The sequence below is a fragment of the Sceloporus occidentalis genome, unplaced genomic scaffold, assembly GCF_023333645.1.
Source record: "Sceloporus occidentalis isolate IW3139 unplaced genomic scaffold, rSceOcc1.0.p SCAF_204, whole genome shotgun sequence".
NCBI lineage: Eukaryota > Metazoa > Chordata > Lepidosauria > Squamata > Phrynosomatidae > Sceloporus > Sceloporus occidentalis.
The window spans coordinates 666,717-725,196 of record NW_028317184.1 but is presented as its reverse complement, the minus strand read 5'-3'; the positions used below and the strand labels follow the sequence as shown (position 1 = coordinate 725,196).

At 39.3% G+C, this 58,480-nt stretch overlaps 2 protein-coding genes and 2 pseudogenes across 2 annotated transcripts; all 4 read right to left on the bottom strand.

Moving 5' to 3' along the window:
- Positions 1-15,235: 15,235 nt before the first annotated feature.
- LOC149277991 (olfactory receptor 5V1-like) lies at positions 15,236-16,018 on the bottom strand. The gene has a single exon (XM_089502483.1). The coding sequence runs from the start codon at positions 16,016-16,018 to the stop codon at positions 15,236-15,238; it is 783 nt and encodes a 260-aa protein (XP_089358609.1).
- Positions 16,019-28,558: 12,540 nt separating this feature from the next.
- Positions 28,559-29,266, bottom strand: LOC149277990 (zinc transporter ZIP1 pseudogene; annotated as a pseudogene).
- Positions 29,267-33,897: 4,631 nt separating this feature from the next.
- LOC149277988 (ribosome assembly protein METTL17, mitochondrial-like) lies at positions 33,898-54,262 on the bottom strand. The gene is made up of 14 exons (XM_089502482.1): positions 54,227-54,262; positions 48,591-48,744; positions 48,086-48,232; positions 46,029-46,116; positions 45,087-45,168; positions 43,185-43,258; positions 42,330-42,424; positions 41,474-41,544; positions 39,831-39,938; positions 39,118-39,186; positions 36,225-36,275; positions 35,790-35,882; positions 35,470-35,657; positions 33,898-34,000 (listed from the first exon to the last, which is right to left on the bottom strand). The coding sequence occupies exons 1-14, from the start codon at positions 54,260-54,262 to the stop codon at positions 33,898-33,900; spliced, it is 1,359 nt and encodes a 452-aa protein (XP_089358608.1).
- LOC149277989 (Nuclear RNase P) lies at positions 53,507-53,911 on the bottom strand (annotated as a pseudogene).
- Positions 54,263-58,480: the final 4,218 nt, after the last annotated feature.

The window sequence follows — 58,480 nt, the reverse complement described above, 5'->3', positions numbered from 1 at the left end:
GAGAAAGGACCATAAAACTCAAAGGTAGACATAGTTGGGAAATGTTTTGAACAACTACAGTCAGTACAAAACTATTCACAATATATATACTTTATATGCAATATGTTCAATTAAATGTTCCTATGATATAAAAAACCTTTTGAACTAAAAAGGTGTGTTTTGCCTATTTATTGTTCAGCTGTTGAGAGGATAGGTCTTTTGTTAATGTTTATATTATTGTCAGAATTAATCTGTGCAAATGCTATAATGTATATTTGTAGAATTAGATTGTTTTTTTTTCAATTGTATTATTACTTTATTCATTTCCCATTAGAGAAACAATTTGACAATTTCTTCTCATTGTTATTTGCACGTCTAACAAATTGTCTCTCCCTCAAGTCATCTACAAATCGTTCTCAGCTTTTGCTACACTCACATAATGCAATTATTGTAATTCCACAGATTGGACTCTAGAGATGAGGGGATTTAAATTTCTGTGTGACCCTATAGGCGTATTGCTAGAATAGTGACAATTTATCTGTACCGCTCACAGATGTGAGCAAGCAATTCTCTAGAAGTCGGTTCTCTACCAAAATAAGGTAGTGTACAGCCACCAGCATTAATTACCAAAAAGGTTGCTAAAAATGTGTTAAAATATATTTTTATTGATCGTCACATTGCAGCAAAGTAACAGCAAGCAACACATTATCTAGAAATCAATCATTGATCTATAATAAATAGACTATATGGTTTGAATCATCTAACCAATGAATAGGGGTACTCTCTAGTATGTTTTAAGTACATTTTGTGTTTTTATCCTAATAACATAATGGGTGGTGCTTTTATTTCCCCATGATAAGCATTCCCAACTGGACTGGGAATTATATTTCTAATGCAGCATTTAGTTGCAAAATGTTAAATTCACTAAAGAAAGTGGAACAGAATGTAGGAGGTTATAAAAATGAATAAAGGGATTTGTATAGTATCATCAAACATTAACGTAACTTTTTTAATGTCTTTCATACAGCAACTTTGCATTGGGATATGCTTGCATGACGGACAATCTAATACACGACTCTCTCCAGAGATGGGCCCCATTGAAAAAAACGGCTTGCTTGTTAATGACACTGAAGTCACCACCTTCATTCTTCTTGGCTTCCCGGCCCCTACCAAACTTCAGTTATTTTACATTTCATTTTTTTTGATAATCTACATCCTCACTGTTGTAACTAATCTTCTCATAATCATTATGATCCAGCTTCACACAGACTTACACAGTCTGTATTTCTTTCTCAGTAATTTTGCTGTGCTGGACACCTGGTGTTCAATTTCTGTTATCCCCAAAACACTGAGCTACCTAATCACACAAAACAAGGAAATCTCCCATGCAGTGTGCCTTGCACAACTCAGCTTTGTACATTCTATTGTCCCTACTGAATTCTTTTTACTCACTGCTATGGCTTACAACAGATACCTTGTTATCTGTCACGCTCTACAATATCCAACACTGATAAATGATGAGATCTGCCTTTACTTAGCAGATGTTTCCAGGATGAGTGGTTTCTTCACATGTTGGATAGTGACTATTCCAACTGCCTTGTTGAATTATTATGGACATAATCTCATAAATCTTTTTTTCTGTAATTATATCACACTTGTAAGATTGTCCTGTTTCAACGCAACTGCAAGTGAAACTGTATTTTTGTCCCTTGCTTTGGTAGTTATGCTTAGCTCTCCAATTTCGACTACATTCTCTTATTCCAATATAATTAAGACAATTCTTGGAATTCCATCTAATCCTGGGTGCCAAAAAGCTTTCTCCACATGTGCTGCCTATTCAACTATAGTGCTAATATTCTATGGAACTGTCATCGTTATGTATGTCCGACCAAGGGCCTCTTATTTCTCAGACAAAGCTAAAATAATACCTCTGTTTCATTCTATAATAACGCCACTTTTAAATCCCCTAATATGCAGCCTAAGAAACAGGGATTTTAAAGGGGCTCTGAAAAAGGTTCATGGGAAGATACACAAATTTTTTTCACTTTAAAGAATATTTTGTATGAAATGCATTTGCACCATATCAATGGACAATGACATGATACATAATGGCATGAATCAGAAAAAGTAACACAACAGTGCACAATCGATTTGTATGCCAGCTCTGCCATGTCTTTTTAATTAATTGCCATACCATTCATAATATACCTGGGAACTGTCAAGTCTGACCTTGAGTATCTAGATAAGGCACTGCTTCCCAAAGTCTCAAGCAGCGAGGACACTCCCCACCCATTGAATTAAAGACAATACGTTTTATACCACAGACACACTAAAATTGTGTAATATTAAAGTTTAAAGCATACAGTCACTATGGGTTAACCTGTCAATGGGTTAACCTGTCAATGGGTATGGGTAGCAAAGTCTGTGGCTCAAATTTTTTTAAAAATGATCTCTAGGCAGATGGACACAATATCGAATTCCCCCAGGAGGGGCGTAACTAGAAGCCTCAGGGCCCCGGTGCGAGAATCTGTTAAGGGCCCCCCACCCCCCCAAAAAAAACATGATTTGTACACAACTATTTTTTTTCAACAAATTACATATTGAATCATATCTGTCAACCCACTCTGGCAGTAAAACAGCATATCATGGGACAGAGTGGCATATAGGGAGTATAAGGCATTTCTGGAGGCAGAGTGGCATATAGAGGGCTAAAAGGCATTTCTAGAGCCATAGTGGCATATACGGGGGTTAAAAGGCATTTCTGGAGGTAGAGTGGCATAAAGGGGGTTAAAAGGAATATCATGGGGCACTCTGCCTCCAGAAAAGCCTTATGCCCCCCATATAGCACCCCCCCACACTTTACCACTGCTTCTGACTCCCTGGTATCTGGTGGTTGCAGCGGGTGGAGGCTGGCGTTCATGAAATTAACGGGGCCGACGTGCACGCAACGTGCCGCCCAATGGCTGTGCCTCAGCTCTTCGTCCCACCCCTTTTAAGACGTGGGACGAAGTGCTGAGGCACGGCTATTGGGAGGCGCGGTGCGTGCACGCCGGCCCCTTTAATTTCTTTAGGCGCCAGAGGAGCCTAATATATATATATATATATATATATATACAGTGTATATATTTTATTTTATTATTATTATTAATTTTTTTAATACACTGAATACAAAATGTAATCTGTGGTTAAGTTAAAAAATAAAGCATCATCACCCTTCTTTTTTTGTAATAGTTTATGCCCCTTCTCTCTAAGAATTATTGTCGAAAGGAAACTCCTTTCTCTCACCTGCCATTACATACTTTCTGTATGTTCTGATGAAGAGGGCCATTGGGAGCAATACAGGCGATGCTTTCTGGATAGGTGCCCATGATACATTTGAGGTGAGTAGACCATAGGTTCCTCTGCACGCAGTTTTAAATGTTATTGGCTACCATCAATTTTATGGTCGTCCAAAGACAGAATCTATTAAACAACCCCCAATACAGTTGTAACGTTCTCCACATTTATTCCCCCCTCTCCCTGCTCTATACATAAAGCTATAAATTTCAAAATTGTGTGCAAACTCCATTTATATAAATTAATCTTTTTCATTCTATGTTTTCTTTCTTGTAAAACAAATTCACATTACCAATAATAAACTTTTAGGAGGGGATCTACATTTGGAGTGATGGCTCTCCCATGTCTTTCCAGAGGTTTGGAGACAACCACCCATACCATAGATATGTTGTCTCTTGGCTCTCGAGGGAGTATAACTTTGCATTTGGTAATGTTTTTACTGGACAAGTGCCAGATTAGTTGCACTTAATATTGAAAGGATAGCCTGACAAATGAAAAAAAATTAACGTGAGTCAGACCAGGGTAGTTAGCTATGTTAATTAATTAATTGGGTTTAAAATTGTTTCCTGTAAACTGTATCAACAAAAAATAATATTTTAATAAGTTAACGAGGAACAACAACAATGTATTATTATATAATAGATATATCAATATTTCACAAAAAAGGAAAACAAGAGAAAAAATGGGATCCCACCAAAATATACAAAAGGTATAAAAATGATGTCATAGTGTTCATGTGTATATCTGTTGGTAATAACATCTTATACTCTAGAAATATTTTTTGTAGAAGAAATACAAATTTATCAATCCGTGTAGTGTTATCTGTGTAGTTTTTAAATAATTGATTTGACTCATATTCACCATTAATGATGATTGATAAATTAACTCTAGTCCCTTGATGGCTAAAAAAAATCATTAATTGAAATAATTCAGGGAATCAAGGATAATGAATTCAATCAATTGTAATTTATTGATAATTCTACAAAAATGAGTTACTAATACCAAGCAAGAAAATTCCCCATGTCAGACAACATCCTCTTTGCTAGTACAAAAATTATAGTAAACCTCAAAATATTCGAAAATAGTTATTTTCAAGTTATCTGGATAGCAAAGTACATTTACCTTTCACTATAGAACCTCATAGAAAATTACATAAGGTTACTCATAAGCATTTTTATATACCTGAGCTTTTGAGATTTCAGAAACAGAGGTAAAGCTTTATTGACACAGAGGCACAAATGGAAGGGGGAAGAACAGTGGGTCCACAAGCCTTCTGCTTACTGAACACATCCTTAAATGGATAGAGAAACACCCATTTGCTACCCAAGGTTATATCAGGGCCATTTCAAGGCTCTGGTGGGCCCTGGGCAAAAAATATAATAGTGGATCCCTCTCCCACCAATATCAAACTGTGTCAGACCAGCCCTTTGTGAACAATTTCGGAATAGCACAGTTGTAGCAGTCCCCTGATGACTGGCACCAAGGATGGACCACCACATAACCAACCCCACCCCCCCTACGTACACCACTGCTCCCGATGCACTTCTGCAAAAGGGCACGGCTTCCAGGAGGAACAGAGGGGAGACTATCCTATGGCTCTGCCCTTTTGCAGAAGTGCAATGATAGGCCATAATAATGCAGGGAGATTTGTAGAGAAAGAGAGGTGCAAAAATGTTTCTCTTTCTCCACAAATGTATCCCAAAAGAACATTTTAAATTGCCGCCCCTGTTAAAGTGTTGCCTGGGTCCCATTGACCCACCGAGACCCATGTAGGGGTTGGTTCTGATGGGCTCCCTGTTGCTGGTGGGCACTGAGCATGTGCCCCTCTAGGTTCTACCAGGGCCCTCTTTGGCCTATACTATGCAAGCTTTCTCCAGGCTTTTGGGCATAGGGAAATACCTCTTCCCTTCAGTTTTCTTGACTCTGTGGCTTTGGTAAATTTATATTTGTTACCTTCTGCTAGGTAAACCAGCATTTCAAACTGTATATCAAAAGTTTCTTCATCACTGAACTAGGTCAGTGTAATGACACACTCCACTCTCTGTGTGCTCCACCCCAGGGACCCCTATACTTGGTCTGGGTAGCAATTCTGCACAAAACTCTGAGACCTCTAAGGGAGTTACAATGACACTATATGTTTGTATATAACAAACGAACACACCATAAAGAGAGAGGTGGGTACACACCTTCACATTATGTACATACTGTATCAATCTTAGTATTCCGAGTTATCTTTGATTGTTTGTAAAGCAATGTTCTCAAGGGATAAAAATGATTATGTTCTTGGGAAGCACTAGGTATTCCCATTTGTAGGCATTGTTTTTAACAGTTTCTTGGTATAATTGGAGACCATAATTGGTCTCGGTGCTTTAAAAATTTGGAGACACCACATATCTGTGTACAGGGAACAAATCCCAGATGTAATTTATGTTGTTTTAATCCCAGCTGGTTTTAACTACGAACATCAACAAATTAAGACTGTATTCAATGAACTCAGCATGTGTTTACCCTAGAGGGTAAATGTCACAACACGTCTGACTTTTATTCATCAAGGGGGAAAAAAACAGACAGGGTAGTAAACTATAGTTTAAGTACTATCTTAAAAGAATAGTTTTGTGCACCTATTTTTTTAATGTAATAGCTTAATAAAGTCCTCATTCTCATGAAGAGAACATAAATATCACAAAATAAAAAACTCAATGTCAGCAAACAAATTACTTTACTGTAACAATTAGACACTAATTATATATAGAGTGACAACTACTGTCCCAGAGGGCAGGCCCATCCTACTAGCCAAGAATTTAGCCATCCAAAACATATTTGTACAGAATGTATAAGATTTGTGTTAAAAATACTTTTTTACACTTTGTCTGCTGTTTGTGGACCTGAATTATTGTTTTTCCTGTGTCCCTTTTCTTCAAATCAGAGCAGTGCATTGGGGAATTGAGTCCCTTAGCAGCTGCATATCACACCATATTTATATCTTTACTACAGGTATGTTCTAAATATTTTAAAATTTGCAATTCATTTTGGAAAATACTTGCCACAATGTTTAACAAAAAGGGTATGTATTATGACAGGGTGAAGGATGGCGTTTATGTAAGTAGGATATTGGAAAGAGCAATTTTTCCTTATGACCAATGGGTTAACTGCTGACCCAATTAACACAGGTGCCCCAGGTTTAAATCAGGGCTAAATGCAGGGTGGAGGGCATAGTATCTCTCTCACTGACCAAAGCCCCTTATCTATGTGAAACTTGTAAGGAACAGGGAGTGTATCTGGGTTCCACTACATTATAAGGTGGGCTGGTAAGAGAGACAATTTGTGATGTTTTTGTTTGGTACTGGGAATCAGCATAGTTGGCCAGACCTTGGTTAGTCAGGTAAAGGCTGCTGTTTAGTAAGCCTCCTAAATAGAAATAGGTTTTTGTCTATTTGATTTTGTGTCAAAGGTGGCACTTTCAAGCTGCTTGGGGGCAAAGGTGGCACTGTGGGACATGTTTCTTAATGAAGTTGGGGGCACCGGCCCCTGTGGTTTCTAGTTAAGCCTCTGCCTATGGTTGGAAGTCTGGGGCAGATTGCCTTATTGGCTCCCTGGTGAGTAGCTGCTGGCTGGTCTATTTACAAAGGAGACCTCCATTCTTAACATTTGTGGAGGTGGTGCTGGGGCCAGGAAGTACTGAAGATGCTTTCTAAGCGTTCGCTTCTTAAGCTCAGTCGGAGTCATTGAAATGTCTCAAAATCGAGGCACTCAGTAACACACAAAAAACAGGGGCCCGTGTCTCCTGAGATGCATTCTGCCTCTCACAGTGGTTCTGTCTAGGTACTGCAGCCAACCATGCAGGTCAATGGAACCCTAAAATTAGCACTGTATCTTCCGAAAAATCTTTCAAAATGTAAAGGTGTTAAAATACCAGCATTTGAAATACCTTGTGGTGTCTAATTTTCAAGAATATATTGTTTGATGGGGGTAAATTAAATTTGCCAGCTTCAAAGATGTCCCAAATAGGACATGGGCGCACAATGGCCATATTTGAAAACAAAAATGGTTTTGAAATAGCAAAACACTACTTGTACTGTATTACTTACAAAAAAATCCATAAAGACATAGTTCTTTCTAAATTCAGGACAAATATTAGAATCATTTTAGCAGGTTTTTGTTTTTCATTAGCTTCTATAGATAACTAAAATATTTTTCAAATAAAAGACAGGAAAAGTGTTTGTTTTCTCAATTTTTCACCATATTTTATTATTTTTTATAATAATTTAGATGATATGATCAAAATAATAGTATCTAAAGAAAGCCCCTTTGTCCTGGAAAAAAACAATATAAAATTTATGCAGGTCAGCTAAATGAGAAAATTACAGCTAAACACAAACACAGAAATGTTAAAATAATTAGTATGCTACAAACTGTGCCATGTAACATTGGAACGTAGTAACTAATTTTGCAGTGAACATTTTAGAAAATGCTCCAGCAGCAAAGACAAATTACATCTTTCAGGGCCGGCCCAAGGCATAATGGGGCGAAGTTTAAAGTGTCGCCCCCCCCCAATTATCTACCCTTCCTACCCCCCCTTTGTACTTACCTTTCAGCAGTCCTGCGGCGAGTCTCCCTGCTCGGTCTTGGTGCTGGCTTGTAATGATGAGCGCCGGAAATGACATCTTCTTCCAGCGCTCAGCATTACAAGCTGGCAATTGCCCCACTCTGCTCAATGGTAGGGCCGGCCCTGACATCTTTATAGAACTGCCTGACACTCCTGTTTGAGTACAGCCACTTTGCTTAAGCCTGCTGATTAATACCTGCCTACATTTTTTGTTTCTATGTGTCTTATAGTATTTATAACAGAATTGTTTTACATGCCTCCTAAGAATACATTTTTTTTTCCAAACAGCATTCCTTACTAATATTACTTGTCTTAACCATTGACCATTTAACCATTGAGAGTGTGAGTTTTTACTCTCTTATATCTATGACATTGTGTATTGCACATTTACTTGTTTGCCCACCACTTAAATTGTAATACCAATACTGTTTTCATTATTGACCCAGGAAGCCATACATCCATCCCTTACAATTTTAAATTCTTGTATTGCCCAATGCACAAAAGCACCACACATTCATATGGCATTACAATACATTTTTACTGCAATCTTTTTCATGAATACCATTTTAACTTCCCTATTTCTTAAACTGTAAATAAACGGATTTAGCATTGGTATAATAAGTGAATAAAATACAGATGCTGATATATCATGATCATGGTAGCTAGAGTTGGGTCTCATATACATGAAGAGAACACTACCATAGAATAATGAGACAGATACAAGGTGAGAGGAACAAGTTGAGAATGTTCTGCATCTTCCTCCTGAAGAATACATTTTCAAAATGGTGTTTAGGATGCAGATGTAAGATAAAACAATGACCAAAAGGCAAACAAAGGTAAGGAACCCTGTGATTGTGTATAGGAGGATTTCATTAGTAAGTGTTTCCTTACAGGAAAGTTTCAACAGTGGCTGGATATCACAGAAAAAATGATAAATGTCCGTTTGACACATAGGAGAGCTAAATGTGGCAGCAGTGTGAATTATTGAGTGAAGGAATCCAGTAATATATGAAATTGCCACAAGACGTATACAGTGGTACTTTGACATAATGAGTGAATAATGCAGTGGCTGGCAGATGGCCAAGTATCTATCATATGCCATGAATGCAAATTCAACACATTCTGAACTCCCAAACGCCACCGCAAAGTACATCTGTAAAGCACATCCAATTGCTGAGATGCGTGGAATCTCTTTAAAGAAGTTGGTCAACATCACAGGACTGATAGTTGTTGCAAAGCAGGCATCAATCAGTGATAAATTAAAGAGGAAGAAGTACATGGCAGTGTGAAGTTGTGGAGATGTCTGTATAATTATTGTCATGCCAATGTTCCCAAGAATAGTTATAAAGTATACTATTAAAAACAAGAAGAAGAGGGGCATCTTAAAGTCATCACATTTTGCGAATCCTAGAAGAACAAATTCAGAAGCTATTGTCCAGTTGGCAGCACCCATTTCTGTATTTAAAAAGCAATAAATTACACAATGGATTAAGTAATCAAAATGTGAATGCTAGTGGATTACCTAGGATTTGAAAGAAAATATGTAGGATTAAAAGGAGATACACAGTTTACAGGACCTAAAGAAAAGTGTTTTAGCCTTAATAGCTTGCACAAGAATTTAATCAGAAAATCTTGGTATTAGTTTAGAGCAAACTTTTTCACTTTTATTCACTCTGTTTATAAAGAAATATTGTAGTGGCACTGCGCATTTGTCTTTAAATTATAATTTTATAAAAGTAAAATAGGGGAAAACATCTGAGATTATGAAAACCAGTACAGTAAGGACATGTTATATTCTGGGCTTCTTACGGTACAGTATATTCAATGGGTATGAAAAAATTAGAATTCATAGACGAAGACAAACCAATACATTAGATAAAGAGGACCCTGTTTGAAATCTTATAGAGAATAAGGACCCATTCACAGTAGCCATTAAGTCACCCTTTTACAGAACACTGCAATGCAAGACAATGTTAACCTGAAAACATTGTATTCACATTTTGACAAAGATGTGTTTGGAGGTGTTTTTGGAGGTTATAAGAAGCACTCTTCACTAATGTCATGATTTTAAATGTCATTGTTTTTAACTTTTATGTAAATTGTGCAAATGCTTCAAATCCAGCATTCCAACAATTTATTGTTCAATACTGTGTTCTGATTTTCACATGATAAATTATTTACAAAAAGTATCTGGTTTCTCAAAGGATCATGATTTGCTAAATTAGGATGTTACATTTTAATTTTAAAAAAATAGACTTCTGTTAGAATGGCAGAATTATTATTTAAATTATAGTTGTTTTTATTTTTATCAAAATATACATGTTTTTTATTTACACCTAGAATTCAATAGAAACCAGGATTAAGACATATTCATTACCAGCTTTTTTTCCTGGAGGAAAGTTCTCTGTCAGTAGTTAAAATGTTTCCAACAGTTATGTCTATGGTACTTCTAAGTAAACAAATTACATACTTACTTTGGACAGCGTTGCATTTAGTCCTTTAGTTCTCAATTGTAAATGCATTGTCATTGCTCAGATAAATTCATGGATGCATTTTATAATATTTTAAATGCCCCATATGATTTAACCTTTAGAGAAAAACTCTGTGAGTATTTGTTTTACTTTATGTCCTTTATCACTTTGGGAATTTGTGCGTAATGCTGGAAAATAGCAAAGATGTTCTAATAATTACTTTTGAATTCAATGTTATGTATTAAAGAGTTGTAAAATAATGCAATCGAAAATGATCTTCTATTTAGCACTTACGAGAGCAGCTTTGTACCAGTTGCACTAAGATTAAAAACAAAAGATACATTTTAATTAATTTAATTCTGATAATCCATAATTCTCTTAGACTAAAATAAACATATTTTAAAGGAGACCACAGGAAATGTAATTAATAAGAAAACTGAAAAACTATTAAAAACCAAAGAGATGCCATTGTACACCACGCTGGAATATGATGGTGCTACATAAATTATTATTATTTATATTTTTTTATTGCACCATCAGATTCTGCAGCAACAAGTGGTAGACGGGACATAACAATTAGTATGTAACATACATGAGTTTACAATTAAGAGGGAGTTAGGGTATATTATACAAGATATAAAAGTGCGGTTGTTAGGGATGGACCGGCCACACTAGGGTGAGTATTGCAGGAAAAGGACTAGGAAAGGTGAGCTAAAGGAATTTGGGAGGAAGAGTGTTAAAGTGTAAGTTTATAAGCATCCTTAAAAAAAAGTGGGTTTTAAGGGATTAATAATAAAAAGTGTCCCAAATGGGGTTGTCCCATTTTGGCACCAAAATTATTTTGTTCCTTTTTCTTTCCATATTGTTTCATGATGCTTTGGGTGAATAATTGGTGGCTTACAGTACACTATATCACAAAAACCTTAAAGTCAAAATAGTAAGTAAAATATTGCCCTATATCTCTTACTAATGGTATAAATAAATACTGTCATAGAAAACCCTGCCTCCATAGCCCCTCCTTCTAACTATACTACCTTAAATAAAAATGTCTCTCTTTAACTACTTCAGATATTGGAATGTATGCAGGCATGTTATAAGCTTATAAATGGTGAAGTGATAGATTGGAGACTGGTAGTTTTCAATATTGAGCCATTCACTTCCCCTTTTTTTGTTTTACTATAAACTAGACTTGTGCAAATAAGCCAAAAATTATTTGGACACATTTTTCAGTTTTGTTTCATTGTTGGCCCATTCATTTTCAAGAAATGAATTATGTCCCCTGCCCATTTGGTTCAGACAAGAATCGGGGGGGGGGGCATTTTTATGCTTTAAATGATTCCCTACCTTCTCTCCCAACCACTTCTGCATTTTCTTGTTCTCAGGGCAGGCCCGACAATGGAGCCGAGTGGGGCAACTGCTCCAGGCGGCACTTTTGAAGGGGCCGCCCCAAGCGCTTTTTTTTTTTTTGTAAGTGGAAGAGAGAGAGAGGGACGCCGAGTGGTTTTCACTTACCAAGTTGTCAGCAGGACTGCTGAAAGGTAAGTACAAGGGAGGGGGGGGTAGGGTAGATAATACGGAGGGAGGGAGAGGAAGGGTAGATAATGGGGAGGCGGCAGGGTAGATAATGGAGGGGGCGGCATTTTAAACTTTGCCCCAGGTGGCATTTTGTCTTGGGCCAGCCCTGCTTGTTCTTCATCTTCTATCTTCTCTCTTTCATTGTCTCTTTTCTATCTTCATCGACATCTCTGCGAAATTAACCTGGAGCAAACTTGAAGGACATTTACCTTATGCCAAAATGGTGGTGCTTTTGGTGACATCCTCAGACATAACCTGGCACGAACTTCCGCAAAAATCGCTGCACTTTCAGTGACGCTTGGAGGATCAAGCGAAAGGAGTCCACCAAAAGTGCTGCCATTTTGGTGGAAATTCATGCAAAGTTTATGTCCAGCGGAGGTTCTGAGGAAGATAGAAGATGAAGAACAAGAAGATCTGGAAGTCGAAGTGTTCAGCAAAGAACGTAGGGAAAAATTTTAAAGAGTGTGAGAATTTTTTTTAGCTTTTTATGTAGTTTTCATCTGCTTTGTGGGGTCTGGCCTTGTTTTTGTGGCTTAGTATGAATTCGCTGAATTTGCCAAAATTTGGAAAATTGCAGTTTGTATGAATCTAAATACACAAGTCTACTATAAACTGTAAAGGGTGGTGTCAGTCCCAATGCATCTATTTTGAATATGTGCAATAGAACAAGATGCACAGCGTCATTATGAAGGACACATCTTGCTTCTAGACATAATGCATTTCACAGTAAACTACACAGAAGACTTCTGATGTTGTAGCTGTGGAGAGATGTAGGCCTGTGTGTTTGCCACAAAATTTTAGTATAAAGCCCAGCTTGATGATTCTACCTAAGCTTAGTTCTTAGTCTTCTTGGCACTTTATCCTGGCATTGTTTATTTGGTTTTGACCTGCCTTTTCACCTGACTGCCCTGCCCAGTACCTTCTGAGAACAAGTTTTTTGACTACAACACTTTTAGATTTCTGCCTGTGAAACTGGTATGAGACAACATGGACTTTTTGTGCCTTTTGTCCTTTCTTCGTTCCTACTACATTTTTCTAATTTCTCATGTATTACTAATACCAGATTAAAAATACGTCTTGAAAATGATTGTGTTGCTTACTTTAACAGTTCTACATTTTTAAATAGTGATGTTTTAGACAGCTGCATATTGTTGGAAAGAGAATCAACTCTGCTTGCTTCCGGACACTAGGGGGCAATGTATCTTGTTGTTATTGTTCCTTATGCTCTCTGGTGGTCTATGATCCGTTTCCTTTTATACTACTTCCTTCTTGTCTAAGTTACTAGAAAGTTCTCATCCTGGCTTAAGATGTCTGCTGTGTTATTGTTTGAAAAGACAAAATAAAGTAAACCTGTTGCACTGAAGAAACATTTGGTGTTAGCAGATTAATTATCTCAACACATATGAGCTATGTGTACTTGTTCTAGCTCTGTTATCCGAGCCTAGTCTAGTAGACAAACACCCGAACTCCTTGTTATACTTCCTGTGGTAAACAATGCAATGGCTCAGTCGCTCTAATGAAAGTTGAGGGAGGCCCCTGAACATCCCAGACTTCAGCGGGAACTCCCACTGATGTCGGCGGGACCTCCCACTGACGTCAGTGGGAACTCCCACCGACGACACAGGACCGCCCCCAGACATCAGTGGGCAGTCCTGGCCGCGTCCTGCAAGGGAAGGCTCCGGATAGCCGGAGCCCAGAAGTTCCCAGGTATGATTGTATTATATGCTCATGGAGAAAAATATTTTTATTTCATGGGAAGTAAGTGAACCCTTTGGAATTACCTGGTTTTCTGCGTTAATTATACATAAAATGTGATTTGATCTGCAACTAAGTCACATATATAGACAAACACAAATTGCTAATAATACCCAAACAATGAGAATCTTTCATGTCACATCCATTAAGGATTTACAGTGATGGTGCATAAAATAAGTGAACCCTTGCATTTAATAGCTGGTCAAACCTCCTTTGGCAGCAATAACGACAAACAAGCACGTCTGGTAGCTGAAGATCAGACCTGCCTAATGTTCAGGAGGAATTGTAGACCTATTTTTCTTACAGAACTACTTAAGCTCAGACATATTCCAAGGATGTCTGGTGTGAACGGTTCTCTTGAGGTCATTCCACAACATCTCTATTGGGTTAATGTCTGGGCTCTGACTAGGCCACTACAAAAGACATATTGTGTTAAACCATTCTGTAGTAGATTTATTTTGATGTTTTGTTCTACTGCATCCCCCAACTTCTACCGAGCTTCAGCTGATGGACAGCCACCCTGACAGTATCCTATATTTTACCTTGATAAACTTGTTTGAGTCTTTTTCATGTCAAAGTAGCTCTAAAACACAACTCCAATCCTAGCTCCAATTAGCTTTTGTTGAAGTTGACATACTTTTTCCAACCCCTATCGTGAATATTTGAATGATGTATTCAATATGGACAAAAACAATACAATAATATGTGTGTTATTAGCTAAAGCAGATTGTGTTTGTTCATTATTGTAACTTAGATGAAGATCATATTTAAGATGAAATTATACATAAATGCTGGTAATTCCAAAGGGTTTACTTACTTTTTCTTTCCACTTTATATCATAGGAACATAGAATTTGACAACAGATAAGAACCATTTGGGCCATCTAGTCTACCTCTTTTTTCCTACTGTAAAGACTCAAACTGTAAGTCTTTGTCTTATCTTACTGTAGATTCTTGGTAGCCATATGCCTATCCCATGCATGTTTAACTTACTTTACTGTATGAGCCACTACCAACTCCCCTGCGAGACTGTTTCACTTATCTACCAACCTCTCAGTAAAGTAAATTTTTCTTCCATTACTTAACTAAGCCTCTTTTTTGGATTATATTATATATAATATATTAATATTATTAATATATTATTAATATTATTCTTACATTCCCTGTCTTAAAAAAATATCTCCCTTCTGTACTTATATATGTATGTATTTAAATGTTTCTGTCAGATAACAGCTCTATTTTAGCTCCTCCTAGCTATAAATATTGAGATTCCTTAGTCTTTCCAGATAATCCTGCGAAGCATTCGCCATTTTAATAATCCTCCTCTGGAATTATGATATCTCTAATTACATGGGGCCCTTGATCATGCTATAAATGGGACCCATGTAATTATTTTTAATTTTACTATTTCAATTTTATTACTATTACTAATTCTAAAGATTCTTATGATTAGCAAACTACAATCTCCCAGGCCAAATGAATACAAAGACAATGTAAAAAAATAATAATTTATTTCAGAAATAAACTTTATTGAATGTTTTCTTTAAGGCATTTTTAACCTCCTTATTCCTTAATGTGTAAATGATAGGATTTAAGGCAGGGATCACTACTGCATATAGGAGTGATACTAGTTGGTCTTGTTCGAGTGAATAATTTGAAGTTGGCCTCATGTACATGAAACTGATACTTCCGAAGAATATGAGGACCACAACAAGATGAGAAGCACATGTTGAAAATGCCCTACTTCTGCCTACTTTAGTATGAATTTTAAGGATAGCAGAGATAATTTTGATGTATGAGATCAAAGTTAAGACAAAAGAGCTGAGCCCTAGAAATCCGCCAGCTGTGAGGATAAGTACTTTGTTCAGAAAAGTATCAGAACATGCAAGCTTCAGCATAGGTGGGATGTCACAAAAGAAATGAGAGATCATACGAGAGTTACAGTAGGGCAACCGAGCAGTGAAGACAGTGTGTATAATTGAAGTGACAAACCCAATTAACCAAAGGCCTGATGCCATTTGGAGGCATGTTCTTTTGTTCATGATTGTAGTATAGTGCATAGGGTTGCATATGGCAACATATCGATCAAAGCCCATGATAGAAAGGAGCAAGCACTCTGTGCTACAGCAAGAAACGTAGAAATATAGTTGAGCCATGCATCCTTTATATGAGATTTCACTGCTCCCATCCACTAAGGGTAGAAGCATCTTAGGCACAGTCACTGATGAGTAGCAGATGTCCAGGAATGAGAGATTTCCAAGGAAGAAGTACATAGGCGTATGGAGCTTACGTTCCATCCATATTGTGGTAGTAATAGTGAGGTTTCCACAGATTGACATAAGATATAATAATAAGAATATGATAAACAAGAAGTGCTGTATTCCGTGGTTACTTGACAATCCAGCCAGAGTGAAATCTTCCTCCAAAGTCCAGTTTATCCAGTTCATTTTATCAGTACATGACACCTGTTTAGTGAAATGTATGTCACCGTTACTAGTTACAACCTCTTTTCTGCTTTCAGTTAAATAGACAGTTTAATGTCCCTGCCCCCCCCAACTATAGAATAGTACAGAATGCACCTGAGATGCAGCTATGCCGCTGCAGTTGTCCTCCTCTTCTATGGTCCTTCACATTCCACACATGCACACAGGAGTATTAAGGGACCCTCACACTTTCCAATCCAGCAATGGAGCTAACTGAGGGGGAGTATATCACGTGCACATTTACAATATAAACAATATCTACACCATATTTCTGATCCATTTCATTTTATTTTAATGGACAAAATTTGCGTTTCTTTCAAAAACAAGGATATTTCTAAGTGACCCCAAACTTTTGAACATGTGTGTGTGTGTGTATATATATATATATATATATATATATATATATATATAGCAGCATTCATGGTTTTTACTGTGATCAGCGACCTTTTATAGTGTGACTAAACCTTGAAGATCTGTCTAACATATTGCTGACAAGCACAAGATCAAGTACTGCCCTACACACACTACATAACAGCACTTTACATGTACTGGTTAGCAATATGTGAAAAAGATATCTGTACTCGTAAACATTGTAGATGTGGTCACCCATCATCCCACCAGTGTTAGTATGTGAATGAAGAAAGCTCCTATTCTAAGACTAGACTGCTTAAATCCAGCCCTTTCGGGGCATGATACAGACTTTATTTTCTGGATAACAGATCGTACCTCGATAAGTGATTAACTATAAATAAAATAAATCGTAACACTTCAGGATTACAAGTTTTAAAGAACATCCCAGCTGTAAGAAGTGATCATATTTAGCTGCAGAGAATAGGCAAAGGTGCTGTTATCAAATGGATTTATAGATATTATTAATACATTATGCAAAGGACAATAGCTATAAGAGAGACAAGCACACTATCTATAACATACCTGTTACAGAGAAATAGATAACTGCTGTTTTAATACAGTCCATTTGTGTAGATGTGAAGGGAGATTTTCAGTACAAACAAAAGCACCTTCTGAGTCACACAGACACGCTGCCTCTTAAAAACTGTTGCTGCTCCTTTTAATATATTCCATCTCCCCATAGTTTTATTATTTTATTTTAGGGCTAAAGGGACAGGTGACTGAGTAAACTTTAGGGACATACTGAAAGATTGTGGATGTAATTGAGACTCTTTTATTGACATATTGAATTGCAAGTTTCCTTTAACATCCATTAACAATCTATATTGCTAGTAAAGTGCAATTTTTAGTTGAAGTTATTACCATTAGAGAGGTGAAACGATTACATTATAGTTCGGGTACCCTAATAGTGTGTGTGTGATCAGACACTAACTAATCAGAACTAATTTGTTCCCAGTTTAATTTAATTCAATAAAGTCTACCCCATTTCTTAAAATGAACCCCTGTAATTTTAAGATATGACATCCTATCATCTCCAGCCATAAACTCCCTTCCGTCTTCAACTGTGCCCTGTGGAATGCCCACTCTGTATGCAACAAACTCACTAGTATACATGACCTAGTTCTCTGCCATGCTTTTAACCTACTAGCACTTACTGAAACCTGGATCCACCCTATGATCCTACCGCTTCTACTCCTTTCCTTCGGAGGATTACAATTCAGCCACACTCCTAGGCCTGATGGCAGAAATGGTGGTGGTGTAGGCATCCTTTTCTCACCTTATTGCACATACCAAGCCCTCCCTCTCATTCTGTTCCTTTGAGGTTCACACAACCTGTCAGGCCCCATTCAGGCTGCGGAGCTGCTTATCTGTAGTTTCCCCTGTCTCTCTACAGTTCCCCCTTTGCTGTAATCCATTCCTGGATTTCCTTGAGCTCTGACGTTTCCTTCTGATACTTTGATTCAGTCCTTCTCGTAGCTTCAGCTTCTGTTTCCTTTATAAGGTGTGCCCCACCCATTTGTTATGTTTGTCTCAGTCAGCAGTCTAAAGGTATGTCTTTCTCGGTTCTGTGTTTAGATTCAATGTTATTTTCAGCTTATTAGTAATTCAGTAGGCAGGGTTTAGCATTAGGACCCACCGAATATTGGAGTACTTTGGTGTAGTGGTGGGCTAAGCATACTATGGCCATAAGATGTGACTGAATCTCCAATTGTTATCATATAGTCCTAGGCCATTCCTGTATTTATGTGTATCAGTCTTTTATGTGCCTTTGGCCTTTTTTCCCTGAATCATCTGAGGATCTTGGTTCCTATCTCCTCTCCCCATGTCTCAGTTAAGATATCCTATCCTTGCTTAAAGAAGAAGCGTCTGAGGATCTCGGCTCCTCACTTCGTCCCTTGTGTTCCTTGCCTTGTTTCCCTGTCCTTTGTTTTGTCCTGTACCATGTATGTCTTGTCTGGCTATGCTTATTGCGCTCCCTGTTCCTTGCTCTGTCCCCCTTGCTCGCTCTGCCCCCTTGCTTGCTTTTGTTTCTGCTATTACTCTGTTTAGCTTCCCTACTCCCAGCCTGCAACATCCTGCTCATTTGTCTGTTGAGCTATGTCTCATGCCTGCTCCAGAGTGCCTACAGGATATGATCAGGTTCTGTTTTGTTCTGGACAACATCCGCTGCTATGTCAGAGCCCTGGTATGTGGCCACACAACCCTAGGTGCACAACACTCCGGGGAGTGCAGTCACCCCGCACCAGGCCACGTCCAACTCTGCTACTGCGCAATAACGCTCTGGGTCATTACAATTGCCTGTATGGACCCAGTCCCTGACACAACCTGTCTCTTCTCTCCACTCACTCTTCAAATTGCAGTAATATATTGCTCTCCAGGTCCTACCTTGCAGTTCTTTGACCACTTTTCTTCCTTAACTCCCTTCTCTGTCCCTCCATACCCACACCACACATCTCTTTTACTGCCCAAGATCTTGCTATCCACTTCAAATACTAGATTGAAACTATTACACAAGACCTCTATTTGCAACCGCATCATACATCACCCCCCCATCACTACCCCCTGATCATCCCATACTAACTGCCTTTTCCACTACAACTGAAGAAGAGCTTGCTAGTCTTCTTTCTTCCACTCACCCAAAAACCTGTGCCCTTGTCCTGACCCCATCACATCCCACAAAGTCTCTATCACCATCCCTTTGTCCATTAGCTGGAACTGTACCAACAACCTTCAAGCATGCGCTAATCACACCCTTTATAAAAAAAACTACTAACTACTGTCCTATCTCTCTGCTTCCTTTTACCTCTAATTTGCTTGAACGGATTGTTTACAATTGTCTTACTAACGTCCTCTCTTCTAATGCCATCCTTGACCCTCTACAGTCTGGTGTCAAACCCCTTCACTCTACTGAAAGGTCTCTAACAAAAGTCTCCAATTACTTGCTCTCTGCCAAAGCAAAGGGTCACTTCTCCCTTCTAATATCCCTCGATCTTTCTGCTGCTTTTAATACTGTTGATCACCACCTTTTTCTTGACTTACTTTCTTCTACAGGAATTTGAGATACAGCTCACTCCTGGATCTACTCATATCTGTCTAACCAATCCTCCTGTCAGCTTCTCTGGCAAGACATCATTACCCCTTCCACTTTCAGTTGGTGTCCTTGGCCCTCTGATGTTTTCTCTTTATACTTCATCTCTTGGCAAACTAATAAACTCATTAAACCTCCAGTATCATTAATATGGAGATGATACCCAAATCTACCTGTCTTCTCTTAATCTCTCGCCGTCTCTCATGTCTTATATTATCAACTTCTTGTCTATTTTTTGTCATGGATGTCAGAACGCTACCTCAAACTTAATCTTTCTAAAACCTTCCCTCCTTCCATCTCCACCCCAGTACCTGAATCCTCTATCACCATTAACAACACAACTATCTCTCCCAGTAACCAAGACCAATGCCTTGGGGTCATCCTTGACTCAAACCTCTCCTTCATCCCTCCCATTCAGTCCCTCACCAGATCCTGCCACTTGCACCTAAAAAACATCTCTCGCATCCATCCATTCCTCTCCCAAGAATCCTCAAAAACTTTGGTTCATTCCTTTATCATTTCCCATCTTGACTATGGTTGGCATTCCAGTCTCGACTCTCTCCTCTGCAGTCTGATGTAATGCTGCCACTAGGCCTTGCATGTCACTCTTTTTTTGCTTTCCCACTCTGTGAAATCTTCCACTGGCTCCCTGTTACCTTAAAAATTAAATTTAAAATCCTTGTACTAACATACAAGGCCCTCAATAACACTGCTCCTCCAAAAATTTCTGCCATCATAAAAAATACTCCCTTACTCGATCTTTATGTTCTTCCCATTGGCTAAGGATCTCCTTCTCACCTATCACCTATTCCTTTTCCCGACTACAAGATTTCACTCGTGCTGCCCCATACCTCTGGAACCTGCTTTTACCCTCCCAACATTCAAGAAAAATCTCAAAACCCACTTCAGAGAAGCATATGATCTTAGTTGCTAGAACTTCCTGATACAACCCCCACACAACCTCTCACCTTTCTTTGTTCCTTATGTTTGTCCTCACCTCATTCCCTCAAGATTGTAAGCTTCAGAGCAGGACCCTCTCCACCTAATGTATCAGTTTGTCTTAGTCTGTCAATGCTAGTCTTGTCATACCCCTTGAATATATGTATTATAACAAGTACTGTGTAAATCTTTGGCGCTATATAAATAAAAGATAATGATAATCATTTTAACCCCAAAACAACTTTTTCATTGTGCTCTGCTTAATATATCACTGCTTAAACACATGAGACATGGTTAGAAAATGGAATTCCAGATGTTTTTCAGTCATGAACAATGCCCATCATAATGATGATAATGGAGTCACTATGTTCTATATGCTGGGCTCCTATGGCTAATGTTAAAAACTGTCATTGAAACATAGAATGTGTCCACAGATAATACCTATTCAGCCCATCTAGTCTGCTCAATAGCCTTCTGTTTATGATGTTTGGACGGCAAAGGAGGAAGATAAAGTACAACGGTTCAATGGTAAAAATGGCCATCATATGCAGAATCAGTGCAGAAATCTTTCTGAAAATCAGAAATTGTGTAGAGGTGCGCAAGCCAGCTATAATGGAACGCAAACAAAGCTGGGGCTGAGCCAGGTATAGACATGGCTCTCCTTCAGATACTTAAATACAGGGCTGGACCACCACGCATTTGCTAAATGTTAAAGTTGTGTCCTTATCAACTGGGCTCCGTGCCTTTCGTACCCTTCCAAGTGGGCTCCGTGCCTTTTGTACCCTTCCAAGTGGGCTCCGTGCCTTTCATACCCTTCCAAGTGGGCACCCTGCCTTTCGTGCCCTTCCAAGTGGGCTCCCTGCCTTTTGTGCCCTTCCAAGTGGGCTCCGTGCCTTTTGTGCCCTTCCAAGTGGGCTCCGTGCCTTTCGTACCCTTCCAAGTGGGCTTCGTGCCTTTCATACCCTTCCAAGTGGGCTTCGTGCCTTTCATACCCTTCCAAGTGGGCTCCCTGCCTTTCGTGCCCTTCCAAGTGGGCTCCTTGCCTTTCGTTCCCTTCCAAGTGGGCACCCTGCCTTTCGTGCCCTTCCAAGTGGGCTCCCTGCCTTTTGTACCCTTCCAAGTGGGCTCCGTGCCTTTTGTGCCCTTCCAAGTGGGCTCCGTGCCTTTCGTACCCTTCCAAGTGGGCTTCGTGCCTTTCATACCCTTCCAAGTGGGCTTCGTGCCTTTCATACCCTTCCAAGTGGGCTCCCTGCCTTTCGTGCCCTTCCAAGTGGGCTCCCTGCTTTTCGTGCCCTTCCAAGTGGGCTCCCTGCCTTTCGTGCCCTTCCAAGTGGGCTCCCTGCCTTTCATACCCTTCCAAGTGGGCTACGTGCCTTTCATACCCTTCCAAGTGGGCTCACTGCCTTTCGTGCCCTTCCAAGTGGGCTCCCTGCCTTTCGTTCCCTTCCAAGTGGGCACCCTGCCTTTCGTGCCCTTCCAAGTGGGCTCCCTGCCTTTCATACCCTTCCAAGTGGGCTCCCTGCCTTTCGTGCCCTTCCAAGTGGGCTCCCTGCCTTTCGTGCCCTTCCAAGTGGGCTCCCTGCCTTTTGTGCCCTTCCAAGTGGGCTCCCTGCCTTTCATACCCTTCCAAGTGGGCTACGTGCCTTTCATACCCTTCCAAGTGGGCTCCCTGCCTTTCGTGCCCTTCCAAGTGGGCTCCCTGCCTTTCGTTCCCTTCCAAGTGGGCACCCTGCCTTTCGTGCCCTTCCAAGTGGGCTCCCTGCCTTTCGTGCCCTTCCAAGTGGGCTCCCTGCCTTTCGTGCCCTTCCAAGTGGGCTCCCTGCCTTTCGTACCCTTCCAAGTGGGCTCCCTGCCAAAAGACTTATTACCGCTATACGTCCGGTTTCTTGCTAACAGACTGTGCAACCCTTATTTGCCTGTCCTGTCATAATACATACAATACATTGCATTACATAGATTTCTGCTTGTGGTGTCTTTGTATGATCATGCATCGTGGGTTACAGACCACACCCAAAGTATCCCCTGCACGTAGGCTCCTACTCAACCTGATTACCCGAGTCCTGACATTTACACACCAGTAACTAATCTGTTGAACCCGCTGAACACCTTCTTCAAAGATAACTATTCATTAACTTTAAAACCTATTAAAACAGACAGGGTGATCTATATTAATCTGTATAGCCATATGCTGAATGTGAAAGCATAGAGCACTTTTAAGTAAACAACTTAAAAGAGCTACAAGGCCCATGGTTAAATTTAAACATGTGACTTCTGTATCAGATCTGTTCCTAATCTGACTTTATAAATAACACTGCCACTTGACTGGAAAGGTCTTAAAAATTCCTTGGATACCAAACACCACTTGAAAAATTATAACATGGGTTACTCAATAGGAATGCTCAAACACGCAATAAACTCTTCATCCAAATAAGTGAATGAGAACAGTGTTCAAGTTGGATATGATTACCATTGTTAAAATGGTATGCAATTTAACCCTTGAAAAATCACATGTAGGTTTTAATGTAATGAGATAAATAACAGATAGAGAGCTACAAATTAGCCATCCCCGCTCTACAGAGTGCTTAAGGATACCAAAGGCAATGCTTACCTAAATAGGAACCTTTAGCTATGACAAAGCCAAAAATCAGGTGGCAATGAATTCTTCTCCCCATATCAAGGGGTGACCTATGCTTCACATTAGCCTTTAAGACATGACATGACATTTAAGGCATTTTAGTGATATGGGGCAAGTGAAGTAATGGATTGGGGACATAGTCCAGCCTTTCTTTACCTATTCTACATAGCTCATTATATAGTACCAGAGCTGTGGCATTTGTAATCTCTGGGCTATGATAAAGCCATCAGTTGCCCATACAGATACAATGGTTAACTGGGAATACATTATTGCTACACATTAGGTAACACCTGATTTAAACATTTAGCCCAGCATTTTTGTGTATAATATATTTAAAAGCCTTTTTTTATTAAATGCCATAAGAACCAGAGCGATTTTCATGTTTTTGCTGAATCTTCAATCTTAATTTTTGTCTTTCACAATTAATGTCTTCACGTAAATTAATATTGGGTTCTGGGGTTTTTTACAGGACAAGTAGGGCTTTCTTTTGAAACCATATTTATTTTTAAAGGGTTTAATCACAGAAGCGTTTTCTGGTATTATGTAAACAACCCATTTCAATTAAATACTCCCAGCAAACATATGGATGAGATACAAGTTTTATGTGATCAAAGTATTTATTTTACAGGCACCCAAAAGTACTACATTTAGTTGCAGTGTTAAATTTGGAACTACTAACACATACTAGGACCGCAAATAACAACCATTGGCTCATATAGTCTATTGTAAAGACCATCTGATGTAAAGACTCAAACCATAATTAGCCCTTGGTCTCTTCTTCAATTGAGGATAGCTTTTTGCATGTTTGAATTCCCTTACTGTATGAACATCTCTTCTGTTAGGAGGCTCTCCATTTTTCTACCACCAAATCAGTAAAGTAAAACAGCATACCTAGCTTAAATTTAACATAAGCTGACAAAAATGGTCTGACATAGCAGCAGCTTTTGTTAAGAAATTCATACAAATTATCTTAAATTTGAAAAATAACTGCTTTTTTTTTGTCTTTTTTGTTTTGAGAACATAAAGTGTGATATGTGCTTACAAAATGGATTAAGGACACCCCCTAGTGGCTAAACATAACACACCTTATATTGCATCTAAATCGCTGTATTTTATCAGTTGATTTTTTTTAAATAGGAATGTCATTATTTAATGGAATGAGACAATTGTTTAAGATTTTCTATAATTAGATTTAGGTGACAACCATATAAACAGCTTATATTTTGCTTAAGCAAATCACCCAATATATACTTTGATAACAAAAACATTTTAAAAAAGTCCCAGAATGATTGAGATTCCCCAATTAAGCTATAGAAACAAAATCAATGTAGAAAATACATATTTCCATGATTATGACATTCATTTTCTACCTCTTGTGAGTTTATTCCTGGACAGAGCAGCCAATGGCTATTTCTCTTAAAAAAGCCAATGAAAGACTAAATGGGAATTCTAATAAAGGAATAAGCCAATATGTTTATAGATCTGTGCAAAATTTTCAATAACAAAGTAAAAAAAAGAAATTACTTTGCAGGTCGATTTGTGCAGGTCTATTGTAAAAGTATTGGGGCAACAATATGAATCATTAAGCATGGCAATAAATGCATAGTATAATACATTTTTAAAAGAAAAAACTGCCTTGGTGTAGAATATTTTTTTTTTGTGGCATTTTTATTAAGGAATAAAAAATACATAAAATGAATACTGTAAAGATTTAAAACAACCCACCCACTGCGTAGAATCTATATATTTAGCAATTGTTCTCTCTATCGAAACGTATAATTTGCTGGCACATTGGAATTATTCAGCCCATCATGCCTGCTAATGTTTTCCTGCTGTAAAAACCTCAAACATTGTTTAGGGTACGGACAGTCTTACGCAATGCATCTTTCAATTTTCTCACTGTATTGATCTCTATATCACTCTAATAACTGTATTAATCTCACCCTGGTGTAACATTTGATTTACAGTTCTCCATCTGAAGAAAAGAGCTCAGTAGATGCAGATAGGCTCAGGTAGCTTTTGTAAGGATAAGTTAGAATATGGAAGAAAATGACTCATGGACTCAAAACTAACTTTGCCAAATTTTGATCTAAGCATCTCTTAGTTACAATTGTGTATAAGTATTTTACAATTAAACTAAATGTATCAAAAGCAACCCTAACAATTGAGAAACTGAAGGGTAACACTATAACAAATTTGAATTATATTGTTAAAAACAATCTTTAGTTATTTTCTCCAAGCTGAGGATTAACAGAGGCAATATGAGAAAGCTGGCAATTCAAATTTTCCTAAGGATAATGCAGGCTCGTTTTCTAGGAATCATACCTTTCTAGTTCACTATTGATCCGAGGGCTATCATGCACATAAACTTTTTACCCCTCCATGTAACATTTCAAGAACCTTGAGATGATTAATTACTGCTGAGCTATTAATAATACAAGCAATACATTTTATTACTAGTCAGGTGAGGAGCATTTGAGAGAACATATTGCATAACATACCAGAGGCCACATGGCATATGATATACATTAAACACTAGAGCTTGTTATTTAGCTTATATTGTGGTAAATCCATTAATTTTAAAGGGGCTCTTTAGCCATTAAATATTTGTTTGGTCCATTTTGCAAATGCATGGTGGGATTCTGCAGAATGTCTCTAAATGCATAGTGCACACTCTCAGAATTAACCAAATGGGCCGCTGAATAATATATATTGTTATTATTACACAATTGATGGTTTTCATTTATTGATCTCAGAAGAAGATGAATTTATGAGTTGACTCCGGTGGAATTTGAGCCTACATCCTATGACCTGAGGTTTGAAATGGCTCTGCAATCAGAGAACTTATCAACAGAGCTATCCCACCGGCATTTTCCTCATCCTCAATTTAAATACCCTGTAGTAGATGTTCACCATAATGTTCTTTCCTCCTGTCAATTCTACAACTGGCTCAGTTGAAGTCCTACCATTGATTTCAGATGAAGCACTTTGCTGCAACTGATTGACAGCTTCTGGATCATGGAGGAAGAGGGAAACTTCCCTCAACAGGACTAAAAGTTCTGTGTCAGGTAAGTGATTTATTTTTTGTTTTCATTTTGGAAGAATACATATAAAGCTTTACTTAAATATGCATTCTTCTATAGTGGGGATCTCGGGGAATAGAACTATGTACTCTCTAGGTCACTCACCACATAGTGACGGTTTACAGGATTTGCAATGTAACAGTAGCAACATTTTATTAAAAAACTCACTAAGCTCCAAATTATGGAAAAGTCAGGTCCAAATACACATCCGGCTCTCTCATGGATGTTACCACAGCTGCTCACACAGTGCATGAGCACTTATAAAGACAGGCTTCAGACAAGGTAAGTGTGTGTGTGAGTTAGTTATGGGGAGGGGCATGGCTGCGGGGCACTTGGCTTTTTTTGACCTCCAGACTAGAAGGTGCTAGCCCTTCCCTGCAATAGAGTCCATGAAAAATACCTTTAACATGAGGGCTGGAGTGCTATCTTATAAAAGTAATCTCTTGAAAGTATAAATCATATTATCACATAAAAAAACAGGAAATCCTTTATGGCATAGTTATAATCTTTTGAGGTTTGAAAGAGGTCTAAGTGTCCTTACCCTGCTCTTATTTAAAAATATACATTTAAGGTTTAATGTCCCTGACACTCTCATTACAGAAGAATGCATGCTAAAGTACTTTCACATGCATTCTTCAACATTAAAAAAACACTTACCTGGCCTATAAAATCCAGTCCTGTTGCTGCCACTGAAACTGCCATCCTCCTAGGTTGGTAGCCAATAAGGGCAGCTTCCAGGTTTAAATCACCCAATCAGTGACAGGAAAGTGCTCCCCCATTGCGCTTGCCACACATGCAGGTCTGAATAGAACCTACCAGCGATGGGCCCCTAACCAGTGTAAGAGCTGGCTGGTGGGAAATAGCGGAAATAGGGGAAAATGGGGGTTTTACAAAATCACCTTGTGTGCATGCAAAAGCAACACCATGAACAATGCATACATGACTACAATGCATGATGACTGCTGTGTTCTTTTAAAGGGGAACTAATTAATTAATTACAACATATAGCTTGTGATTTGTAGTTACATGTAGTATTCACTTTACTACGTGTAACTCTTTATCATTAAGATACCGGATAATGGAGAGAGCACACTGCAGACATGTTCATTATTTTATTTTTTATGAAATTATCAAAAGTAGTTCCATAGAATAAACTTGTAAGTTTGCGTTCTCATGGCAGGTAGTCAATATTTTCCTGGTTTATTTTCTTTTTTGTATTCCATGTGCCATCAAAAAAACTTACGTTCTAACATCGTATTAACCTTTAAACACAATGTAAAGCCATTTAGTAATACTTATGACATTTAGTCATAGGTATTAGTTTACACGAACAAATTACACTTTCCACTCTGTACATACCGGTACTAAATTCATTACCAAGCTTAGAAAGCCAATTAAAAATGTGCTTTATGGCTTTCTCAGGAAAAAAAGAGCCTGATAATTAGTTTGATGTCTTAATTGTTACTGTTGTATAAGTCACATATGCCTTTGTAGTTGCTTGCAAATACCGTATATCTGTGAATAGCCACTTGGAGTGTTTTTGTGCACCACATGTTTTAGAAAGACTATCCTAAAACAAAAATGTGAGTGATTCATTGTGCTAGAATGAATTGCTAATGTTGATGTTTCTCATTAACCCAGTTTGGCATAGTGTAAACCACAAGGAGGCCAAACCTTTGCCTACCATAGGCCATACAAAGCAATGTAGGCCATGCACAGTCACTGTGGCACTTTTAGGTTGTGAATTGTAGGATTTGGGCACTAAGAATGATAGTTTGTTGTCTTTGTAGTATATAACACATGTGTGTCATATAGCATCATCCTTGACTGCTGCATTGAAGGGACCTTTACATTTTTACATAAATTGTGCTAACATAGCAGCAACACAAGATAATGCAATGGGGAGGGCCTATCAAGCAGTAGTGTGTTCTAACTAATGGTTTTGCTCTGTTTAGTGTAGTGTATACATGAATATTCCCTTTATACCCTTGACCTATGGCTGTAAACAGCCATTTACAATCAGCCATCTACCCTTGAGTTACTTGCAGTGCACAGCAAACATTACTTTTCAAGAACATGTTCTTTTATATCACAATACACAGACATCTCATTTTAGGAGGTTATCACTTTTTTCTTTTCACATTTTTGCCACTATCATTCCCTGATATACTGTTCATTAGCTGCTCACTACAAATATCTCAGGCCCAGATGGCTATGACTGCCATAATAGTGAAGCCGATAACAATAAAAAGAACCTTAAGAAGTGGTTTTTCTGAGGTATTAAGCTCCTGAGGGAGAATTTCCAAGAATGTGACATATACAAATGTTCCAGAGGCAATGCCCTCAAGTATAGCTTGCACCAGAGTTACAATTGTGGACTTGTTTAATGTAACAATAATGCCAATCATAATGCCAACTGGTGACATAAAAGAGAACAACACTATGTAGACTACTAGCCAAGCTCGTCGGGTCATGCTCTGCAGTAGCTTGAGGGACAAGCTGAAGACAATGATACCCTTATGGATAAGAACTGCAATGGCAATCTGTAGAGCACTAGAGTAGTTGGACTGTAGGCCAATGGCCAGACCTTCAAAGACTGAGTGAATGGAGAGGGAACAGAAAAGAATAAGGGAGCGGAATGAGGCATGAATGTAGACATTAGGATGAATATGATTGTGTGGCTCTGCAACTGCCACATCTATCTCTGCTGGAGTTTCCTGCTTCTCTTGGTAGTCAGGTTCTGGGAGAGTCGGGGTTTCTGGTAGTGGTAACCCATCTTGAGAGGCATTCTGCTGGTTATGACAGCATTGCAGAACAATCCTTTCAATAAGAAGGACCAGGAAGAAGCCCAGAGACAAGATCAGTTCTCCCATAGGATAGTTAATCTGCACAAAAGGGACATCCATTGTATCAGTGTATACATAAGGCAAGCCATTTTACAAGTCTGGACTTTTGTAAAGTAAAAACTTTAAAAACACATCTATTTTTAAGAAGCACAATGCAAATTCATTAACTAAGGAAAAAAAGGTAATTTTGGCTCTAATTTTATATTGACATATTTAACTAAATTGTATGAAACCCTCATGGTGGTGGTGAACTGAGAAGTAAAGATTGTGCACACTCAATACATTCAGCATATGATCATTATCTGGAGACAAACAAAACCAATAAAAATACAACACAGTTGATGTTGACTTAAGTCAGGTTGAGCATCTAGTCGGTCATCTAGTTTTTTAGCCCCATTTAAGGGAATTCTGGGTCAACTTGGCTTCTTCTTTCAACTTTAATTGTTTTGTTTTTTTGAGACCTGCTCCAAAATGTCCATATTTTAGCAAACGTTCCTCTCTCTTAACGTGGATTTTTCAATTTAAAGTTATCAGCTGAGTGTTGATTCAGAAATAATTAGTATGGACAAAAAAAAAAAATATAGCTTGGCACTAATTGTTATACCTGGTGGGTCAAAGCATGTTTCATTACTCACATAGGACAGCTCAGCAGCTATATCTGACAACGAATCTGCAACAACATGAAGTAAGCAGGCTCCGAGGAATATGCCAGCTGCAAAAGAACTGATAAGGCATACAACGAGCTTGTAGTTATCTGTAAAAGGACCAAAAGGGTAAGGGTCCAATGGAAACATAAACATAAATACTTTTCTTTTTCCTTGCTTGACGGAAGTTTGTTAGTATGGCTTGCAGCCCACTTGAGCATTAATGGTACTTTAGTATATACTAACAAACTTGCATGAATCCAAAGCAGATTTGGCATGAGTTAGTAAACAAATCCCAATATATCATATCGCCCAAGCATTCCTCTATCCTCCCCAGATTCGTAGCTACGAATAGGTAACATAAAAATTCTGGAGAAGTTTAGCCATGCCTGTAACCATACCATCTAAAACAAAAGTGTACCTTGTTGGCCATTTGTAATGTTCAGATGTATGGTATATAATGCTTAATCAAGCAGAACATCTAAATTCCTTGATTTAGGATAATATGAATTGATAATATTACTGGCTTTTCTCCAAATACTCTAAAATTATAAAACAATTTTCTTTTTAAATAGTATGTCTTTTCACAAAAAAAACCAACATGAAAAACTATGCAGTTGCAATAACTGCAGTAATACTAGAGAAAAAATAAACATGCTGTAAGAGCTGGACAGTAAAATGTTTTCATGGTCCAATTCAGGGAGTCATAATTTCACTTTATCACATGAACATGTACCTTTAACACTGCTCTTCAGAAACCAGCTGGCAAATGCAGGTGCCAAGCCGCAGATCAATGTGATAAATAATAGAGCCACCAGGCATCCGACTTTCACAGCCAGCAGAGGATCCATTGTTAACACGTCCAGGTATAGAATTCCACCTTGCTCTGAATATAACTAAAGCGCTCAATAAATTCAGTTATAACATGCACCCTCTTACTGTGATGTCTTCATTCACCCCTAACTTTCCCTAAACCTTTTCTACATTCATAGATGTCTAAATAACTAAACTATAACTAGTTTGTTACCTCATTCTCTCATTCTACTCTCACCTCTCCACTCAACTGCGCCTCCACTCCACTCAGGCTTTATACCCTATTCACCAATATATTCCTCCCACTCTTGACAAGCTACCGGTCAGTCAGGTACTCCTAATAATTCCGTGACTCATTAAGATGTTGGAATTCTTTAGAATGCCAAGTAGTGGTGCCTGTGTCAATAGTGTGTTTGCTAAAGCAGCTATTATATGCTTATTGAAGATAGGTTGCCCTTTTTTTGCTCCTTATGAAAGGCAGATAAAACACTCTGCTGGCCCAGATGGGGCCAAAGGTTCATTAAAGCACAACTTTTTCTTCTATTTTTTTCCTTGCACGTTTTTTTTCTATATGTAAGTCAGCATATTTTGGAAATGTAAAACAGTACATTTATTTTTTTTATGACAGCAGCCAGGTTCATTGTGATCGAATGCCCATCTCTTGACAGAAATTTTAGTTAGTGTCCACATCCTGTAGTGTCTGGTAACTGGCACCTAGATTTTTGCACCTGAATCCTAACTTTGTGTGCCATTTGTATTGGTGTTATTTGACCAAATTGTCCAAATCTAAATATTCTATTATCCCAGGAAACTGGTCTGCCACTAGCAACCTCCTTTCATAGGGAGTTTATATTGCTTATTGGATAGAAGAGATTACTAACAACTAGCTAAACAACCATTGCTAAACGTATACAGCCAATAGGACCAAAGAGATTTTGTCACTTTGTTAAGGCCTGCCTCAATCGGGTCACCCCTCTACTCACTGGGCACAAGCAGAGGACCGTGATCAGCCTAGTGTAGACCCATCTTTAGTTTACGGGTTAAATCCGTCAGTCCTATATTTCTGTGTTGTAGTATTACTGATGCACTGATGGTTTTTACACTCCTCAGAAAAAAAATCATATTCCAAACATTTGATCTGTTAACTTGGTCTTACATGAGGACATGCTACATGAAAGTAGTCAGAACCCAGTGATATTACAGAACAAAAAACAAGACTTCTTCATTCAATGTGTAAATAAAAGTTCTACCTGCAACACAGATAAGAGTGTCTGATCACACTGTGTGTAGAGTTTGGGTTTTACTGCCGTATGCCTGGCCATTACTATACCCAAAGCAGGTGATGGTGGCCAGAGGGTAATTTGTTTGTCCAGCACGTGAAACTTAGGAACCAGGAAACAATTTCAAGCTGCCATGGTGACCTTCAGCCTGTAGCCAAGCACTGTGCTAATTATTCACACTATGAAAAAAGTTTATTTTACTAATTATTAATTTATGGTAATGATCTAATACGAGGGAGGACCGGCAAGTATTTATTGGCTCACAAATAAGAGGGTGACCGGTAGCCATCTTGATAAATTCATAAAATTCTCTGCTTTAGTAATCCGTGTTGCTAAGAAACATAGTGATATAATGAAGCAAAGGAAAAATAATCTGAAGTACTTTTGCACTATTTAATATCGAATATAACCTTATAGAACCAATGTTCTTAGAAGGTTTAATAAATACCTAAACTAAACTATATTTCAGCACAGTTTGAAATATATCAAGCCAATTATATACCTAGATGTGAAAGGAACAGAGACAAATATATCAGCTGATAATTTTTGCGTTTCACTGCTGTGTTTAAGTTACCAGGTTCAGATAAGAGGCACAGAGAGGTATAAATATCCTTGCACATAAATCATACAAAGACATACGTGCAAGATACCAAAGAGAATAAAACGATAAGAGTATGTATGGGAATGTCAGAATAATAAAAATGGTATATGAAAGTTATGAATAGGTACAAGAGATATGTATAGATATACACAATATTTACTTAAACACCATTATCAAAGAACAAAGAATATCATTTAGTTTCAGATAAAAATCTGCTGACCCATCTAGGTTTCCCCATTTTTCTAACTGCTGGAAAACCTCAGCTCTTATTTGTCAATTGGCTTTGTCTCATGTCAAAGATAGGCGTATCTAACCCATGTTTACACGTCATATAGTAATTCTGCTAGGCATCTTTTACATGTATCTATCACCCTCTCAGTAATATATGTTTACAAGTAATAAATGCTTTTTAAATTCTACAAGGTGCATCGTTTTTATGATATATAGGAGAGTAACCTACTCAGTACATTTATTAAATTATTAAAAATTCTTATTTTCTAAGTGTTACATCTTTGGAACCCTACATACTATTACATCCATAAAATATATGGATATTACTAAACTACCCCTCCTCATTAGTCATCCCCTATCCCCACGACTCTGCCCCCATATAATGACGATGTAAACCAATATCAGAAGTCGCTGATTTATACCACAACATCATCACGTGTCAGTATTATTTGAAAGCATATACAAGTGTGAATACTGGGGAATGTTGTCCACCACTGAATGGTTCCAGCTGGCTTGTAGCCAAAGTCTAGTCTGAATTACCACTTTACAAGAAATTAAGAAGTGTCATAAATTTATTTTACTTAAAGGTGAGAATATTCTTTGGGAAGCTTTTATTTAGAAACCATTTCACAGACGTAATGTATACATTTTGGAAATGTTAAATCCATTATGATAAATACAAAAAATAAAGACAGGAGGACAAATATTAAATAAGTGTAACACATATTTATGACAACCCAAGCCAGAATACCGAAGGGAAAAATCATCAGGCCGAGGTCTGAATGACAAGCTCCTTTTGCCTGCTTCTTTTTAAAATATAAGTTAAAGGACAACAATCAGAAGCATTAACTGTCGCACAGCATAGTATGCCCTGTCTTCCAGTATACTGGATGTTAATTTATACATGTATGTTCAAGTATTGTTATCCATAAGCAGGGCATGGCGGGTCTCACCATAATTGTTAAGATAACAGACAGAAGTAACCCAACCTCTATGTTACAAGCGAAAAGCAGTACCAATGTGATGAAACTAAATGGACTGCATTTATTATTTTCTCCTATGTGCGCTGCCTCCATAGAGTACCAGAGTCCTCCTGTTTCCCAGAGATCATACTGCATTGCTTTAGTCCATATCTTCTCCTTGCTCTGTGTCACTGTTCATGAATGGCATCAATGCTGGCAAGCGGTCCCCCCACTCACTGTTTCTGGCACAGCGATACAGATCCCTGAGTAAACAATAATACCGTCATCCGTCACAAATATTAGATTTGATTTTTCATTTCTTCAAAGTCTACATCTACAGCTCAGCACACTATAAGAGCATATGTAAAAATGTTTATAAATTAAAACAAGTCATGTTTATGAACCAGAAGCCAACTTTTCCCAAAACATCACATTTTGGTGGATGATGTTGGTCCCGGCAGCTTTTGTGTGGATCGGGGTGTAGAATGTAGAGGATTTCAGAACAGAGAACTAACTATGCTAGTTTTGTCATAACTTCCATGAGGTTAAATAGTTTCCTACTTTTAACCTAAATATCTATAAAAAAAGTTACATCAATTGAAAAGCAAACACGAACTATGTATAGTTTTAATATTTTCGTGTTTATTGCTTATTGGAGCCCAGTGCATTTTACTGTTTGAAATATATCAAGCCCATTCTTTTATACCTAGATGTGAAAGGAACAGAGACAAATATATCAGCTGATAATTTTTGCGTTTCACTGGTTGTGTTTAAGTTACCAGGTTCAGATAAGGGGCACAGCCAGGTATAAATATCCTTGCACATAAATCATACAAAGACATACGTGCAAGATACCAAAGAGAATAAAACGATAAGAGTATGTATGGGAATGTCAGAATAATAAAAATGGTATATGAAAGTTATGAATAGGTACAAGAGAGAGTCGGATAGATATGTATACACAATATTTACCTAAACACCATTATCAAAGAACAAAGAATATCATTTAGTTTCAGATAAAAATCTGCTGACCCATCTATTTAATATTTTCATGTTTATTGCATATTGGAGCCCAGTGCATTTTACTGCATGCAAAATGATGCATTGTTTAGCTACTGGAGTTAGAAAATGAGATTTCTGTCTCATTTAACTCCTCTCTGAGCTGCCTCTACTGAAAGCAGGGAGCGTGTGTCAGTGAGATTTGTGTACATACTCAGTAGAGACCCCATTCTAAGTCAATAGGAAATTGAAATTCTATAGAATAGCAGCAGAAAATGGCATGTGTCAGTGAGTGCAAAATTTTTACATACTAATCTTTCCTGGTTTGAGCAAAGTTACACAAGATAAAAATCTCATTTTCTGACTAATAACTAAACAAAAAATGATCAAATTTGCACTGGATTCAATGCAAACATTTAACATGCAATAATCATTTGAGAGCTTGATTATTAAGAAAAATATGTGAAAGCAGCATGTAATCTCTTTTTGAGTCAAGAAAGGAATTATAGTTTTGCCTGAATAATGATAATTACAAAGTGAGGTAAAAAATTCTTTAGTGATAATATTCCCATGTAAGAAAATGAAACGATCTAATAAGTATTTGTCTCTGTCACTTATGGGATATCAAAGAGTAGGATAGTAAGAAATGAGGTTGATGCAAGTTGTGGGGCTAAATAAAGTACACTATTTGTCATGATAAATACACAGCATGCATTGTGGCTGTGAAGCTCACCTTCCGTGTCTTCGTGCAGTGATGACATCATGATGTATCTTCCCGTCAGCACAGCACATGTGACAATGCACGTGACGTGGCCGCCGCAGCACAGGGCTAATCACACGAGGCCAGTGTGCATCAGGTTTCCCCTCAAAATTACGGGACAATATCAGGAAGGAAAATTTCTCACATCGCTGAGGAGAGTTCTGTCATAATGAAGATGAAAGGGTGCAATTAGAATGAAAGCAATGCCAATAAGTTGGGTATGGGGGTAATATAACAGGCTTTCACTGTCCAAATCTGTGCTGAACTAGCCAGAGCTCTTGAACGGAACTCACCCAACTAAGATTAAGTGGTTGGTAGGACTGTGTGAAGTTACAAGGCACCTGAATCTTCTGAGCAAGTTTAGGACATGGCAGGTCATGTGGACACTAGGATATAAAAGGAAATGCATTACAAAATTCAGTTCAATTTCTCAAAACTGTACTTTGAAAAACATTTTTTAAACAAGTAAATCCCGTATTTGCCCGAATATAGGCTGCACTTTTTTCCCCACTTTAAGTCTTTGAAGTGGATGTGCGGCCTATAATCAGGGTTTAGCGGAGGGATGCGCGATTTGTCTCGCCCGACGCCCGGGACATGCGAGCCAATATTGTATTTACATAAATATGTTGTTTGAAAACTACATTTCTTTCTTTAGTGACACTCTAACAATAACAGATAAATATGTTATCCAAAATAAATAATAATATGACATAGCCTGTGATCCTCACTGGTGCAAATACATGTGGCGGCCGATGGTCCCAGATTTCTTTATCTTGTTTCTGTGGGGGGTAAACAAATAAACTCTTTAAGTATACCATTTTGCGTTTTGCCTTTATGTTACAGACAATAAAGGCACGATTTACAATTCCCTCAAGTAAAATGTTCTTGTAATGCAGCCAAATCATTAAATCAATATTTTACCTGAAGTACATTACCAGACATTGGACTATTCATAAATTCTAGCTTTACGTATAAATAACCAATCCTGACCTTACCAGAGTATTTTTCCTTTTTTCCAGGAATAAAGTACGAGGTTAATGTGTAAAATAGCAATTTTAATGCTAGGTAATAAAGTACAGCAATCAGCAGGGACATTTAATTTGTTGCAATTGTGACTGCACAACTATAACAACTTTCCACAAGAACGGCTCCTTATCCCTAACATGACTATGTTTGCTCCTTTCTTCACCCAAAAGAAAAAGAAAAAAATTTCTCCCTTGAGATATCCCATCTGAATTCTTGCAACGCATTTTACTAATCCATCCTGAACTCATTTTTCTACCCCACTCCTTTTCATCTGCTACCCCAATGTGGCAGTCAATCCATTGGCTCCCAAAACCCTGTAGAATTCAGTTCAAACTTCTAGCTCTGACTTCACAGCCTTTAACAACTCTACACCCCTCTATATCTCTACTTTCATATCCAAATACTCTTCCAACTACCCCCTTCATTCCATTTATGACCATCACGTCTCTCTTCCACCATTATTATCTTTTCCCATTTATGTATTTAGGACATCACCCTTGTTGTACAGTTTCTTTGCAATTCCCTACTCTGTTCCATGAGACTTTCTTCTACTTTAATTTAATAATTTTTAATTAAAAAAAAATACCACACCTATTCAGAGAGGCATGCAACCTTTCCTCTTAATACCCTCAACCAGCAGCCACCCACCATGCCTACCTGCAAGGTAAACATAAAGTTCCCCTATGTATAACCCTTACTACAATCAACTCCCTCTGTCCTCTCCATCACCAAAGAGACTGTAAGTTTCCAGCAGCAGGGTGTTCTTTCTCCTTTAGTACCAATATGTTTTAACGTCCCCTATTGTAACATTGCTACAGAATATCTGGTATATAAACATAATGAAGTGTAATTCATACTATAGGAACCGGTGCAAAACCAGATTAGACTGTCTCCCCAAACAGCACTCATAGAATAAACAAAACAAAAAGAGCAGATCTGCGTACTAAAGTAAATGAGAAGCTGGGCAGATTTTCCATGGGCATCTTAGCTGTGATTATGTAATGTAACAAACATGGTATTGTGTGATTAAGGACACTTGAGATGTATATGTAATTTTGTTGTTCTTTTATTCGACTGACATTTGAGAAATACACTAATGGGCTATATGATTATGTATTTGTTGCATAAGAAGAAAATAAAAATGTGCTAAAAACACACTTCAAAGTCATGTGTGGCTCACAGTGTCAATGAAAAAAAGTGGCTCTTATGTTATTGCCCTAGAGCTTTCAGGAAATATATACTTCTATTTGTGTGTTGTAACCATAGTTAAAGACCTGACTGATTACAACATTACATTTATTGCACACAAAGTCTGTTCTCTGTAAGACATGTTATCTGTCTGCAACCTCCCAATCATGGCTGGCCCGACAATGGAGCCGAGTGGGGCAACCGCCCCAAGCCCTTTTTTTTTAATTTTTTATTTTTTTTTTAAAGCCGAGAAGAGCAAGAGTGAGGGGCGCCGAGTTGTTTTATCTTACCAAGTTGTCAGTACCCGCTCGGCGCCCCTCACTCTCTCCTCTGCGAGTCTCCCTGCTCGGTCTCGGTGCCGGCTTGTAATGTTGAGTGCCGGAAGATGACGTCATTTCCGGCGCTCAGCATTACAAGCCGGCACCGAGACCGAGCAGGGAGACCCACCGCAGGACTGCTGAAAGGTAAGTGGGGGGGGGGTAGATAATGGTGGGGGGGTGGCAGGGAGAGGAAGGGTAGATAATGGGGGGGGGGCGGCATTTTAAACTTCGCCCCAGGCGGCATTTTGTCTTGGGCCGGCCCTGCTTCGAATTGAAAAAAAATACCACTATTATTACTACATGTATAATTTATGTGGTTCTACAAGATGTAGTTGCTGCAAATTTGTTTGCATAACCAAAAACCAAAATGTACTTTGAATGATTATATAAACTGCAATACCAATAATGTAATTTATCTAAGCACATGTTAACATTGTCAGATACAATACATAGTTTGTACAAGCCGACCTTTACGAGAAAGGATTAAGGAACATATTTTTGTCATTAACTGAAATGATGATAAATCCCCTGGAAGTAGACATTTCCATGTGTGTGTTTATGCTAATACCAGAATTTTTTCTTTTGTGGGTATAGAACACTGGAAATTGGGAATAAGAGGTGGTAATATTATTGCCCTATTAAAGACTTAATTTTCTATATTTTATTGCTTATGAACTTGTACATTTACTTATGATTTCCTTTTGATATGTATTTTGTGATAATTTAACATTTATTATGTTTTTATACCACAATCCAATTCATTGGGTTTATATACCAAATTTCTAAAAAATTAAAGCGTATAGTATACATATAATTCGATTGATATATATTGGCTTTGATGGGTCTTTGCTTTGCGTGACCCACCTCCTCCTGGAAGTTAGGGAGATAGAGGTAAGTCCAGGATTCAGGACTTACCTCTTTATCGGTACTCCCGGAGCATGCCTCCACCTATCTCAGGGGGCAATTGCACCGTTGCCTCCCACTGTATCCGCCAATGAACTGCATAAATATTACACAATATACATAAGCAAATAATGTACAGCTAACACAAAATGTTTCTTTATGTACTAGAGGATGGATGGCTTACTTTTAACACAGTTTCACGAGCCTCCATAAGAAGCTGATGTCCCTCTCTTGTACCATTCTCCACCAGCACCTTGAAGAACGAGATAGAGAATGTGAATAAGATCAGTGATGACACAAGGAATGACAGCCAGGGGTGGATAAAAGTTCACAAAAAAAAGCATACAATAAAATGTATTTTATGGAACAAGAAAGCCTACCAGGTTCCATGCTACATTATCTGTGTGTCTCAGATTCAGCCAGCATTACCATTGAAGAAAGCAGCTTGCCATTCTACACAATACTTCAAGCAAAGGGCAGAGCTTAATATCAGTGATTTTAATTATTCTATAAACAATATGTAAATGAAATATAGCAAAATTATCCCTTTAATTCCCCATAAGAAGGGATTAGGTTAAGCAACCCCCTCAGACCCCCCCATAACTAACACAAATGCACACATATGCCAAACACCACATTCTTACACACAAATACTAAATTGCGCAGAGTCTGTATTCAGCACATCTTGCACACTATGCCAGCTGCTGCTCTACTGTTGCTGTCTCACATAACATTATAGTATGTGACCTAACAAGGCCCCTGCCTCGATGAGTGGGCCAGCCCAATGCAGACTGTCCCTGCTTAAAGAATCTGGACCAGCCAGCCTACCCCTGCCTAAAAGGCTTTTTCCCCCTATAGTAACTTATCAAAAAAAAAAACCAGAAGAAAAACACAAACCAAGAAGTTCCCCGTTTTCCTCCACAAGGTTTGGATTGTCTTCTGTCGTTCCGCCATACTAGGAAGCTCATTCAGAGAGAATGCAGAAACTACAAGATCATACTGCACCTATTTAAAAAGGACAACATGTACTGAAGAAAAAAACATTACAGCTACAAGTACAACTAATGTGCAAAGCATAACCAGAGCAGTTAGGGCACTAAAGGGGTTTATTCAGCGGACGTTGGCAGTAGAGTTTGATCTCACTGGCTTCACTATATTATACGAAGGGCCAACCTCAGTGAGCTTCTGTCCCAAAAATAATCTGGCCCTGTAAAAAGCATATTTAAATCATATTGGTGATTTAACTAAGGATATTCCAGAAGTATCTTAACCGTTTTTGTAGAAATATTTGCCAGGTATGAACTCATTATACAGTATATTGAACTCAGGGTGTGAAAACCTCAACTCTCCTGCCAACTCCCACCTTAGTGAATAAACATCTGGTCCAAAGACTCCAAGTACTCAAAATGTAATGCTCTAGAAAATCTGAACTCAAGGAGCAAGTGTGCATGACTTCCACACCACAAATGTATTATGCGCAGGAAGATTAATATATTAGATGTTGTTCCCCCTACTTTGGTAAATTTGCCATAACTGAACACAGCATTAGAAGCATCATTCCTAGAATTGCTTAATGCTGAAACCCTTCCCAGAAAGAATTATGTAACAAAGTAACATTTTGCCTCCTTTATGTTTTTTTAAGAGAGTGCTTAATGGGCACTTGAGATCAGGGGCGGGCTGGGCCGGGGGGCAGGGGAGCAATTGCCCCCCAGGCCGCCCGAAATCTAATCTAAACGGCCGCTGGGTGCTGATGCCGCCGGCCGGCGCTACTTTAATACTTTTTTTTAAAATTTAATATGGCAAGCCGGATCGGCTATTAAATGGAAAAAAAAATAGTATTAAAGCAGCGCCGGCCGGCGGCATCAGCACCCAGCGGCCGTGTGCGATGGCCGCCAAGTGATGGGAGCAGCGTGAGGGGTGAAAGCTCCGCCCTCTCGCACTCACCTTTCACCCCTCACGCTGCTCCCATCACTATGCGGCCATCAGATTGTTGGAAATCGAATCTAAACGGCCGCTGGGTGCTGATGCTGCCAGCCGGCGCTACTTTAATACTTTATATAATTATTTTTAATATGGCAAGCCGATCCGGCATATTAAATAAATAAAAAAAAGGATTAAAGTAGCTCCGGCCGGTGGCATCAGCACCCAGCGGCCGTTTAGATAAGTTTTCCAGCAGTCTGATGGCCGCATAGTGATGGGAGCAGCGTGAGGGGTGAAAGGTGAGTGCGAGGGGGCGGAGCCACTTCACTTGACTTGCCCCCCAGGCCTTAGGCTGCCAGCCCTCCCCTGCTTGAGATAAAATCAGGAACCTATTGTTGTCACAGAAACTGAAAACAAGTCCTTAAAATACGGATATTTTATGTGGTTAAACGTCCAGAGGAAATAGTAAGATTACAGATCTGGCACAAAGCTTTAATTGTCCAAGCAGACTGTCTAAGAGTAATGGATAAAGTCAGGATAATTTACTGTAAGACTGAATGTAGAAGATCTCAGACACCACCCAACTTGTCAGCAAAATAAGGTGAAAAGTGATCACTTACTTTTGGAGAAAGTGGCAAAAACTGGCGAAAATAAACCCCGGAGATATGCATATTACCAGTCTCTGTTCCTCCTGCCAAGAGAGTTTAGTATTCAGAATAATGCACAGATTTCAGCATCTAATTATGAGCAGACAGGCCAGTAGGGTGACCACATGTCCCAGATTTCCCAGGACAGTCCAGCAATGGAACTTTAAGTCCCGGGTCCCAGGCAGCCTCAATCCGGGATAATGCATTGTGCCAGAATGAGGAGGTCTCAGCCAATCAGGAGAGACTACTCAACACTCCTGATGGCCCGAGAGTTCAGAAGCCTCTTCTGATTGAGTCCCTCTCTCACACCAAGCTCAGTGTAAGCTGCAGCCAGCACCAGTTATGTGTGTTTGTGACTGTGTTTGTCTGTTTGCCACTGTGTTTGCTTGTTTGTGTGACTGTGTGTGTGTAATGTCTGGTAATAGAGGGGTAAACACTCTGAATCTACTCATGTCTGTAATGATTGTATGTATATTATTAAATCTGAAATCAACATGGTTTCCAAGGCTTCATAATAATTAATATATAATAGTATATGTGAATCAGTGTGTACTGTATGTGATTTTATATATATATATATATATATATATATATATATATATATATATATATTATATACGTCTAGGAGACTGGGCAAGAAAGAATAGTGGCTTTCATATGGAAGAATACAATGAGATTGTATTGCTAGGAAATAAATACATAGATCTAAAGGTATATGTGATCAGTCATGAAATTAGAGACCAGCTGGGTTCAAGCTTAAAAAATGAGACTGAGTTAATGGACCAGTTGTGGACTTCCAGAAGCGTGCAAATATGAGCAAGGTTCTCACCTTTCATTACTAGTTCGCTGAGTTTGTTCATGGAGGCAGAGGCGTCAACACACAAGTATTCACCAATACTCTTACCCCACACAGCATTGGCTGCCCTGCAAGACAAAAGAAAACTTACCCAAACCAATCAATGGTGGCTTAAAGGGGATATGGTAGAATCTTTGCCAATACCCAGTGAGATGTTACGGCACACAGATCAGTGACCTGTTCAATATTCCAGTGTCTACTGTTCAGAGTGACGTACGGGATGCCTCTGGGGAATAGTGTGCTCTATCTTCCGTTTTGGAAAACACTATGCTGTGAACTATTTTTCCTATTTTGATCATTTGGAATTCCATGTGGAATATATGATTTTCTGCATTGCTCAACCCTACTGTGCTTTTTTGGGGGCACAGGCATGCAAGTTTGTTTCTGTACAATTTAGGGGTTAACTCAATCATAGCACACAAAAAATTCACCCCATTTTGTGTCTGAATAAGGTAGTGATGACAGATATATGTCTCGAACAATATATAAAACAAAGGACACAAATCTATTTACCAGATCAAGGGTGATTAAAGTAAGACCTAGGGCAAGCCAACACCTGTCAACTGAATGCACTCCCTGCTAAGGCCAATGATACCAAACTCAGTGCGGCATATACTCCTGCAGACAATGTGTTGCTATCTGCAAAGTATTGCATGCCCAGAGTGACCTTCTTCCAGACAGCCCTTTGGTATGTAAAGCAACTGGCTTCCAAAATCATATCATAGGACCATAGCGACCTACCTGTTTAAAGAACAGTTCCTTGAAACACACGCCTAATTCCATAGTTCATATTGTAGTTAGCTTTCTAAAACAACCTTTCAAACTTACCATGTTACCGTCCCAACACCGGAACCAAAATCTAAGAGCGTCTGAGGAGTGAATTCAGGAACACGCTGACGAATCTTTGGGATTGGAATGACAGATATTTAACAAATTAAGAATACCATTAAACATTTAATTCTAAATGAATTTACCACATGTTAGGTATTTATGAAAATAATATACAAAATTATTTACAGGTACTCGTCAAAATTACATTCTGATGAGCTCAGTCGTACTCCTACATCACTACATGTACTGATGTATCTGTGTCACCCTTGGGTAATCAAGCCAATGCATTGAATGTGCATCACTATCGCTCCATTGTAAAGCAGAGAGCATTGGTACTGTTTTCATTAAAGAATTAACGTGATCACAGAGTACTTTAATACGCATTCTCCCAAAACTGGGAAAAAATAAAATAAAAAACACTTATGCTGTCACCCCCCCCTACAGCCCCATGCCTTCACACCAGACACCCCTTTGAGGGCCCACCAGTCCCCTGATCTGCCATCACCCCTTTGAGGACCCATCCCTTCACTCTAGACATCCTGGGATGAAAGGATGGGTACCCAAGAGTATATATATATACACATATATATATATATATACACACATACACAGTATATATATATATATATATATATATATATATATATATATATATATATATATACACATATACACACACACACACCGTATTGGCCCGATTATAGGCCGCACCCTTATAGTTTGGTGCGATTTTAAAGAAAAATCTATTTTTAAAGAAATAAATACACATTAGTGGAATGATAAAACGGTATTTTACCTAATAAACAGGAATACATGTATTCTAAAATTTTTGGTATCTACTATGCAGTTAGTCAGCGTATGTTATATACAAACAGAAATTTGGAAAACCAATTGCCATTTTAAGCCCCCCTTAATTCATAATGCACCTTACTTATAGATATGCCACTCTGCCGACCCAGATATGCGACTCTGCCGCCCGCCCCCCAGACTTACCAATGCATCCCCAGACTCCCTGGTGTCTAGCGGGGGCAGCCGGAGGATGTCTGCGCGATCCGTCAAAGAAGCCCAGGCGGAAGTGCCGGCAGCAGTAAAGGATGTCTGCACACATCGCACAGACATTCACCGGCTGCCAGAGATGAGGATCCAGGTCCCCTGCAGCGCTGTGGAGGATCCTCATCTCTGGCAGCTGGTGAACGTCTGTGTAATGCGCACAGAAAACCTCTGCTTCTCCCCGGCACTTCCGCTGGGGTTTCTATGGTGGAGCGCCAGATGGTCATGTCACGCCGGCACTCCATTGTAGAAGCCATGGCAGTGCCGGATGCAGTGGTGGTTGTCTGCATTGCGCAGACGTCCATCAGCTGCCAGAGACGAAAATCCAGGACCCCCACTTTAAAGACTTAAAGGGGAGGGGGGAAAAAACAAAAAACAAAAAAAAAATAATATATATATATATATATATATATATATATATATATATATATGTGTGTGTGTAATGAGAATTATATTTTTGTAAAAAAGTTATTTTTTATTAATACAAATACTGAAAAATTACATATGTGTAACAATACATGTAATAAGGGAGGGACTTAACCAGGAAGAGGTGTGATCATGATACAGCATGGCTAATGGAGGGACATCACTACGACCCACGACCTTTTGTTGCCTGGGGCCCTGGATGGTCTCAGTCTCCCTTGTGTGTATGTAAATAACACAAATTGTTGTGTATTTCAAAATTCCCATCACTGAATAGTAGTAATAGTCCAGCACTAAATACATAGTTTCAGTGTGAGCACATATTTGCCTCTCTAGAGATGGCATGCAATGAAGCCTGTGATCTTAAGGAAATAGAGAAAATGATCAGACAGCGAAAAGGTTTTAGGTTTTAATAAATTGCCTTACCTCTTGAAGGGCTCTTGTTACCGCAGCAAAGCCTCCATCGAAGCGTGAGACTAAATACACCAAACTTAGTTCATCTGTGTAACTAGATAGGAACAAAATAAGACTCAATGTGTAAATACGTAATACAGCCATACATCAGATTATGATGGATCTGTTCACTAAAAATATCCCTTGCATAAAGAAAGTTGGAGAATACTGAGTTAAACTATTAGCTTGGCTACTCCTTACACAAACACAGCGGTAACTGGAACTAGCTGCTAACTGCCAACTACAAAAGTGTAAGGAAAGTTCTTAGCTTCTGTATAAACCTGGTACAACTCCAACCTCAGCTGAAACCCCTAATCAGAAGTAAGGCCTGTGAAAATAGAAGGAAGTAGAAACCAGAGAAACAGAATTTGATGCCAGATAAGAACCATTCAGATCATCTAGTCTGCCCATTTTTCCTGATGTAAGGGGCTCAACCCCCTATCAGTCTTTGGGCAGGTCCTATATTGATGAAAGCTTTATGTCTATCCCATGCTTGCTTAAATTCCCTCACTGTATTAGCCCCCAACACTGCTGCTGGGAGACTGTTCCATTTATCTACTACCCTCTGAGTAAAGTAGTAAAGTAGTAACTTCCTTATGTTACATCTAAGCCTCTGGCCTTCAAGTTTTAGGCTATGACCTCTTGTTCTAACATTGCTCACCCGTTCAAATAAGCAACCATATCAACAAGCTACATTAAAAATGAGTTGTCAAAAAATTGTTGTTGTATTGTTTTCTTTTTTAAACTGGTGCTAGTTTTTCGAACTGGAATGACCCTTGATCATGCATACTCAATTCAGTGAGTGGAAACCACAACTGTCCTGTAAGCTTACAGTTTAGTGAATAACCCCCAAAAGATTAATATATGCCTTTTTTTTACAACATGTGTCATTGTGTGTAGTGAAGACTTCCCCACCTCAAAGGCTGCCAGTGATATACATTCTTCCGCAGGGTTTTCAACACATTGCTTTTAATCTTCTCAAGCTGCTGGGAATCATTCTCATCTGGCAAAGATACACCAAGGTTACACCTCCTGTTGTGTTTGTAAGTTACGACTTTGTACAATATGACTTAAGTTAGCTGACTAAGGTGTATTATTTAGTACCCACATTTTTATTCTGGTAATATTTTTACCATGACAATATACAACTGCGATCCCAAATTAGCATGCAAGTAGCAGATGCCATCTGATAATGGTCTCCTGGTATAGCATTGAATCAGGTTAGCAGGAGAAAGAAAATATGCAAGCTCTGTAAAACAGATGAATTTAATGGCTGTCTGAAGTATATTTGATTGCAAGCCCAACTAGGGTCTCTTCTTCAGGTACATTATAACCTGTAGTGATAGTGACAGTTGACAATGACCGTTCCCTCAAATGGTTTTCATCAGTAACTTTTGTTATATAACAAGCATTACATTCAACTTAAGAAGGATATGGTATGGTCTCTTTATAAAAACTCAGGCATTACCAATAAAGTCTCCTGCCTCTTATATGAGTAGACTTAAAAATCTCTTTCCCAATGAGTGGCGTATGGACAATATTACAAATCTAGGTATAAAATTGTCTAAATCACCTATGAACATGATTATAAAGAACTTTGGTCTAATACAGGGGTGTCCAAGTTTTTTCTGCAGTGGGCCACTTCATCAGAATTGTATACGTGCGCGGGCCGCACTCATTTTTCACTGTGACAAAAAATATGGCCTTTAATAAAATATGCAGATTAAAATAGAGTAAAATGACACAAAACCTTTACTCTTCCTCTCACTGATTTCTGGGCCTTGAAAGTTTTGCGACTACAAATTCAGGATTCCCTAGATTTATTCTAGGGATGAACTAAAATGAAAATTCTGGACCAAAACATTCAGGGTTCACTTAGCCAAAACCGAAAATGACCCCCACCTTTAAAAATAATAATAAAAACTCACATGTTTAATAAAAGTAGCTAACACACAATTGGACAAAATTAGCAATATGACTTGGCATGATAGGAGTGTGATTGCTAACAGCAATCACACTCCTATCATACCCAGGCAACCAGTAAATGCTGGTACCTAGGCATGATGGGACTGTGATTGCCAAGTCAGCCAGTACATGCTGGTACAGGGTGGCTGTAAGTGCAGACCCCATACCGCTGGCAGCATCACTACACAAGGGGGGCAGCTGGCCAGGTTTCAGCATGTACTGGCTGACTTGGCATGATAGGAGTGTGATTGCTAACAGCAATCACAGTCCCATCATGCCTAGGTTCCAGCACTTACACATCCATGCTATCACACACACACACACTCATTTATTCATATAATCATTCATTCACAGATTCATTCCCTCAATCACACACACTCATTCAAACACCCTCCCCACCCCCTTACCTGCACTGCAGCTCCTCGATGCCGCTCACAGACTTCAGCAGGGGGCGCGGCCTCCCTCTGCCTTCTCTGCTAAAGCACAGAGGAAGTAGGATGTCACGTGAACTCCGCTTCCTCTGTGCAGTCCAGAAGACCCTCCCACAAGTAAGTAGCAGGGCTTGAGGTGCGGCTCGCGTAAGATCGGTTGCCCTGGCTGCCGATCTTACGCGGGCCGCACCTCGAGGTCTCGCGGGCCGCATGTTGGACGCCCCTGGTCTAATATAACTTTAGATTTGGAAACTAATATGAAAATGTAATTATTAAAATTGTAACAATACGTGGAATTGTAATCACCTTGTACAACAATTATCTGTAGAAATCTCTACAACAGAAACACTAAGGTAGGCAAATTTTTTTGTGCTGTTACAAAACATCGGTTTACTTTTGCGTAAACTGTATACTACATTACAATAAAACAATTTATATATATACAAGACTGGAACAAGCCGAGTGATTTTCTTTCTGCACCTAGACCCAGTGGCCCTACTGCCAGTACATGTTTTTTATGGTCTTATGGAATATGCAAAGGTAACCATGGAATTTCTCTGACCATCACACAATCACCTGCACTGCTTGATATGGACTCCCTGTACTTCCTTTCCAGCTTTGCAGCTTGGCCCCTCAAATCTTTTTCCTCAGCTGGGCGTTTTCGACTCCACAAGTAATTGTTCAGTGCTGAGACACGTTCCTCGACCTGTCTAATTGAGCATTCTGAAACCAGAACACAGGAACAAGTGGTGAAACTGTCCCTTTAATTTAAATCCAGATAAAGGACAAACTTCTCATAGCATGAAGTATATCCCACTGCCCACTAAATACAAATCTGATACGTTAAAGGAATAAAAATAGTAGCCTGCATTTTGGTTTGATAGATCAAAATTACCTTGTGTTGACACCATTTTCCTTTACACTCAATGCATAGAAAACTACATTTTATATAGTTGCATTTTAGAAATATCCTTTTGAGGTTCTCCACAATCGATGCAAAATTGTGTTGATAAACCCCCTCCTCATATATTGCATTTTATGAATACCCTGCCATGATATTCTGAACACAACCAGCACTTACCCTTCATCAGAACCTGCACTGCATTATGGACCTCCTGCGGCAAGCGAACCAATTTCACTCTTATAATTCCTGGATGTCTGCGATGAAGAACTTGAGACAGGAGCCCTGAGGAGTTATCTAGCTGAGTCAATCCAGGTGCCTGGGAACTCAGAGCCTATTACATGAGAAACATGAGGTCAACAGCAAGAACTATAAAGAGTGGCTGACAAAGCAATATTATTGTATGAGTAGAAGTTTATGAATATATAGGGAGCATTCTTGAATTGTGTGTATTAAAAAGGAAACAACTGTTGGAAGCTTTTATGCCAAGACCATTTCCATAATTATATCTAGGCAAACTAGACACACATGAATAATATGTATTCCAGGTCAGTCTTTGAGAAGCGAAGTTCATTAGTATTTTATAAATACAGTTATTATATCAGAAGACCTGTTCTGAATGGCTAGTTTTGTAAATGTTGTGAAGTGCCTATATACAATTCACTTAGTACATATGATCTATATGATTTGTATATAAGTAGGTTTCCATGCTAGTTGGTCCTACAACTTTAACTTCCAAATCAGCCATGGCATTACACCAGGGCTTGACAAATTTGTTGTGAATGTAGGCACCAGCTAAAAAAGTTAGGAGCCAGGATTTTTTTAAACCAACAGTTGGTCAGGCGTGATCTGATCATCATCCGCCCACTTACTAAACTCACAGCATTTGACCTGGAAGCACCCTGGACTTTCAGGTCAGTGCTGGGTTTTTTTTTAATTATTTTTTTTATTTTTTATTTTTAAACTCTTTCAATGCTGATGTTCCATTGGAGCACAGCATTGACTGATATTTATGAATGTGTCATGCACAATTGTGGCATTGAAGGGGTTAACGCTGCACTGTCGCTCTCATGGAGCGATCAGGCAGCAGGGGAGGGTTGGGGCTGGTGTCTCCTGGTGGTTAAAACAAAAGTTCACTTATCCTGGAATATATTTTTTGACATTTCTGTAGCCTTTGACACTGTTCACCACTCCTTCTCCCTCCTTCTATAAAAGCTACATTCTCATGGCATCCATGATCTGTCTCTCTCCTGGCTCAAATCGTACCTTTCTGACTGTACCTTTAGAGTCTCATTCTTTGAAACGTTTAGTTCAGTTCTGGAGCCTCTACTCTTACCTTGTACAATTAATATCTTACTTTGCCTTCCAGTACAATGGTGATGACACTCTTTCTTTGTTGACCTCTCATTCTCTTCTAACTTGCCACACCAACTTTCTTTCAGCAATTGCATCATGGATGGTGTCCCATTATCTGAAGCTCAAAACCTACCACCCCTCTCTCCACAATTCCTGATAATTGCACAATCCACCCAACAGGTCCGTCTTTAATGAGGGGCAAAAGCCTGCAGCAACCGCGATCACAGGGGTCACAACTGCGACCGGCCTGATCACTTCCTCAGGGGCCCTGTTGCTTACCTGCGCGTTGCTCGCACACACTGTGTGAGCAACATCTCTTGTTCTGCCCAGGGGAAGCAGGAAGCCAGCGGAGTCACGTGAATTTACGTCATGTCACATGGCCCTGCTCCGTTCCTGATTCCCTTGGGCGGGGGATAAGAGAAGTTGTTTGCACAGAGTGCGAGCAATGCAGAGGAAAGCAGCCCTCCCTGCAGAAGTCTGCAAGCGGCACCGGGAGCTCTGTAGTTCAGATTCAGGGTGGGGGAGGGTTATGAACAAGTATACGTGATTGAGGAAATTAATGTGTTTCTGTGAATGAATAAGTATCTGTGATATGAGTAAATTAATGAATATGTGTGTGATAGCATAGGGGGATGCATGGCACAGGAATGCTGTTTGAGGCTAGGATGCCACATGGAGGCTGTTTCAGGCTAGGACGCCACAGGCAGGATGTTTGGGGGCAAAGGTGGCAAGTCCTATGCTTCTAATCTGGGTGTTGGGCAGCTCATGCAGATGCAATCAAGGTGCCAGGGCATTAATTCACAAGGGAGTGCTGGTGGGGGGGGCATCACATAAATCAATACTAAAGGAGGGGCTGGGATAAAGATACAATGTGGGGCTAGCTGGGGGCAATACACAAGGGTCTGGGGGCATTAGGGTGACCACACTACTCTGTAGTATGGGGGATGTATAGACTCATGGGGTCAACGACAAAGCAGTGTGGAAAATATATATATATTTTTATTGTTGTAGCTGAGCTCGTCTGGATATGGGTGTCGGCGTGGCAGACCCTGTCCTGGTTTGTGTGTCAGAGCCTGTCCTGGTGTGTGTGTTTGGGTGTCGGTGTGGCAGAGCCTGTCCTGGTGTGTGTTTGGGTGTCAGTGGGCAGAGCCTGTCCTGGTGTGTGTGTTTGGGTATCGGTGTGGCAGAGCTTGTCCTGGTGTGTGTATTTGGTCATCTGTTTTCTGGCACTTTACTTACTGTAGAAATAAATAGAACTACCGTTTTTGCTCAATTATAAGACGACCCCCCAAATCTGATTAATTTAGGAAAAAAAAGAAAAAGCCTGAATATAAGACGACCCTATAAGAAAAAAAGTTTTACCAGTAAATGTTAATTCATCTAAACTATTTTTTTTTAATAAAAGCTATGATTGAGAAAAATATTTTGGTTTTATTTCCTTCTATTTTCCAACCTGCCCCCCAGTTATACACATCTGCCCCAGAAATGCCTTATACCCCCTATATGCCACTGTGCCCCATGATATGCCTTTTAACCCTCTAAATGCCACTGTGCCCCATGATATGCCTTTTAACCCTATATGCCACTGTGCCCCATGATATGCCTTTTGACCACCTATGTGCCACTCTGCCTCCAGAAATGCCTTATACCCCTATATGCCACTCTGGCATTTAGAGGGTTAAAAGGCATATTATGGGGAAGAGTGGCATATAGGGAGGTTTAAGGCATTCAGGAGGCAGAGTGGCATATAGAGGGTTAAAAAGGCATTTCTGGAGGCAGAGTGGCATTAAGGGGGTTAAAAGGCATTTCACAGAGCACTCTGCCTCCAGAAATGCCTTATGCCCCCCATTTAACACTCACCCGCCCCCCCCTCCCAAACTTACCGGTGCTTCTGACTCCCCTGTCATGTAGCCGGGGCAGCGTGTAGATCCCACGCACTTACGCTGCAACCGGAAGGAGGCGTGGCTAGCAGCTGGGGTTGTCTGCGTCCATCGCGCAGACCTTCCCCGACTGTCAGAGATCAGAGTTCCCCGCACCGGTGCCGGGAACTCTGATCTCTGACAGCCGGGGAAGGTCTGCGCGATGGACGCAGACAACCCCTGCTGCTAGCCACACCTCCTTCCTGCTGCAGCGGAAGTTGTCTACGCGAATCACGTAGACATCTACACTCTGCCCCAGCTACACACCTGGGACTCAGAAGTACCGGTAAGTGGGGCGGGGGGGGGCAGGAGGATCCAGGTCCCCTGCAGCTGCGGGGTATCTGGATCTTAGTCATCTCATAGTCAGACCTATTTGAGCATTTGCTCTGAAAAAAACCTTGTCTTATAATCGAGCAAATACGGTATTTCTTTTTTACTTATCCAGGGATAAAGCGCCCTCCTGAATTTGTAATCACTTCAGAGGACAAAACTCACTTCTAGGCCCAGAAATTAATGAGAGGAAAAGTAAAGGTTTTGTGTTATTTACTTTTTTTCACTCTGCATATCTTGTTAAAAAGGATTAGTGGCAATATATTGTGGCTTCAGGCGTCCGTGTATGATAACTTTTTTTAGTGTACTCATGTAGTCTCAATGCCATCACATTACATCAATATGCGTTAGAAAATCAGGAAAAGATGGGCATGGATGGTGGACTGATTCGATGGCGCAATAGGCCACTTGACTAAACTTGCCATCAGACCCTGGTGTCATACTTGATACTCTTTACTTTATCACACCCAACCGTGCCACCTTTACTGGAGAAAATTATCTCAAATTATTCTTTTCTCAATCAAAGACGTTAAAAAAAACACGAATCCATCCCTTTGTGTGTATTATCCTCCTGGATTATTGTACCCTGGCCTCTTTCGCCTTTCAAGATTCCAATCCATCCTGTCCTGAACCAGACTATGTTTGCTGCCCCACTATACCAGTGCCTTCACTGACCCCCTACACCAGGCATGTCCAAAGTCCGGCCCGCGTTCCGGACTGATAAGGCCCCACAGAAGTTGCCCAAATATAGATCTTACGCCCCACCCCCCAGTGAGTCCCCGAGCGCCACTCAGGACTCCTGGGATCTCTCGCCGCGGGACGTGACGTCATCAGCCGGCGCAGTGAGAAGGAAAGCCCAAATCTTGCGAGATCTGACATATTTCCTCTTCCTGTTTTTTTTATATTAAAGGCAGAGTGATTTAACACCTGTTTAGATTTGTCACAAAATAAAAAATATGGCGTTTTCAATAAACTTTGCATAAATAGTTAATTTGCATTTAATTTTATTGGTTCAAACAATGTCAGGCAAAATGGTCGGCCCTCGCACTTCATCAAAGCTGGCACTCTTCGAAAAAAGTTTGGACATTCCTGCCCTACACCTTCCACAATTAAATTCAATCTCTTCACCTACAAGTTAAGGGCCCTGTTCTCATATCCAAAGGCTTTTTAACTGCCCTCTTTGCTATCATGATTTGCATCTCTTCTATTGTTGTTACCTCTTCAGACTTGCATGTGCATGATTTCACCCATGCTGTACCACTTATTCGGAGTTTCTTATCCCATTCAGAATTCGTTTTCTTAATTACTATATTCGTAAATGCTCCCTTTTATTTAAGGCGCTGTTAAACCAGGGAATGCTCACACAGGTGTCCCACCTTAGACCTTAGTGCAATAAAATAACACTATACTGTGAGAATTTGTAACCTTTGCATGTCTATAAGGAACATTCTGAATATAATAAAATATAGTTTCAATATGTGAATAAAAGTAGCGGTGGGAGAGTAGTCTGACTTGGGTTACGAGGCGCGCACACATCCCGTGCAGCTGCCTCGCCTCAGCCATTGGACTTATCTATGCCAGCCATGAGCCACTTCCAAGGCCCGGGGAGGAGACAGCATCAGCTAGGCGGAGCGGCTTGTGGAGAGGGGTGCAGACCTTGGTCTGTGGCCCGACCCCTTCCTCCGCTGCCCGCGCAGCTTCTCCTGCATACGTCTCCTCCTCATGACGGGCCGGTCCACTCCAGCGTGGGGTAGCTGGGGACTCACTCACCCACAACATGGGGTGACGCTCTGTGAGAGCGGCGATGGGCTCTTGTCTCAGACCTTCCCGGAGGAGGCTTGGGAGTGACGTATGACGCACTCAGCACGTAACCTCATCATTGAGCTTCCCTTCCGCTTTCCGTTTGGTGCTGGTTGCACAATATATATATCACAAATTCTATTTGTATTTAAAAGTTATAGCGACAAAATAGACAATCAATGTTTGTGTTTTATGAGAACATGCGTAGTTAACGTTAAGCAAATATACGACAAAAAACCGTAGATTAAAAAAAAAAAATAATTAAAATAAACTGAAGACAGTGCGTGAACAGATACCCAGAAGCCACTGCGACTAATATTCAAATATATAGGCGGAGCTTGCGTCCACGTGCTTTCCATGTCACGCCGTGTTGTAGGTGATTTGAGGGTTACCATAAATAAAAGGACTCACCCGAATCTGTTGCAACCGGAGACGCGCCAACAACATGATGCGGGCCTAGCGATGTCCACATTTAGTTTCGGATGTGTCAATCACACTACGTATGTTCAAGACCTAAGAGCCAGTTAGAACGTTTCCATTCTGGAGCTCCGCCCTCTCAAAAGCAACCAACCACAACCTGACTCGGGAGACAACCAATCCCCGCGCTAAAAAAATGTTTTATGGTTTATTTCACTGGAGAGATGTGTGATTTTCATTTGTGAGGTATAGCAATAATAGGAGGAGAATTGTAGAGTGACGTCTAATTCAGCCAATCAGTGTAGGCTGCAGTTTAATCGGCGACAGGGAAACACTGACTTTAGACGGCGGCCTCAGGAATCGGGCGGAATGTCTGGTCGGAGAAAGGAAGGTGCAAAGAGGGAACGGAAGCCCCAGGGTGAGAGAATCCGTTCAGGAGCTACATGGAAACAACACGCATGACAGTGTTGGGAAGAAGCTATTTATGTAACAGTACACAAGTGTGAGGTGTATCTGCATAAGTATCTCTGATGGGACACAAAGGGGGATGGAGTCGTGACAAGCCGCTATTCCTCACATACAGAACAACTAACGGCAGTCTGGAGGGTATTAGTTTTATTAAATGACTTTGCTGAAAATAAAGTCTATTGCTAAAATAATAAACATTCCGCATGCCACGCAAATTTCTTCAACGAATATGTGGTGAAGTGCGGCTTTTCAAATATACATAAACATGTGAACATATAGGGCAAACGAGCAATACCTTCTTAATAGAAAATTTTACATTAAGCCATATGTATACATTACGGTTTAATTCCAATAAACTTCTTAGGACCGCAGACCTGTAATTTGCTATCGTAGCCGTTCTAAACCACGAAACCAAGGACTGATTAAGATGTGAGGCTTTGACTGGAGTCAAGCTATCAGACAGTTTCAAATCAGTGGTCATGCCATCAGACGCTTTTTCTTAAGATTAGCAAAATGTGCCTTAGACCTTGAAATGTGATAATAATCATATAATGTTACAATTTTTAGTGGATTTTGCAGAGTTCTCACACAAATATATCTCCCTGCAAAATTAGATACGTTTATTAAACAAATTAAAGGTAAATATCCGCTCATTTCTAGCAAATTACCTTTTATAACATTTCTGCATATATTACAAAATTCCACTGTTGGACCAACACATTTACACTGCACATATCTCACACACCCCCCCTATATAATATCTTACAATATGGTGCATTTTTACTGTGGAAATTTAAAGATATAGCACCCCAAATAGCACTGCAGTACTTGATAAATGTCATATTTCAACATTCTACATGGAATTAAAAAAAATTCCCCCATTGGACCAATACAGTTACACTGCACATATCTCAAACACAACCCCCTCTATTATTTCTGAGAATATGGTGCATTTTTACTGTGGAAATTTAAAGCTATAGCGCCCCAAATATCATCCCAGTAGACAGCAACTGGCATTTTTCAGCATTCTACAGAGGGTTAAAAAAAATTCCCCCATTGGACCAATACAGTTACACTGCAGATATCTCAAACACATGCCCCTCTATTATTTCTGAGAATATGGTGCATTTTTACTGTGGAAGTTTAAAGCTATAGCACCCCAAATATCATCCCAGTAGACAGCAACTGGCATTTTTCAGCATTCTACAGAGGGTTAAAAAAAAAATTCCCCATTGGACCAATACAGTTACACTGCAGATATCTCAAACACATGCCCCTCTATTATTTCTGAGAATATGGTGCATTTTTACTGTAGAAATTTAAAGCTATAGTGCCCCAAATATCAGCCCAGTACACAGCAACCGTCATTTTTCAAAATTCTACAGGGGGTTAAAAAAAAATTCCCCATTGGACCAATACAGTTACACTGCAGATATCTCAAACACATGCCCCTCTATTATTTCTGAGAATATGGTGCATTTTTACTGTGGAAATTTAAAGCTATAGGGCCCCAAATATCAGCCCAGTAGACAGCAACTGTAATTTTTCAACATTCTACAGGGGGTTAAAAAAAAATTCCCCATTGGACCAATACAGTTACACTGCAGATATCTCAAACACATGCCCCTCTATTATTTCTGAGAATATGGTGCATTTTTACTGTGGAAATTTAAAGCTATAGGGCCCCAAATATCAGCCCAGTACACAGCAACCGTAATTTTTCAACATTCTACATGGGGTTAAAAAAAATTCCCCCATTGGACCAATACAGTTACACTGTATATATCTCAAACACATAACCCTCTATTATTTCTGAGAATATGGTGCATTTTTACTGTGGAAATTTAAAGCTATAGGGCCCCAAATATCAGCCCAGTAGACAGCAACCGTCATTTTTCAACATTCTACAGGGGGTTAAAAAAAATTTCCCCATTGGACCAATACAGTTACACTGCAGATATCTCAAACACATGCCCCTCTATTAGTTCTGAGAATATGGTGCATTTTTACTGTGGAAATTTAAAGCTATAGTGCCCCAAATATCAGCCCAGTACACAGCAACCGTCATTTTTCAACATTCTACAGGGGGTTAAAAAAAATTTCCCCATTGGACCAATACAGTTACACTGCAGATATCTCAAACACATGCCCCTCTATTATTTCTGAGAATATGGTGCATTTTTACTGTGGAAATTTAAAGCTATAGGGCCCCAAATATCAGCCCAGTAGACAGCAACCGTCATTTTTCAACATTCTACAGGGGGTTAAAAAAAAAATCCCCATTGGACCAATACAGTTACACTGTATATATCTCAAACACATAACCCTCTATTATTTCTGAGAATATGGTGCCTTTTTACTGTGGAAATTTAAAGCTATAGGGCCCCAAATATCAGTCCAGTAGACAGCAACCGTCATTTTTCAACATTCTACATGCGGTTAAAAAAACATTTCCCCATTGGACCAATACAGTTACACTGCAGATATCTGAAACACATGCCCCTCTATTATTTCTGAGAATATGGTGCATTTTTACTGTGGAAATTTAAAGCTATAGTGCCCCAAATATCAGCCCAGTACACAGCAACCGTCATTTTTCAACATTCTACAGGGGGTTAAAAAAAAATTCCCCATTGGACCAATACAGTTACACTGCAGATATCTCAAACACATGCCCCTCTATTATTTCTGAGCATATGGTGCATTTTTACTGTGGAAATTTAAAGCTATAGGGCCCCAAATATCGGCCCAGTAGACAGCAACCGTCATTTTTCAACATTCTACAGGGGGTTAAAAAAAATTCCCCCATTGGACCAATACAGTTACACTGCAGATATCTCAAACACATGCCCCTCTATTATTTCTGAGAATATGGTGCATTTTTACTGTGGAAATTTAAAGCTATAGTACCCCAAATATCAGCCCAGTAGACAGCAACCGTCATTTTTCAACATTCTACAGGGGGTTAAAAAAAATTTCCCCATTGGACCAATACAGTTACACTGCAGATATCTCAAACACATGCCCCTCTATTATTTCTGAGAATATGGTGCATTTTTACTGTGGAAATTTAAAGCTATAGTGCCCCAAATATCAGCCCAGTACACAGCAACCGTCATTTTTCAACATTCTACATGGGGTTAAAAAAAATTCCCTCATTGGACCAATACAGTTACACTGTATATATCTCAAACACATAACCCTCTATTATTTCTGAGAATATGGTGCATTTTTACTGTGGAAATTTCAAGCTATAGGGCCCCAAATATCAGCCCAGTAGACAGCAACCGTCATTTTCAACATTCTACATGGGGTTAAAAAAAAATTCCCCATTGGACCAATACAGTTACACTGCAGATATATCAAACACATGCTCCTCTATTATTTCTGAGAATATGGTGCATTTTTACTGTGGAAATTTAAAGCTATAGTGCCCCAAATATCAGCCCAGTACACAGCAACAGTCATTTTTCAACATTCTACATGGGGTTAAAAAAAATTCCCCAATTGGACCAATAGAGTTACACTGTATATATCTCAAACACATAACCCTCTATTATTTCTGAGAATATGGTGCATTTTTACTGTGGAAATTTAAAGCTATAGGGCCCCAAATATCAGCCCAGTAGACACCAACCATAATTTTTCAACATTCTACAGGGGGTTAAAAAAAAATTCCCCATTGGACCAATACAGTTACACTGCAGATATATCAAACACATGCCCCTCTATTATTTCTGAGAATATGGTGCATTTTTACTGTGGAAATTTAAAGCTATA

Coding starts and splice junctions, on each gene's coding strand:
- LOC149277991 (XM_089502483.1), bottom strand. CDS start 16,018: ATGGAACGTAAGCTCCATACGCCTATGTACTTCTTCCTTGGAAATCTC.
- LOC149277988 (XM_089502482.1), bottom strand. CDS start 54,262: ATGTTGTTGGCGCGTCTCCGGTTGCAACAGATTCGG. Junction 42,425..43,184: donor GGTGTTGGGACGGTAACATG/GTAAGTTTGAAA, acceptor TTTGTCTTGCAG/GGCAGCCAATGCTGTGTGGG. Junction 39,939..41,473: donor TTTTGCCACTTTCTCCAAAA/GTAAGTGATCAC, acceptor CTTTTTAAATAG/GTGCAGTATGATCTTGTAGT.